This window comes from Pyrus communis, chromosome 14, assembly GCF_041283825.1.
Source record: "Pyrus communis isolate YQ-2024b chromosome 14, ASM4128382v1, whole genome shotgun sequence".
Classification (NCBI taxonomy): Eukaryota; Viridiplantae; Streptophyta; class Magnoliopsida; order Rosales; family Rosaceae; genus Pyrus; species Pyrus communis.
In genome coordinates, this window is record NC_142578.1 from 6211757 (window position 1) to 6281671 (window position 69915).

The window sequence follows — 69915 nt, forward strand, 5'->3', positions numbered from 1 at the left end:
AATTTAAACAAGTAAGAACCTATTAATTAAGCTCTATGGAAATTATTGGAAAATCACACAAACCCTAATTGCATGGTATCTACAAATAGGTGTTTATGGTATCATTTGCAAGAAGCTAAACCCAAGTTAAGTATGACATTTACTCTAACTTGCATCAAATCAACTTAATCTAAATCTAGATGGTGATCAAGCATCTAAATAAAAATCAAGCGCATTACGAATAGCAAAAGATACTCAACAAGGAAGAAAAACTTGATAATAACATTGCCAAAAGGCAATTAAGTATTCATGATTAACCTACATTGTAGCCCTAGCAAAGAAAAAACCCAAAGAAAGAACTCTTCCCTCTTCCCTTCTTTGCCGCAGCCACCCGCTCCCTCTTTAAAGTGTTATATATTTTGGTGGCTTTCTTTCGTGAATGAATGAATAAGGAGAATTAATCTCCACATTATAACTCACGGCAATGGGCAACAAGAAGGCTAATTAAAAACCTAGCCCTTATTGGACATTAAGTCCTAATTAAAGAAAAAGAAATTAAACGGAAATCATACAAACAATTATGTCTCTCTTAAAATTCACGGAATAGCATTCCCATGTCACTTTGATATCCAAAACCGTTGCAGTTTCATCTTCTAACTGTAATGCATGTCTTTGTGCAATTACTTAGTCCCTTGCTACATTGGATTACTCTAGACACCGGAAAAGTTCAATTTTCACTTTTTTTTTTCTTCATGTAACTCCGGTATTGAATGCCTATAAAATAAAACAATAGAATTTAGTGCATTTAACCCATTCATATACACAATACCCAAAGGAGATATATGATAAAATATATGAAAATTTGACCACATCAGTGGCTCAGCCGAAGTTCTCATCCTCTTAGTGTATAATATATCGTTGTATTGAAAAAATAATAAAAAGAATACCTATGTCAAAACTTTCCTAGTTTTTATTTTCATTTTTTATACCTAAAAACTTGTTCGATAAAAAGACAATGAATTCATAAAAGGTTGTCTAATAACACAACTGGATGAGAGAGTCATTGGGTTTTCCCAAACAAATTCTAATGGCGATCTGTCTTTATTCTTATCCTTCTGTTCTTTCAATTCTACACAAATGACAACGTGCATGGAGAGATTAAAACCAAAATAAAAGAGATGGAGAGATTTTTCAATGTAACCTGAACACATAGTGATAAACTACATGTCACTATACTAATGGTGGATTATGTGTGTTAAAAGTTGATAACTTAAAAAATTCAATTTTTCACTACTTATATAAAACATGTGGTATACCACCTGTGTTCCGATCACAATGAAATTTTTTTCAAAGAGATGCAGCAAAATTTTGGAGCAACTAAACAAATAATAACGTCACACAAGGAAATGTCTGTACACGTGTCCTAGTCTTGCCACGTGCCCTGTTGCTGCCATTGTGCCGCCACCTCCTCCTTCTTCGTCTCCTCCTAAGTCGTAACACTTCATATATTCATAAACCCCAAACCAAATTAATAGACAGCTTCTATCTTCAAGATTTCATCATCTCAGAAACATATTCCTGTGTTATCATCAGACAGGTAGCAAATTTAAGCAAAGCCATGTTGGGTCTTGTTCACACGTTCTTGAATCTTGTAGCTCCTCCTTTCACCTTCTTCTCCCTCTGCGTTTTCCTGCCACCCTTTTATCTCTTCAAGTCCTTCTCCTATGTCCTGAGCTCCATTTTCAGTGAAAATCTCAATGGAAAGGTCGTTGTCATCACCGGGGCCTCCTCTGGTATTGGAGAGGTAACCAATATCACTGACACTAAAGAAAATATGCACAAATAGCGCACACTACAAACTTTTAATCAAAATAGAACCGAATCATGGTAGATATGAACAACAATTTATTGTTTGCTTAAGTTTGAACCCCGTTCTATTTGTGCATGTCACATGACATATTATTTTTTAGTTAGTACACTTGTATTATTTGTGTTGTTTGATTTTGTAGCACTTGGCTTATGAGTATGCGAAGAGAGGGGCACGGTTAGCCCTTGTTGGGAGGAGGGAAAACGCTCTCAGAGAAGTTGTTGATCGAGCAAGTGACTTTGGCTCTCCAGATGTTCTCATGATACATGCAGATGTTTCCAAGGTTGAGGACTGCAAGAGAATAGTTGATGACACCATGAACCACTATGGAAGGCGTAAGTACAATTTATATGTGTACAATCAACTTTTATCATGTTTTTGGCACGGGGAAATATGAATTTAAATTAGCTACCGAATTACATTGGTACTCCAAAAAGAGACGTGATCTTGTACTATTTTGCTACTTTGTGATATGTACTCATCCCATAACAGACAATAATGAAGAAAGATAAAGCTATTTTTAGGGTGACAGTAACATGTAAATTCTTATTTAAAGGTATGATTGATTATTTGATGGGGTGTGTGATGTATGCAGTGGACCATCTGGTGAACAATGCTGGGATCACTTTACTTAGCATATTGGAAGACGCAACTGATATCACCAACTTCAGAACCATCATGGTAACTGCTCTGATTTCATTTATGTGGTTAATTGGTAAATACATGTCCAATTATCAAAACATCAATATATTTTGCCTGAATTTTGAAGTAAGCCAACCCAAGTAATGTCCCTATCTGTTCTATTTTTTTTCCAAATAGATGAGTGAAAGTTGACAACTTGTGATTGCAGGACACAAATTTCTGGGGCTCGGTTTATACCACTCATTTTGCACTTCCACACCTGAAAAGCAGCAAAGGTAAAATCGTGGTACTTTCGTCGTCTGCTTCATGGCTACCTATACCAAGACAAAGCATTTATAACGTAAGTGATCTTTATGAAGATTGTTTATATTAGAGATGTTATCTTCTTATACTTCATTACTTAATTGTTCACGTATATCTAATTAGGCAAGTAAAGCAGCTCTACTAAGCATGTACGAGACACTGAGGATTGAATTTGGGCCAGACATCCAAATTACAATCGTGACTCCTGGATTCATAGAGTCTGAGCTAACCCAAGGCAAGTTCTTAATGAGTGAAGGAAAAATGACAGTTGATCAAGATTTGAGAGATGTAAGTTTGTTAAATTCTTATATGCACTTAATTTATTAGTTAATCTAGTATGCATATTAGAAACATGTTATTTTGTTCAATATTGATCATCGCTTCATAATCACATTATATTGCTAAACTGTCTATATCTGTTTATGTTGTTAAGACTGTCAATACTGATCTTTGCTTCAGATTCACAGTATGTTGCTGGACTTTCAATATCCATTCACAGTTTGAATAGTGTATCATATTAACACGGCCCTCATATTGTTTTGTATGAGCGTAATTTTGTGCAGGCCCAAGTAAGTGCAACTCCAGTTGCTAAAGTGCAAGGATGTGCCAAATCAATCGTGAACAGCGCTTGTCGTGGGGATAGGTACTTGACGGAGCCGGCATGGTTCAGGGTGACATACTTATGGAAGGTGTTTTGCCCTGAGCTACTTGAGTGGGGTTACAGACTAGTTTATATGAATAGGGCGGGCTCATCTGCCAGAGATGCACCTAGCAAGAAGATCTTGGATTACACAGGAGCCAAGAATGTGCTTTACCCTGAGAGCCTCCATACTCCTGAAGTCAAGACAGACTGATCAAAACTAGTACTTGGGATTTAAGGATGTGAAATGGTTACCAAGTTATATACATATATATATATATACATATACATATATATATATACACACACACATACATATATATATATATGCGCGCGCGCGAAAGTTAGGAAGGTTTGTAATTTGGGTGGTGGTTAAAATCTGGGGGGGTTTTGAGTTGTCTACGTACGTAGATGTAAATAAGCAATAAAGGTGTGGTGCGGTGTGGTGTGTTGTAATGGATAAGTTAGTTATTAATGTATCTGGGTTTCCTCAAGCTCTCACGTGACCGCTGACCATCTCTGGAATTTTTTACCAAACTTTATGTGACTGCACGTGAGGACTGTACAGAAACCAAGCTGGTTCAGATACTAACTTTTGTCCAGGTGGATCTTTTGAGTTTTGAATTCTCCATGGTTCCTCTCTTCTTCAAGCCCTCAGGTTTATTGATCATATTGATATAATTAGGAATGAATGGGGGGAGAATTGCGAATCAAAATGAGAGAAATTTTATGTTATGAATACAAGTTGCATAAAGCGTTAATCTCTCCTTTGTAGAAAACTTCACTCTAAATTATGTTTTAAAAAACGCAAGAATTATAAGTAGACAAATAGCTTCACTTGAATGTGAAGCCATTAATCTCATAAGGAACGCTTGTAATTTTGAGTTGATTCTTTTTAGAATCACTATTGTAAATTTTCATTAACTGAACACATATTTATGTGGGGGCAAGTCACTACAGCTGCCTAAGATTATTGCATTTGAGGTAAAAGAAAAAGTTTATTGACTTTAATCTTTGAATAAGATTGAATTTAATTAAAATTAGTGTTAAATTACATATTAATTCTAGGCCCTTGACTAGATATCCACGAAAGCATAAATATGTAATTTCATTTTTGATAGAGTCGAAGGGACAAATTAATTTTTAATTTTGTATGATACATCTATTTATATTTCATCTTATGAGACTAAATTGTATTTAAAAAAAAATACATATATACACCTAGCAAGTGGGTTCAGATAACTTATAGAAAGATAATAGGGAGTTTTAACGAAAAGTCCACAGTACTGTTCACTTTAACGAAAAACCACATTTTTACACTAAAAAGTCTAACCTGGTACTATTCACTTTACCCTTTATTTTGTCTTTATCGTTAAAACTCAAAGTTTTCAAGCTTTTTTCATTAGTTTTCCTAAGATAATAATACATAAATCAAAATAGAATGTGAGTGTAAAGAATAAGTTGGGTATAAATTAGATATAAAACATGGGTACAAATAAATTTTCCAATCTAAAATAAAATAGGCACACTTGTCGAACCACAAATTTGTCCTTGTATATTTTACCTGGTTCACCCATTTAATTCACAAGAAGCAAAAAAAGTGACAACCCGTCCCTACTTTTATAATTTTATTAATTTTAAATGAGTGAATTGACAAAAATGCTCTAGAGGGGAAGGTATTGAGTTTCGTTGACTAACTTATAGTGAGACTTACAAAATGTTCTTTTAGCATATCCCTATAGTACTTGACAATACGAACGCATAAGGGCAAGCAGAATTGAAACCGAAGTTACGATAGGGGTTTTACAGAACTATAAATCCGAAAAGTACTTTTGTAAAGATTAATATTTATTATTTTATATATTTCTCATAATTATTATATTATTATTTTAAAGGATTAATCTCAGTTTACTTGTCACATCCCGGCCCGGGGCGGATCACTTCCCGGGCCCGCTCCACCACCGTAGCACGATATTATCCGCTTTGAGCTTACCATTCCCTCACGGTTTTGTTTTTGGGAACTCACGAGCAACTTCCCAGTGGGTCACCCATCATGGGATTGCTCTAGCCCCCTTCTCGCTTAACTTCGGAGTTCCTACGGAACCCAAAGCCAGTGAGCTCTCAAAAGACCTCGTGCTAGATAGGGATTGGTATATACATTTAAGGATCACTCCCCTGGGCGATGTGGGATGTCACATTACTACTCTGAAATTTCTTGGTTTTCAACATTTAATACATTTTTTCATCCCAAAGTGGTATATAAAATCATAATTTTGAGACATGTTCTTACATCCGTTAAGTTTTCTATTAAATTAGTCGTTAACTGGTGACATGGTGCTCACGTGGATAGTGACTAGCGCCACGTATCATAAGGCCCATATAAATATTAAAAGTTAAAAAATTCAAATTAAAAAAAAAAAAGTTTATGAGGAACCGCACGGCCAAAACCCATCATCCCTTCCCTCTTCTCCCGCTTCAACGCTTTCACCAAGCATTCCCTCCCTTCTCTTCTGCGCCCACCCAACCATCCCTTCTCTCCTCTGCGCCAACCCAACCTTCTTCGATCCCCCGCACATCCAACCTTCCCCCTCATTCTTTGACTCCACTATTCTCTCCCCTGATCCTTCCATACCTGACCCACATTTCCCTTACCACCATACCCCAACCCCATCCATTTGACTGCCAGTGGTGGTCAACAAAACCCAGATTTACGACTAAAGACTCACACCTACCAGATTTGACGGCGATGGAGAACAAAACCCAACGATCGGAAAAAACGGTGGTGGGGAGCACAAACCTAGCAGCCAAACCGATTTAATCTTTTCAAATTTTCTTTCAATTTTTACGTTGAATATAGACTCTGTTATGCAAGATTTGGTCAAATTTGAATTTTTTTTCTGCATTTGTGTGGATTCGGATCCCAAGTGCCAAATAAGGACAAATAAAGTGAAAAGGGTTGGGTGGATGTGAAAAGGGAGTATAGCGCTGCCCAGATGGTGAAAACAGAAAAAAGTGGAACAGAGAGAAAAAAAGAGAAAGGTGAAAGAGAGAGGAGAGGAAGAAGGAATGGAGAGGTGGGTTGGTAAGGGTGTAGTGGCCGAGATGGTGGACAATGGAAAGATTCTCCTCCTGATGGTGGAGATTAAAGGGGGAGAGGAATATTTCTTTTCTAATTTTTGTGTTTTTTAATTTTTTTAATTTTTTAAAATCCACGTGGCGCCCAGTCATTGTTCACGTGGGCGTCATGTCATCAGTTAACGGCTGACTTAACAGTAACCTTAACGGATGTATGAAACTGTCCCAAAATTTTGACTTCAGATACCACTCTAAGATGAAAATAACTTGATGTACTAAATGTTGAAAACCAAGAAATTTGAGGGTAGTAAACTGAGATTAACCCTATTTTAAAATTATTTTGTGAGAAATGAGGGAATGGAGAGTAATGGACGGAGGAAAGAAGGGAGAAATGAGAGTGGGCTGCTGCCCAATCAGAAAGAAGAGAAAGAGAGAGTGACCAACCAGAGAGGAGAGAAATGAGGGGAAAGGAGAGAGGTGCAAAGCACCCAAACGTGACCCGTGCACCCACACACCCAACTCGGTTTCGACTCGGAGGGTTTTCTGACGATTCTCATCCATTTTTTTCAGGCGATTTTCACCCATTCACCACACCAAACCTCATCACCACATCCCAACATCCATTTATGCTTAAAATCGACACGAATTGGTTGAGATTTCACGAAGAAATACCCTCATGTGTGGCGCGGAAACCCTTGCCCAAGATCCACCAATTATGAAATGTTTTCCTTCAATTGCCACCACCATTAGACTCCCCTTAAGGTCTAGAACAAAGCTCAAACAACTATAGGGGTGGTGGAGCACCATAGGTGATGGATAGAAGCCACCTATTTCTAGGGGTCTCGACGAGTTCGAGGGAAATTGGAGCTTTTTTCGGCCGAATTGGACTTCGACCTAGGTATGAAAGTTCTTCCTCTTATTGAGATCTTCATTCCTGTAAAATTTGGGAATTTTTGGAGTTGTTCGATTTTCCGGCAAGTCGAGACGGCCAACCACCGTGTGCGACGGCGCATGGTCAGTGGATTGGCGCTTCATTTTTAAGTTAAATTCGATGTTCTGATTCCAATTTGATAACCGTTTGTTATAATTCGATAGTTTAAACTAGTATGGAATATTACGCCACTTGATCATTTTATGATTTGATGATTTGACCGTTGGATCGTCACCAAACTTTATTACGTTATAGTACGTAATATTTGAAGACAACAGAAACTTACGGATCTGGAATCCGACATGCGGATCTTCCTGAATTGGATTTCTAAGTTTGTAAAATCAAATGTTGACTGCCACTTGATTTCATGATTGGCGGAAATCCGACCGTTGGATCTCGATGAAATTTTAGTATGTTATTCTAGAAGCATAGTATGGACTTTGAGAAGTTACGGATCGGAAATCTATGGGTGGATATTCCAGATTGACTTGTATAGGATTGTGGACCCTATTTAGAGTATTTCGACACCCTGATTCCAAATTCGCACTCAATTTTCTCAAATTTAATTGTTCTAGTGGAGTTTTACTAATGGTGTACAGAACTCATAATTCCATGTCTCAACTCTGAAGATTGCATAATCTTGTAGGACATATAATGTCATAGAATCTATGTTCTTTCTTTCTCCAAGTCGTGTGTGACATACGAATAAATTGTCTGAGAACTCTATTCCAACTCTATGTCTCTCACATGCAAGTCATATTAATGAAAGAGGAAACTTCTCATTATTTGTTGTGTATGTGATGATATGTTGTTTTAGCTTCGTCCGAAGTGGATGCCCAGTGAGTCCGCAGAAAAATGCACAAAGGCAATTTTGGACAGTGTTTGCCGTGGAGACATGCATCTGACAGAGCCATCGTGGGTCAGGTTCGGATTTTGGTTGAGGGTTTTGTATCCTGAGCTACTCGAGAAGCTTTTCCATCTAATAGTTGAAACCAAGAAGATGCCAGCCACTCCAAATAAGGATGATTAATTAGGATAAACGTTCATTTTAGTTTCGGATTCTGCAGTATACTATGTTTCATTAAATATTGGTTACATATTTTTATGTTTTTTTTTTTTTAATAGGTAAAATCCGACACGTATCGAATGTATGTACTGTAATATATCATTTTTAACAAAAAATAATGGACTATGAAATATTTATATTATGTCTGATTCTCTTAAACAAACGGTATGAAGACGGGGATGGAAACTGTTTTATACCCCAAATTGAGTTTGGGAATGAAGAACATGTTTCCAACAGAAATTTTCCCCGTACCAAGTCATATAAGGTTTGTTTTTAAAAGGGGTACTTAAGTTAATTGCAAACTCATAAAAAGCAATAGTTTACGAATTTTACACGGTACCTTTCGTACACTATATATATATATATATATATATATATATATAAAGTAGCCGCCCAACTGCATCGACTAGTTTCCAGTTGATCGATAAGAAAAAAGAAAAGAATATTGAGAGAATGGACGGACATGGATTCATCGTGGCCGGTGCCGGAGGGGGTTTTGGCCAACCGCCTCCCGACGACCTACTTGCGATACTTCTGAACGGGTCATCATCTGCCCAACCGCCCTTCTCATGATGCTCGACCACTTTAATAATATCGTTGAAATTATGCAATTTATAGTTGTTGGTTTTGTATGCATTCTGAACGCATGGAATTTCGTGATCGGTCTGTTGGAATGTAAATTGTTTTCCTGGTTGTTTTTCGAATTAAGTTAAAAAGACAAGTGTAAGGTTTGGATTCATTCCAACCATGAGCGACTCATACGTCCTAGATGTTAGACAAATGTCCTGTCCTTATAGATGACCTTAAGATGTAAGGCCTGGTTGTTTTAAAGGTCAGGTGTATATATATGGAATGTTAGCTGCTGTGCTCTGCAATGTTTAGTGCAGCAGCTTTCCTTGCACAGAAATACAAATATCACGTGCCTCATTCTTTGCATCTCCAACGAGGGCTTTATCCTCCACGAAGTTACTACATTTGAAGTCATAGTGACAAAATTTCATCCCCAATTGAGCCGGAAAAGAATTTTTAGCTATTTCATCGCCAAATGTTAATTGTTTGTTTTTGTTTCTCTATGCTTTATTTGGGAAAATTAGCAAAAACCCTTATAAGACTTCGACCTTTAGTTAAAAGAACTCCTTAGATGGAGGACTGATCGATAAATTATTGAGCGCTCGTTGCTAAAAGCCTTGACAAATAGAGTAAACAGAAGTTTGAAATCTGATACAAAACTTAAGTGTCTAAATTTTTCAGAGCCTTGAAGCTTTGAACTCGCGTGCGCGGTGGCTGTGGTGATGAATCTGATGAAAAGCGTGAAGGGTAAGGGGTTATTATCGATGCCTTCCACCTTATCAATCCACAAACTCTGATGATTGGCCAAGAACCAAGGCAAACCTTCAGGCCTTGATCCACAGGTTGAACAGACATCACTACTCCTTAGCTGTCAACTTCAGGATGAAATAACTGGAAGAGAAAATGCTGCTCAACCTTCGCAGGAAGAATTGGACTGCCGGGCTTAAACTCAGACCATTTGGTCATCGATCTGAAACAAATCTGTTCAGGTAATATGAGCGTTCACTGTGCATTTGTTTGGTGGTCAATTATGCCGAAATGAGATTCTTTTCACTTGGGTTTTGCAGGAAATGCTTAACATAGCTGCTGAATACAAGAAAGCCGTGGAGGAGAAAGATGAATTGCCACCTGTGAAGCTTGCGACTGCAAAGATGGGAAAGCAAGCCGCCAACAAGCACCTCGAACAGCTTGTCTCCAACTTTAAGTCGTTGGACATCGGCTGGACATTTGGAACATGCTAGATACCGTGAGTTTCGTCGATAATAGTACTTAACAAGACTAGTTCTAGCCATACTGGAAAATGTAATTGACCATAATCATTTACATATCTTGTCAATGAAACTTCGTCATTCAATTTACATACTATCAAACTAGATTTGCTAATCTGAAAAGGGCTTATCTTGCATCATTGTTCTTTAACATGAGGGTCTCGAACCATCTCTGGATACAGATGCTGCTTCAGGCCAGTTACGTACAGGAGCTTCTTACTCAGCGTATCCCTCTCGTCATTGCCCACTTTACTTATAAGAAGCGTACGGTTACACCACTCCAGCATCTCAGGGAAATACACCTTCCAGTAAAATGACTGCCAAACCCAAGCTGGTACTGTCAAACAATTTTCTCCTCGGCATGCGCTGTCCACGATTGATTTGGCGGCCTCCTTCACCGGCATGATCGGTGTTATGCTTACTTCAAGCTAAAACCAACGAAACCAGCAAAAGATGATACATGGTGGTCCAAATAAAAAGCATTATAAAACCTGAATTAATCACTAACAATAACCAAAAGTATATATATAACTAGGCAGGCTTACATCTCTCAATTCTAGATCTAATACCACTTGGCCTTCCTTGGATAAGAATTTTCCTTGCGAAATTTCCGATTCAATCATTCCCGGAGTCACGATTGTTATTCCAACTTCCCTACCAATTTCAACTTTCAACGTCCCGTAAAAGGCTATCGCTGCTGCTTTTGTAGCCTAATTAGCCAAAGTGAAATTCAATCACTGATGATTCACAGCTAAATACAGCAAAAATAAATACATTTCACTTGGGAATTAGCATGTTCATGAGGTCAATTGTTCACTTTACTTACACCATACATGCTTAATCGTGGTGCACGCAACCATCCGGCAGAGGAAGTGATCGCTACGATCCTCCCTCCGCTCCTTTTAAGGTGTGGAATGGCAAAGTAGGTGCCATATACTGAGCCCCAGAAGTTTACGTCCTAGCAAATGAAAAATGGAATCACTAAATATAACAATAGTTAACCTAGCTAGGTATAGCAAGTAGCAATTGACGAAGGCTTTGTAAATTTTAATTACTTAATTACCATGGCTGGCGCTAAGTTAGTGACATCAGTGGTTTCTTCAAACAAGCAGACAGGAACAATCCCAGCATTGTTCACTAGGTGATCCACTGTAAGCATCATTATTTAGAGTTAATCCAATATAAACAGATCTATGAATTAATTTGATCATGAATTGAGGAAATTAATTACAATTACACAATTTATAATCACTTAATTAATCAAGTGCACTTACAACGTCCAAAATGATTCACTGTTACATCAACACAGTGCTTACAATCTTCAACCTTTGAAACATCTGCAGTGATTGCGAGAACATCTGGGGAGCCAAAGCAAACGGCTGTGTTGGCCACGTCACGTAGTCGGTTTTCTCTTCTGGCAACAAGAGCTAGACAACCTCCTCTTCTAGCATACTCATATGCCAGATGCTTCAAAATCCATCAAACACAACTCTATATCACTTAAAACAATCCTTTATTTGGCCACACGAACCAACACAGTTTCTAACGGACTTTATCATCCTACCATCGTATAGTAGGACTCACCTATATTAACAAGTGCGTCGTCTAGTGTTTCAGTTGCGTGTCTAAATAACACTATCAATAATAAAATACAGCATAACTCAAGCACTAATCAATAAGTTAGTAAGCTAATACAGTGCTAGATGACACTCTCGTTTGGCCTCGTTTCAAATTTAAACCCATGATTTGAACGGTTACTAGATGACACTCGTTTGGCCTAGTTCCAAATTTAAACCCATGATTTGAACGGTTAATATGAGACATGTATAGCAAGAGAATATAACTCAAATCAAATATGAAAATGTATACTTTCAATTTCTATGTACCTCTCCTATGCCGGAGGAAGCTCCGGTAATGAGTATGACTTTTCCGGCCACATCTTCACTAAAAACATGTTGTGCGGCGGAGAGGAGAAGCTTGAAGAAGTGATAGGGTGGCAGAACGAAGAGCAACAAGGCGAGGGACATGGGAGGAATTGTAACAGTGAGCACCTTGTTAATAATATCCATGATTATGGTTAAAGGCTGGCTAGCTCCTTGATTAATAATTTTACACAGTTGTGATTATCTACATATATATAACTGATATCAAGCAGTGTCGTAGTTGTGATTATCCACATATACTATATATAACCGAAATCAAGGGTCAGGACTTTGCAACGTAGCAAGGTTGCATGAAAAGAAAGCAACACGTAGTCTCGGTGAGTTATTGCCACCAGCTTATTGAACAACCAAATTTTTTTTTTTTTCGGTCAAGAGGAGATCTTAGGTACCGTTTGGTACGTGGGATGGGACGGAATAGAGTGGGACAAGGCGTTCCGTCTCACGTTTGGTGCGCCTTAAACGGGTGGAACGAGTTGTTCCACAGGACGAGATTTGGGTGAATTTTCGTTCCACCTCACCCCCTGAAACGACTCGTTCCACATTCGTGGAACACAAAATTATAACCTCTCCGTCTCCTTCTTCTTCCTCCTTGTTTCCATCCGAGGGCATCTTTGCTCCCGCTCCGCTCCGTTCCGTCCTGTCCCGTTCCGTCCTGTCCTGTCCCGTCCCGTCCCATTCCGTTCCGTCATGTCCCGTTCCGTTCCGTCCCGTCTGCATACCAAACGATACCTTATTACACAACAACCATAAAATACAAGCAAACAAGGCACAAGACACCCTATTAACAAACAAACAAAAAAAAACCAAAAAGAGGGCCCAAGACTAAGAAAAACAAACAGAGAAAAAGCCCATATAAACAGTAAAGCCCAAAGAACTGCACCACAACCGAGAAACCGAGAAGCTTCTACTGCCATTCCACCATCAGCATTACAGTCCATCCAAGCAAAACCAGTCCACCGCCGCCGAGTAATACCTCACTAGACGCCATCTCCGACCTCGAAAAGCTACCTGAGCACAACCATAAGCAGGGGATAGTCGGCAACAGAGTGAGAGAAGCCAACTACCCGAGTGAAGCTTGTGGAAACCCACAAGCGAACACTGCTGAAACTGGCAGATAACAAAGAGAAGGTGGTGGTGTTGAAAACACCCAAGCCAGAGTAAACCCCAAAACTCTACACACGATCTTAGTAGGAAACATGACTGAAGATTGGACCATGGGATAGTCGGGATGAGGAATACCTTTGGGGATAGAAGAATTGGACAAACTGGATTTAAGGAGAAACAATAGTAAAAGCAAAGAGAGAAGAAGGAAATGGGAAAGAAGAGGACATGACAATCGACCCCAGCCGAAGCTAGGGCCGGTGCCTCTGGAGAAACTTAGGTTTAAAAATCTCACACAAACAGTGAGAAGGACTCTCAGTGTGGAGAGAAAATCTCTCACCCTGGAGAGAAATTTTCCAAAGAGTCAGCCTTTAGTCGATGAATCCAATATTTCCTTTGACCAAAAACTTCTCACTGAAGAAAGACCTAATAAAGAAAAGAGGAATGAGGATCCTAGGAATCCTCAAATCGTGTCCGTTCATCTTATATCGTGCAGTCAGTTTTCGTTTTGTACCGTTCATGTTTAATTTTAAATAAAAAATATTTAAAATAATTTATGGCTGCATGATGTACGATGAACGGACACGATTTGAGGATCCTCAAGATCCTCACAAGGAGGATCTGGAGAGTAATGCTAGGAAGACTAAATTTGTAGATAAAAATTGTAAACTAAATGATGTGTCAGCAATAGAAAATAGCATGTTTAGCGACGCTTAAGTAATAAAACAATCATCAACTTATATGTCATTTAGTTTACAAAATTTGGTCTCCCTAACTTACCCTAAAGAAAAAGATAATTGAAAGTGAGTTTCTGTGCACGAGGAGAGCTTGACTCTGTAAGATTGTGAAGAGTTCCTCTTTAACAGATTTTGTGATTATTTCACAAAATATTCCATATATAATGAGAGCATTGTTCTAAAAATCCCCGCCTAGCACTGCCTAGGCCCCACCTAGGCACTAGGCGGCTGGCTACTGTCCCGATTAATGCCTAGGCGTTTGAAAATTGAAGAAGGGGCGCCTAAATATTGTTGAGGTGCCGGTCTAGACCGTCCAAGCACCCGCCTAGGTCGTGACTCACTTAGACAGTAAATAGATAACTTTTATTTTGCATTTTATTTTATTTTTTGCAATAAATTGTAAGAGACTTGTTACATACTTAAATGAACACACATTATATCCTTATTCCTCGTGTGCAAGGCTTGTAACTTGTGTTCCAGGTTATTTCATACATTTCAACATCTTACTCCTAATAAGTTGTCTTAGACAAAAATAATTCTAGGATTTCTCAAAAAATACAAAAAATGGTTGATTTGGTATATGAGGATCTGAGCATTTGGCATTCGGAAAAGAGGAACGGCTTGTTCGCTTGTATAAGTTTCGAAGTGAAGATAACTACAAAATATACTCATTGGGGATCCTCCAATACGTGGTTAAAGTTGATAGATATTCTTTATGTTGAAGTGTACAAAATAACTCTAAATACAAGTGATGTGAAGCATGTAACTTATTTTGGATCGAAAATTAACGGAGTTAAGATGAGATGACAAATTAATGATTTTAGAAGTTGATATGACAAATCGATTAAAATTTTAGTTCAAATGACTTGAAAAGGGTGTATAAGTTCATATGACATTTCAAAACTCTCATTATAATATGAAGAATTTTTATCACAAACATGAAATTTCATGAAAAATAATTTATGATATGAACAATTTCAATCATAAGCACGAAATTTTGTGAACTCGGTAACATGACATTTTGAGGAGGAATGCCTCATTCATTGAGGATCCAAGTTAATTCCTGTAGGCACATTGCTTATACAGTGAAGCAAACAGATGTCAATGGAAGTAGCCAAATTAGATTTTGAAAAGTTAGTTTTCTCGTATATTCATTTTTTCTTTATGCACACCTTTTTTCTATTTCTCTCTCTTATTTTCAGTGATTTATTAAGGAAAATGAAAATAAATTTGAAAACTCTGCATTCATTCGAGGTTTCAAATTCAATTATCCGCTAATCACTCGCTATTCCGTGTTTGAAAAAATGACATTGTCTGAGTTTAGTCAAGTTTTTGGAGCACAAGTGAGCTGTTAGGATGCTAATCCTATTCGAGTTTCCTTCTAGCTCACTCTAGGGTTCGAGAAAGAGGAGGGTAATTTGAGATCCACTGATCCAATGATGAAGATTACATCTTTGTTCTACTTTACAATCCCATCCCAAATATCACTTGCAATCTTCACTCACTCTCTCACAATCCGCCGCTGAAGCATCCGCTAGTTCTAACGTAGCAACTCAGTTTCATCTCTTTCGATCACCCTCATATTTCAGTAAGAGGAACTTCAACTGTAATGATTTGACTCCGCTATCGTTCATCAAGGCTTGTGTTCTTCAACTTGGAGATCTTTAAGACCATGAATCCGCCTTCGAACAATTCCTTCTCCCAACTTCTTTCTCTGGACGCCATAACCGCAATTCTTGCAAGCAAGAGCTTCATCGAACTAGGGAGTTTTTCCACGATGTAGCATTCCCATTGAGAACAAGGCCACATATAAACCATGAAATAGAGTAAATCCAGAACTAGGGGGATATCTCAATGGGGTACGACTGCGAGGAGAGATGTTGTGACGCCCGACCAGGCGGGGAAGCATGCCGTGATGTTGGAGCGGCAGCGGAGGCACGTTGTGATGTCCGAGCTGGAAAGGAGGCCTTTAGTCTCCTCAAAAGCAACCACGCATCAGATTCAGCACAACCCTGTGTCATCTCAAGGGCAATTGGAAGATCATGCAATCTCATCTCTATAAGCATTATGCCCTGAAGACATAGAAGTCCATGATGCTGAAGGGATTCAATAATAAAAACTAGCATACGGGCACACACAAACTGTGAGAAAATTTTTTATTTTTGTTTTTGAAATAGAAGGAGAGAGGAAGAGAGTGATATAGAATGTGGGAGTGAGAAGTTTTTTTTTTATTTTTTTTTATTTTTTATTTATCTATTTATTTTTTTATTATTTTTTAATTAGATATATGTTAGGATTACATGTAGGTGAGGTTTTGAAAAAAAACAGCAAAATGTGATTGTGTGAAATTACATTTCTACCCCATATTTCTTATTCATGTTCTGGTTTAATTAGAAGGTTAAACTGGTAATTTCATAGAATTTTGGTTTACAATAAGTATTTTATTAATTAGTAGAGATGACCTTTAAATGGTAAAAACTACAAATTGATTAGGTATTACCTCGAAATTCGTTAAGAATTTTTGAAACTGCCTCATTTTTGCCTTCATATTCCGAACTTCTGTATTGTCTGGAGAAGAAAGAGCAGCTCTGGCCTCCTCAGGAGAATGACCTATCGCATTCTGTACAACCTAAAGAGCATACAGCTAGTCAACATATCAAACTCCGACGAGTATGTTCATCATGGATAAAACCTCAGCTCAAACTTACATTGTGATCAATGAGAATTTCAGAAATGAGAGTCCCATCATCAACATACGCTCCAAGCTCGTACATGTCACCTGTGTATTGGAACTTATTCACACCAGTCAAAACACACTGCAAAATTTGTTCACATTTCAGTAATATGGTTATTATAAATCTATCATCTGATGGAAACAAATAACAGAAATGTGTGTTCACCTTAACCTTCCCCCGAATAGAACGAATGTTCATTGTAATCAACTTGGCTGACAAACTAGATAGGTAATCGAAAGGACGTTCACGGTCTCCGGATAGTATTTCTGGGCGGTCAAATTCATTAACAACATCGGTTTCCTCATCATTCAAAACAGCATCTGAGGATGCGTAAGCCCTATGAGTTTCATTCTCATCAATCATAGTGATATCCTCGTCATTCAAAATGGAATCTCTAGTATGATTTTCTCCCCCAAAATGAACAGCATCCATTTCAATATCTTCAACAGCATCCTCAAAGGATGGGTTAGGAATGGCATTTTCAGGTACTCGACTTTCCCTGCTATGACGAACACTAGACCGAACTGTATTTAAATGGAGATTCTCAACACCAAAATCATCAGATAATGGGTTAGGAATAGCATTTCTTCTGCTATAGGGAGTGGTATCCATAGGCATCTCGTCAACACCACGGCCACCAGTAGATGATGGGTTAACAACAGAATGTTGTCCACTGAGAGGAACAGTAAACTCTTCAGCAGTCACTGGGCTGCTATTTCTAGAAGATACAGAGCTGGTAGTTCTACTAGATACGGAGATGGTGTTTCTAGAAGATACGGAGCTGGTATTTCTAGCAGATACAGAGAAAATAGCACCTACATATCAAAAATGGATGCAACAAAACTTAGAATAGAATGGAAAGACGTAATATCATAAGCTATACTTGTCAACAACTTCACAAGTAATGACAGGAACTAACTGCCAAAGAGAGGGAGACAAGGAATTCAAAGAAACTAGACAAGAGTTGCTTATGCTCTACAAAGCCCCACAACCACACGCAAATGGAGTTGTTGATATACCTTGGTTGGGTGCTTGAACAGAGGTCGGGGCTTCCATTGTTGAATTATTGGTGTGTCCAGCAGCATTAACAGTATTGGGAGGCCATGCAGCAAGAGCTAACCTAGTCGATAGAGGAGGAACTACTCCATTCCTGGTCCTGCATAACAATAACACATATTATCAAGTTCATCAGTTAAGTTAGTTAGCTTGTATAAAGTGTGTAAACTGTAATACATGGTAATGTAATGACCTCCTGTAGTCCAGCATTCCCTTACTAAAAGAAATTAGGAACCCGAAGAAAATTGGAAAAAATAACAACCAAGATTGACCAGCATATTTCTGAGCTTAAAACCTTAAACTGCAAGAGGAATAAATTTTTGCACTCCAATTGACGATCAAACTAGTTTGATGTAAGTTAATCATCACCTAAGAAAAAAATCCATCTTGCACTCCACCAACCATGCAGTCTGTTATCAGTTATCCAATATCATCCACCAAGTTAACTTAAACCCTGTTTATCCAATACCACTATAAACTTATATTTTGCTAGAGCTTTTAAAGGCAGCAGTGTTTTTTATTTCTTTTTATTTCCATCTATAATAAGCTAAGGCAAAGTTAAATTCAAAGGCATATCTAGTCATGGAAAATTTTATAGCTTATACATCTGAAAATTAATGGTCCGACATGAAAATCAGTAAGTTGTAAATCTTCAGCACTGACTACTATATCATAGATACTTTATAGTTACCTGTTTCCTCTTGGGGGCTTATTTACTTCTTCAACAAGCCGTTGACGTGCAGCATCAAGTTCCTCAACTAATCCTCCTAGAACTTCAATACATTCGGGGACCAGCATAAGAAGCCCGTGGCGTATATGCACATTACATATAGCAATCTAGAGTTTAAGAGGATAATCTATGTTTGAGTCAGAAGAGCTAACTAAGCCTTACGGTGCAATGAAAAGGGTTGAACGACCCATCATTTTCCATTAAATAAGATAGCCAGAGAAAAACAAACCTTCAACCCAGCAGGAGCCAAAGCTTCTAGGGCCTGAATAGGCCTGTATTCCATAGCAACGACGCGTTGAACACCGTCTGTCAATGACAATTTGAGGCACCTCTTGAGCCCAACAGCAGTTTTCTGATACCTATTCTTCAGAGGATTGCTGATGTTAACAATCTCATCAACCTGCAAAAAGCTTCAAGCTTTATGCATAAGCATTACCAAATCAAATTCTATTCGAATGGTTATGTTTAATTTGTGAAAAGGTTCAATCTTTACCTGCAAAACATAGGGTCCAGGAAGATCAACGAGATGAAGAGAAGCTACATTTTCCGGAAGCACGCCGCCGCCGGTTCGATTCATATCCGAAACCAGAAACTGCTCGAAGCAGAGCTTCGCCTTCGTCTCCACATCGAAGTTTTGAAATCCCGGCACGGATTGCCGGAGTCCATGGACGCAAGCACCGAGCCACTCCCTCTTTAGCCTTAGCCCCAACCTCTGGAGATGTTCGCTTATTTGGCAGCCGTCGTACCTCTGTGGAGGTGGCCAATTTTGGGGTTCCGGTGCCTGAGCCATGGGAGGAGGATGTGGCCGGGTAACAGGCTCGGGTGCCGGAGCCAGCGGAGGAGAATATTGCCTAGTAACGGGCTCGGGTACCGGAGCCGGCGGAGGTGACGGCGACGAAAGATTGTCGGAGACATCGATGAATTCTTCTTCGGAGGAGGAGGTGACTGGGAGTGGATCGGAGGGGTAAGGGCATGGCGTGTCTAGGGTAACGGGCGGGTGAGTGACAGTATGCGATTGTGGCCCAGGTTCTTCACTTTGCTGTTGTTGTGATGGCGGCGGTGGCGGTTGTTCTTCTTCGTCGGAAGAGTAGCTGAGGCGGAGGCGTCGTCTGAGCGTACTCATTTGGTGGCAAAATGATTTGGGGATTTTGGTGGGGTTTTAGAGAAGACGGTTTATTTTTGCAGGAAAAGATGGTTCAAACTTTTCAGTTTTTTTGGGAAAACGACTGGGCCGAACTCACCGGCCCAGCCCATCAAAGGCCCAATCAGGACTAAATGTTCCTTTCTGTAGAACTTCCCTACATCTAGAATAGACGGTGACAGTATCGCAAACCAACCATACACTACGGTTTGAAAAAGGTAAAATGCATGACAGTATGTAATTAGCTTAAGATACTGTCACTGTTTAACCACTGGCCGGCACTAACGTTAACCCGAAAGCATAAACGGACTCGACAATCATTCTGGAAACACCACAGAAGAACCAAGATAAAGGATTTGCATTGAACCTTGGAACCTAAGCATGCGAAGAAATGATAAGATCCCAATTGTACAAAGTTGTTCTGTTCCTCAACCCTAATCTGCTAACCAGCCTAACCACATCAGCAAGAATTAGAAATCACGTAAAGATACAAAGGAAAAACATCCAGCTCTAGTCTACTCTACTCTACAATTAACAATACAACAAGCGTTTCAAGATTTCATAGCGGGATGACCCCTCCATCTAGGTACACTGGAGTCGAGTGTTCTTTGCAAGACATTAATCCGCTCTTGTACGAGAAACTCTTCTGTGTCTTCAATTTGAGCGTGTTCCTTCTTCATGATCTGCTCCAGATCTTTGACGTAATCCAGTTTGAAGTGCAGCTTTTTCATCTACGTAAACATTCATGACAAAACGGGAAAATGGATAGGTGTATACACAGTAAGAATTGCAGCAACTGGGAAGAATGAAAAAGGAAGGGAACCCAAAATAGAAGAAAACAAAACTACTATATACCTGCGTCCCAATTATGGTTGCCATGAGATATTCAATCTGTCTATCCTCCTGATCAGCCAATAATTTTGAGTGAGCGGCAGCTGCTCCAAGAGTTGTTCCAATGGCAGCTTTAATTTGCAAAGTTGGAGGTATGTCATCTTTTCTGAAGAGTGCATCCTGACGCTCTGAGAAATATATAAACGCAAATTCAAATAGAGATGGTTAGGACTAAAATCATGCAATAACTAATTAGCCAGCAAAATAATGATGCGACTAAGTGAATACGGAAAGCTGTAATAGAAACCAACCGCCAAAAAAGAGGAGTGAAACAACAATCACCAAATACTAACTTTAGTTATACAAACATCTCCATTATCATGTATTCCAAATTGATTGTAATAAACTGTAAAAATCGTGTCTTGTTTGGCTTTACTGCAAATACCTGATCCGGCTGGCTTTTCCCTCATTTCCGAATCCCTGTCTTGGACTCTAAAATTGATAACAAACAAGAAATTTCAGAACTTTAATACCAAACATAATATAACTACAAAAAGACCTATATCTGAAGCATCAGTTGGAAAAGCATATTCCAGTGGATAGATAACCTCTCTGTCTCACAGTTTTTAGCAGGAGACCACACACCATTAGTAAAAGAATCATCATCAGTATCAAATATCTCCCTTGAACATGAGGTTTCCTCACAAATCACATTAATGGCCGCATCAGCTGCGGCAGCTGTGATTTGTGGACCAACCATGGTTGATATGGCAGCTACCTAAAGATGAAACAACATTAATATTTTGTAACAGAATAAAAGGCCATAGTTAGCATATGATAGCATGAAAGAATAGTTATGAAAAAGTAAAAGAAGCAAAATAATGAAATCAATCTCCACAATTTTCCTTCCTCATTCATGTGTGCATGTATATATATGTTTCCAGCCAAGATTTGCCAAAGCATTAGCAACTTAACTGGAGCCCCCATAACCATTTTAGTCTAAACTTTATAGGGTTGGGAAGTTAGGTACCTGTTTAATCAGTGAAGTACTAGCATCCGAAAGAGAAGCAATGCGCTGTCTTTTCAAAGGTGAACCTTCACTCAAAGTGTCTCCGTTCTGCTTGCCATCATCTGTCTGCTCATGCAACTGACCCTTGGTTATGATAGTCTCTTGACACCCTGTTGAAGATAACTGAACTTGCTCCGTAGAGTCCAAATTAGCACTAAAGCCATTAGAATTGTCTTTTCTGTAAGCAGAACCCAATACAAGCTCCCCAAAAGGTAGATCAATGAGCTTAGCAATACAATCAAATTTGGTCTTTGTCTGAACATTTTGAGCAACAAGCTCCCAATCATCCCCATACTTGAAAACAGATTCTAAAAGTAATAGGGTTTCTGATTCAGTCCATTCAGCTCCATTAGTACTGCTCTTTTCAACTGCCTCTTTTAACTGGAAATCATCCCTCGGTTTGTTCTCCTTCTCCCCATAGTTTCCATTTTCAAAACACTTTACGCAAATCAGAAAATCACCCTGCCAATATAGTAATTCAAACAGATACAGAAGTCATTAAGTTTCAGTACAAAAAGCTAGCGATAAATTTTTTACAGATATATTGAACGAAAAATACCTTGCTATACTCATAGTGTCCAGAATCGCAATGTCCACCACAGTTTCCACAAACCAACCCCTCCTTCTTCAAATCACCAAAAACATTAGAGTATGATGCCAACGGAGGAAACCCAACCCTACTCACACCTCCACCACCCCCAACCTCCCCAACTTTAGGTTGACCCGAAACCTGCGAAATGGGTTTAATGGAATTCGGCATTGCAGCCACCCGGATCCCATTGGGAACTCCATCCTGAACCTTAACCTTACACCTCTCATCACCCCCAGCAACAAAACCCCCTCCACCACCTGAATTCGCACCGAAATTAATCAACCCCCACTTCTCCAAGAAATTAAACACCTTATGAAGCAAACTAACATCACCCACAAGCGACTTTCTAACCTCAGTGAATGTAAGCTTCCTAGAAGGATCTTCCCTGTACTTATTAATGATAAAATCCCTGTATTCCTTGTACGTTTTCGGAGTTCTCGAGATCGAGCTCCCATCAAAATACTCCTTCAACGCAATTCTCTCAGTTTCATGAATCTCATCCCACAGAAACCAGCCTGAGAACAAACAAAACCAAAAAGCTCATACCCTTTTCTCAATCACATACTTTAACCAACAATTCAATAAAAAATTAACGGACCCAGTTGACAATTTGGGATGATTGCTTCGTGGGGAGGAGCAATTAGGGTTTTGAATTGGGGATAACGTTAGGGTTTTTGAAAAGATGAAAAAAAAGAAAAAAGGGGGGTGGGGATGCGGAAACTTACCAGAGTGGCGTGGGATGGAGTAGAGTTCGAGCTCTGGTTCGTCGGGTCGGAGCGGATTAGAACCCGGGTCGTGTGGAGCGAGTTCCATAACTTCGGACCAGGTAATTGAGCCGAGTCGTGTCGTTGAGTTGGGTCCGAATGAATTCTCTCTCGCTCGCCCTCTAATCTCAATAGTTTGTGCTTCGATCAATGGCTTGATCAGCGATTCGAGGGTCACGGACCAATCGGATGTATATCCTGCGGCGGAGGTGTAGGTTATGTTGTGTAGGAATTATATGGGATCGGGCCTTTAGAGTCCACATGAGTTTCACGTGACAAGAAAGAAGATTAATACAACTTTAATTTATGATTATGCTAAATAAGAAAATTAATTTTTTTTTCCCTTCAATATTAAGGAAAACTAATGAAAATGATTTGAAAACTTTGAGTTTTAACGATAAGAACAAATTAAATGATAAAATGAAAAGTACTAGGATTGACCTTTTAGTGTAAAAATGTAGTTTTTCATTAAAGTGAATAGTACTTGAAGATTTTCGTTAAAGTTCCCTAAATATTATGCAAAACATCGTACTTTACAGTAGTAACAAAAAAATAAAAAAAGGTAAAAAAATTCCTAATGCACGTTGATCTCCACGGATTTTCCTTCCTCCTAACAACTAATTAATTAATCCACTAACAGTGTCGTTCTACACAAAAACAAGACACTGTGTTGTCTTGGTGGAATAACTTAATTTATTTTTCAGCCAATATTTCCTTGTTTTTGATCTATTCGAGAATTTCAACTCATGAGTTTCAAATGGAGAAGTGTACATTCATCGTCTCCTTCAAGTGAAAATCGAAAACAAAGTGCCTACTTTCTTTTAAGATAAGTACATGACCAATTGGTCAAAACACGGTCTAGTTTCCACTTGATTGAAAGCGTTTTAGGTGAATTCAATGTTATAGCACAATGTGGAGTGGAGGCTGATTAACGGGCGTCTTACTATCATTGTACTCTAAACTTTAAGATGGTTTGTTAAGATAGTTTGCTTAATTTACAAAGTTAAACCAGTGCAACCAAGTTAGAGCACGCACTTTGAGCTCGTTTGAAAAATGCTTTTAAACGACTTAAAACACTGCACTTCAAGTGCTTTTTGAATCCAAAATCATTTTATCTAAAAACGCTATCAACCTTTTTTTCTCCCCGGGTTCTTTCTCGCCCGTTACGAGAGAGTGATCCGGATGAGGATCTTCTCACACAGCACCAACTCTGGATGCTAAAGACTCAAAGCAGACAAACAATGTGGCAATGGATGGAGAACGTGAACTAGTTTGGATGAAAATAGATAAGAGAAATATAGATGCTACAAACGTTATAACAAAAAGCATATCAACACTCCAACAAGAGTGATATAAAGTTGAACTCGATTTATAAGTGATAACAGGGGGAACAGACTAGTAGTCTCGAAAGGAAAATACAGAAGCAAGTAAAGAGCACCCTCGATGGACGATACTCTTAATTCAACCTCTGTGCAGCTTCCTTGGCTAAGAGCTTCTCCTTCGCCTTGGTCTTGGCCTGTGATTTGGCACCCATGATACCGCCTCCCCACTTCTTTCTTAACTCTTCGTACTTATCATTGAAGTTGGCCTAAATCACATACAAGTAACGATAAGGAGCGGTAAATCAAGTGTTTACAATCTGAAGGGTAAAATTGTCAAGCAATCTGACGGGTAAAATTGTCAAGCAAAGTAAAAAAAAAATTCAATTCAACATACCTTGATAGCCTCCAGAATTTTGCTGAACTCAAGCTTATCCTCATTCTTAACAGTTGTCAAACAAAGTGCAGCAGCTGTTTTCTTGTGGAGAAGCTGTCAGTGAGGCAAAAGATACATTAATTCCTTCCAAAAGACGTAGAATCCATTGTTTGATTAAAAATAACAGACAAAATTACAGATCTATACCGCTCCAAGACGGGATTTCCCCTTCACAATGCAGTATGGGATCTCCATCTTCCTGCACAAGGCAGGAAGCCATACAACCAACTCGATAGGGTCCACATCATGAGCAATAACAACAAGCTGAGCCTTGTTCTGCGAGGAAGACAACATCTCACTAGTTAGCATAACTTACGACCATGTCAAGGTTCATTCATTGAAACCTAGAAGGAACAAATCGATATGATGTATTACCAACCTGCTCGATCAAGTAGGTGACATGGTTAAGTCCATATTTCAGAACAATAGGCTTCTTTGTCTCAACAGTTTTTCCTTCAGATTCCTCTTGAGCTCGTTTCAGGAGACGTTCCCTCTTTGCAGCTTTGTCTTCAGGTCTGTACTTCAGAAGCAACTTGAAGAGACTAGTTGCTGCAAGTAGTGTTTGAAATATTATAATTGTTTGTGGGAGTAAAAACAATTTTATACTTCAGACCTCCTCTACAACTCCACCTTCAATGTTTCATAAAACCAGACCATATAAGAACATGAATGGATTAGTCATTAACCGCTCAAATCAGTAATTTTAGAGCTACAGATCCTAGAATCAACTATCAATACCATTATGCGACTATCGCAATCAGATACAGGATGGGATGTTCATCAAAAAACACGAAAAAGGGGCATAGAAGTAGAAATCCACAAGTGTTGAAAAACTTTTCCTTTCCCAGATTAGTAATCAGTAGGAAGTGAACGTATGCTCATCTAACCAACAATAAATTTTGAGTGATGGTAAGAATTTTAGATACACTTTTTCAAACAATTAACTTCAAATGATCCTAAACAATCACATTACTCAAGCAGCAAGAAATCACAATGGTCGGTTTCATACCGAGGTTCTTGTCCAGAGTCTTGGTGAACTGGTTAAGTGCTGGTGGGACCTTCAAACGTTGCTTAAGGATCCTCTTTTTCCTCTGGATACGGACAACCTTGGGCCACTTCACAAACCGGTGCAGATCTCTCTTAGGAGGCAAAGCCCCACCAATACCAAACTGCTTGGTACGCTTCTCAAATAGTGGGTTCACAACCTTCTCCTGAAACATTAATTAAAGAAATATTCAATAATTGACGAGTTTCAAAAACATTTTAAGATAACAATCCATAAACAAATGCAATATAACATACAGTTTTCTTCTTAGCAGGTGCTGCCGGTTTCACACCTCTCTTGGGAGCCTGCAAGACAAAAGAATATGGGAGAATTAAAAACAATGAAACCAATCAAAAGGTAACCACGATTCCGATCATGTCCCAAAGTTAATTGGCGTTAAAACTCGATCACATTTAACAAATGATACAACACCAGCGCCATCCAAAACGTGCTTTTCACGCATGATTGAAGGCATTACATTCACTGAACAGGAACCTCCGTAAACATTCAAATTCTGCTTAATTGGATAAACAAATGAAATAAAATTCACAGTTCAAAAATCCCCGAAAACAGCGTGCACATAATGGCCTCCAAATCTATCCCATCTCCAGCTGACAATTCGAAGTCTTCCGCCCCTCGAAAAACAAATTCTCAAAGACTAATTCCAAACATAGCCTTAAAGATTTTTTATTTACATTATTATTACTCTTTTTTCACTGATATTTTTCACTAATCACACCATTACATATACATACATGCTTTCATCAAAACTCAAAAGTAAGATCAGAGGTGATTAAGCTTAATCAGCACCAATTAACACATACAAACACCGCGATTATACTAATTAATAAGATTTCAAGCCCACAGATTAACTGATAATCCACATTTCACACCAACGGATGAAAAAAATCAGAAAACACAGGCATGCACACATACAAGTGAAAATTATTCGAAGACAGCATAAGGTTCGAGCATATGCAAGAAGAAGGAGTTGAAACTAGGGTTTAGAGCATACCATTTCCGGGTGGCTGAGATCTTCAGTGACCTTCTGGGGTTTACGGCGAATGAAACCCTAAAGCTAAGCTGAAGCTCTCGAGCGGCGCTAAGTGTGAACTATATATAGGTGGCCCTATTGCGGAATTTGGGTTTTGATCCGATTCGTTGGTTCGGGTCGGATCTTCCTGCGACTGTTCGGCTTTAGTTTGTGTTGCTTTTAGGGCGGGCCGCAATCATGGGCCATATTTTTTTATTTTTGAGTTGGGCTTCAGTTTATGTTGATTCAATCTGCCCGGGAAAAGTATGAAAAATGAGGCTTGGACGGTACAATCTCTCTGTCACCACATAATGAAAGTACCGCTTTTATGGTTCTTGGTTTGGAAAGAGATGTTGTTAGGTGATTTGTTTTATTTTCTCATTGAATCTGAACCTAAACTTGTGCTCGAGAGATAGACGTTCAAATACTTATAAAAGGACGTATGGATTCAATTATTACCAAATCACTTGTTTTCTCTTTGGAAGATTCACTATGTACATCAAGAAATGGCTAAGCCATAGGAGGTTTCCTCAACCCAAATTACACCAAAAACCAAACAAAAAACTAATGCAAAATTACCTTAACCTCATCAATGTCGGGTTTCCTCCCGATCAGAGTGCTTAAAAAACATTTACTTATGCATTCGAGATCTGATCTTGTCTTTTAAGAAACACAAAATTTAAATCAAGATTAAAGAATGAGGAATTCCCGAGAGAGGATCCTTGCCGGATCCTCTTTGTAAGAATTCCTGGAAGAGTAATGTTATTTATATCATGTTTTTGTACCACATGTTCATACCACCTTAGGTGACATTTGACGTGGACATGCGTAGCAATTGAATTAATCAAAATTTTAAATTTAGTACATTATTTAATAAACTAATAATTAAGAAAAACTAGTTAATTAAAGGCCTAATCGGATAAATGGTCCTCGTGGTCATAAGGTATTCGGAAGATAGCCCCTATGGTAAAAAAATTCGGATTTAAACCCCTATGGTCTAAGTCTTTTAGGATTTATACCCAAAATTGAAACTTCTGTCATTCATCCGTTAGTAGCATGCACGTGAGTTTCACATATGAGGATAAGATGGTCATTTCATAGTTAGTAGCATGTCAATAGCTTAGCTAAAACCCTCATGACGTTCCCAATTCTAAAGCATGATCTTGGACCAATTCATGAGCATGGGTGGACATTTATATCGGATCAACAAAAGGTAAGCTCTATGTTTCCTTTAAGTTATGCAAATATAATGGCTTATTTAATTTGTATTGATGTTGTAGGGTTTGGATACCGCTTTTACTACGATTGTGCCAGAAGCTGACCACATATGGTGTGTGAGGCATTTGTATGGAAATTTTAAAGCCATTCATAAAGGTAAGACATTAAAAGATTTGTTATGAAGTGTTGTAATAGCCCCCAACCATGCTGACTTTGAAGCTGGAATGGAGAAGTTGAAGAGCATTGATGGTGAAGCCTATAATTGGTTGGTAAAAAGAGATCCAGATAGGTGGGCTAGGTCTAGATTTAGCACAAAGGTGAAGTGTGACATGCTTCTTAAGAACCTATGTGAAACTCTTAATAGTTGGATACTTGCTGCTAGGGATAAACCAATTATAACCATGTTGGAGATGATACGATGTAATTTAATGAAAATGTTATGTGCTAAGAGGACATAAATAAGTAAACTTCAGAGGAATGTATGTCCTAAGATTCAACACAAGTTAAACAGGGAGAAGTTTGCATCTAGGAATTATTTGGCAACCTATTCAGGAAATTATAAATTCCAAGTTGGGAGTGGTTTGTCCTATTTGTTTGTGGTTGATATTGCTAATAGGACATGTAGTTGTAAACGGTGGGAGTTGATCGAGATACCATGCTTGCATGGTTGTGCAGCAATTTGTCGCAATAGACAGGATCTAAGGGATTATGTGGATGAGGTGTACCACAAGGAAACCTATCTGAAAGCTTATGAGCCCATGATTCATCCGTTGAAAGGATGTAACATGTGGCCTAAGTGCAACATGGACCCCCTTCTACCCCCATTAGTGAAAAAGCAACTTGGTAGACCAAAAAAAGCAAGGAAAAAGGATCCTGAAATGGAGAAAAAGGTAAATGATAATAATAGTGATTGTAAGCAGGTTATGAGTAGGAAGGGAAAGACAATACAATGCCACAAGTGTTGGGGTTGGGGGCATAACCAAAAGTTTTGTAAAAATGAGCCTAGAGATGCCCCACAAGGTGTATATATTGACAAGAGATGGGCATAATCTAGACAAGAAACTGACAGCAAGAAAAAAAAACAAAGTAGTGGTTTATCTGCTCAAATGAGTGGTACAAGTACAACTGTTGGGAATGAAGACCAAGTAATGAATCAACATACAACTGTTGTTCAAGTTGATGTTGGAGATGTTGTTCGTTCAATCGATGGAGGTCCAGCACCTAAAAAGTCCAAACTCATAGCAAGATGAAACAACCCCAAGTAAGCCTTCTATTGTGATCCCCGTGAAGCTACAAAAGTGAGTTCTTATTTTATTCAATTGATTCACAATTGATAAGTGAATAATTTCATTTCATTATGTTACTATCACATGTTCAAGATAATAGTCAACCAACCATTACTAGAGGGGGAGGATGTTCCATATTTACCACAATTCCTAGAGTGGAGATGCCTCAAGGTATAGTTGGAAGTTCAAATCCTACAATTAGAGTATCTTCTCATCCTCCAACCATTATTGAAGGGACAAAGGGTGCCACATTTACCACAATTCCTAGAGTGGAGATGCCTCAAAGTAGATTTGGAAGCTCAAGTCCTACGACTGGATGGCCTCCTCATCCACCAACCACTTCTAAACAAACTGTTGCACCATGGAAACCTCCTGGCAAGAGCTTTGCACAATGTATCCACAAAAACCTGATAGTGCTCTTATTTTATTTTGGATACATTGTGTTTTGATGCTTTCATATGTGGGAGTCCACTGTTTTTTTTATTTTTTTGCTCTTTTGTAATCGGGTCAAGAAAGTTGAATTTCATAAACGATTGAATGTCTTTTGGTAGTTTGTTATGCTTATTGATTAGAACCATGTTTATCAATGGTGATTATAAATCTTTGAGAATGAATGGTCATTCATCCCTTCCGTTCAACGTTCATGAGGAGTGAAGAGCAAAACTAGGCGTTTCGGCTACTTAAAGTAATACTGCGATCAGTCCCCAACCATTGCACCAAACTGACACTGACCCTTTGATTCAAAGGTACAACATCGAAGACGCAATGAGACAAAGAAAATGATTTTCTTCGATCCAGAAACAACAAAACGACATTCAAATTGTTTTGCAGGATCGAAACGTCGGACGGGTGTGAGTCAATTGCAAACGTTTCAAGCTGCGATGTGATCTCTTGTCAAATGAGATGTGCGTTTTGGTATGGAAGATGAAACGCAAGAGAGAGGGGAAGGGGACGACTGGAGAGTGATTATGGAAGCCTCGGTACGAGGGAAGAAACGCAAGAGAGAGGGGAAGGGGACGACTGGAGAATGACTATGGAAGCTTGAAGGGATGAAACGGGGGATGAAATGACTATCTTATCCTCACATGTGACACTTACGTGCTTGATACTAACATAGGAATGACGGAAGTTTCAATTTTAGGTATAAATCCTAATAGACTTAGACCACAAGCGTTTAAATCCAAACTTTTTTACCACAGGGGCTACCTTCCGAATATCTTATGACCACGTGAACTATTTATCCGATTATGCCTTACTTAAATGATGATTGTGGTATATGAGAAGTTTTTCTTCTTCATTTCCTTGGGTTTTGCAAATCTTTTAAATAATGCGGCTGTCCACATCAGATGCCACCTAAGGTGGTATAGAAATGTGGTATAAAAACATAGTATAAATAATATTACTCTTCCTGGAATCCTCTAATCACATCCGTTCATCATACATTGTACAACCAGTTTTCATCAAGTATTGTTTATATTCAATTTTAAATAAAATAATTTAAAATAATTTATAACCACATAATGTACAATGAACGAATATGATTTGAGGATTTCCGGGACCCTCGCAAAGAGGGTCCTTGTTCGGAATTCCCAACCCACAATTTACCAAAACGACAACATCACAATGGACCCTCTGAAATTCTTTGGTGGGTAGTGAGGAGCTCACTAGTAGTAGTAAAAAGACAGAGAAGCCCGCTCTCTCAAAATTATGGCATGAAATTTTGAAACCCTCCCTCCCTTTACAATTCCACAGCCCGCCCAATCTCCCCAAAAATTCCGAAATTAAAACCCCAGAGATTTCAATTCCCCCCAAATTCCGAAATCCCCAATTTGCTAAATTCCACCTCCCGTCCCTCTCAGATTCAGATTCACGTACCCCTCGTAGCTCCCCCGTCAGCTCTGTGATTCCTAGGGTTTCCATTTCCCAAACCCACAAATCTAGGGTTTTAACAACTCTCCGTTGAATCCTCGATCCCCTGCTTTGCTACTCGGTTCCCATGGCATCCGAAGTCCTAGAGGAGAAGAAACCGGAGGACGAAGCTCCGGTGGAGGAGAAACCGGAGGCTGAGGCCAAGGAGGAGCCGAAAGAGAAGGCCAAGGAAGAAGAGCAAGAGAAAGAGGAAGAGAAGGAGAAGGAGAATGAGAAAGTTCCGGAGGCTTCCGAGAAGATGACTGAGAACGAGGAGGAGAAGGTTGTAGAAGAAGGCAAAGAGAAGAAGGAGAAAGAGAGTGAGGAAACTCTGAAGAAGGCTAAGAGAGGTCGGAGGTCTAGTTTGAAGAAGGAGGAGAACGACCAGACCGAGTCGAAAAAGAGGGGGCGAGACTCGGCTGCGAAGAAGAGTAAAGAACTTGAGGCGGAGAAGAAAGAGAAGGAGCCGGTGACGCCGGTGATTGAGAGGCCCACAAGGGAGAGGAAGCTAGTTGAGCGCTACTCAGCTCCGGATAGCGGCAGGTCTTCCGGGACTAAAGCCTTGAGCATTGAGAAGGTATGGTGATGGGAAAGGGTGCCTTATTTGTTGGCCTTTTGATGGTCTAATTTGAATTATGCTTGTTTTCTGTGATTTCAGGGCCGCGGTACAGAGCTTAAGAATATCCCAAATGGTATGTTTTCTTAATTTTTTGAAAGCTTTGATCTTGTTAAGTTGTTTGTTGGTATGGTATAATTGCTGAAATGCTCTGATAACCTTACATACCATGTTGATCTGCTGTTGCATTCAGTGATAGTGATACTGACTGTTGACCTGCTACTATTGGCTTAGATTTAGATTTTTGGCAGGAAATTTACATGCATATGTTATGTGGTGGCTGCTTTAAGTTCACTAGTTCAAGTTAGATCCTTCTCTCATTAACTAGCAAATCTAAAAAAGAGGTTGTAATTCCCTGTAGGCTAGTAGTTCATGTGTTATTTCACTTGGATTCATGTGTACATATGACAGTGGTTCTGTTTTAGCTTCAGTTTCACATTTGAATGAACTACCCTGTTCATTTAATACATGGGAAACGTAGAATTGACGTATATTACTCTTGATAGTCACTGGTATATACATTTTATCTTCCAGTTGTAAACCACATATAAGCTTTTCTTTTTGATGGTCAGTCCTTAACCGTTGTCCGTGTATTTTTCTATTCCACTGCATCATTATTGACAAGCTAAGCAGTGGTACAAAAATTTGTTTGATGATTTTAACTGATTTGGATCTATAAGGTGTAGTGGCTTTCTTTGAGTTGAACTTGTGTCGGATGTAACAATAAACATAAATAAGTGGAAACTAGAAACAAAATTGTTGTGATATGAATTTCATTGTGCTGTTCCTCTGGTTAGAGTTGTCATAAGCAATGCCTAATATCCTTGTTAAAACAAAGGACCTGGGCATATATTCAGAAATTAGATTACTAAATGATTCTAGTTCTAATTAGAGGTTGTGTACGCTGGAGGATTACATGCAAATTTGCCCAAATAATAGAGCACCCCTGGTGCATTTGATCTTATTTACATTGTCCTTTGAGTCAATAAAAGAAGAGCAATGTGAAGTTGGATTGATTTAATGGCAGTTATTGTGTCAATTAGTTGATTTTGACATAGTTCATCAGTAATTTTCTTTTATTTGATTTCTTATAAACTTTCGCATGTCCAAGGGTACCTGCATGTACTCTTAAATGAAAAGGATACCTGCATGTTGTGAGGTGGAATTTTCTCATGTTGTATGTGGGAAAATAATATAGTTTGCATTTAAATTGTTATTCACTTATCTTAAAATTTCTTGTTACCGCAGTCTGGCCTACTTTTGTCTGATATTTGAACTATTTCAGTGGCTTTCAAGATGTCAAAGAGAAAAGCAGATGACAACCTGCAATTACTTCACACAATTCTTTTTGGAAAAAAAGCTAAGGTGAACTTTTGTGTGTCTTTTTTATTTTATTTTTGGGCTTAGTGATTTTAGGTGCTTTGTCTTCATACTATATGTGGCAGTTTTTATTATCTTTTGATGTGTTTTATTTGTTGATGTTCTTGTACAGGCTCATAGTTTAAAGAAAAATATAAGTCAGTTTTCAGGTTATGTGTGGGTTGAGAATGAGGTATTTTTATGCTCACCTTGATCAATTTTGCAGAGTCTGCAGGGTCTTCTTGGATATTCATGCAGTGCAGCATTATTCTTAATGCTCACTCTATCATTCTTATTTTTCTGTTTGCAGCAGGAAAAACAGAGGGCAAGGGTAAAGGAAAAGATCGATAAGTGTGTTAAAGAAAAGCTGATGGATTTTTGTGACTTGCTTAATATTCCGGTTAAGGGCACTACAAAGAAGGTAAATATCGGAAGAAATGTATTTATATTGCTTGAAAAGCTTTTTATACTGCTTGAAAAGTTGATGGGTGATCCCTAATCTGACACGCTGTGCTTACAGGAAGATCTTTCTGTCAAGTTATTGGAGTTCTTGGAATCACCACATGCTACAACTGATGTTTTGCTTGCTGAAAAGGAACAGGTTCTGTTTTTTTCCCACTATTTTTTACTTGTTTTATGTGCAATTTCACATTGGTTGTTAAACCATGGTTCATCTCTGAGTTTCAGAAAGGGCAAAAGCGGAGAAGGAAGGCTACTCTGAGTAAGGCTGCAGGTTCTGGAGAAGCATCACCAGAACCATCAGCCAAGGTGTGCATTCATTACTCTATTAAATTATGAATTTCTCACCAACGCCATGGATGTAGAAGGAATTTTGTTTCCTGATGCATTAGTTACTTGATCCATTTTTCTCTTATTTTCATTGATCCCTGTGTTATGTGCATAGTTGTCATCCGTGTTGTTATATGGGTTTACACCTAAGTATTCTCCCCAGAAGTCAAATTGTTCACTTCTGGTTTGACTTTAGTGTGCTGATTAGATTGATTTACTTCTTGAACCTTTTATTCTCATTGATAATTTTTTTAACTCTGATTAAGATACTTTGGCAATGCACTTTGCATTTGATGATATTTTGCAATGCGCATGTCTTTGCCACTTGGTCATGCATTTTCTTCTCGTGTCAGTACTTTGTAGTCTAACTTTGTGCCGTCTTTCTTGATAGAAACGAAAAGAAACACCCAATTCTGACAAAAAGCAGGAGTCATCCAAAGCTGATGAAGAGGAGGATGATGACAAAGTTGAAACTTCAGATGTGAAGGATGATTCTGGTGAAGATGATGATCACAATATGGTTAATGAAGAAAGTGACCATGAAGAAAAATCCGATGAAGAGCAAAAAGAACCAAAGGACCAGGTTTCGAGTCCAAAAAGTTCATCCAAAAAGACTGTAAAAGAGGGCTCAAAGGCTAAAGCTGGTAGCAAAACAACACCTTCTAAGAAGAAAACCCCAGCAAAATCTGCCAAAAGTCCTACAGAATCTGCAAAGAAATCTAGTTCTACTTCGAAAAGAGGTTCAACTGATGCTGAAGGAACTTCTGGCTCAACAACTAAAGCAAAGAGATCAGCAAAAAAACAGAAGACTGAGAAGGAAAACCCAAAGGATACCAAGGAAAAAGCCACTGGCAAGAAACAGTCGAGCAAGTCCCCAGCCAAGGATCAAGGTGATTTTCTTTGTGTTTATTTTCTGTGGGTACTTCAATATTAGCTAGGGTATCGTTCCATGAAGTGCTTATGTCTTCAGAATTTTTGGAGTTTCTCTTTTGATTGTATCAAATTCGTGCATGAACTAGGAAAAGGAAAAGCTAGCAAGAAACCGAAGCCAGAGCCCACTAGAGATGATATGCATGCCGTAATTGTTGATATTCTGAAGGAAGTGGACTTCAATACTGTAAGTTTCATCATTGCAACTTGACATCGAGTGGATGGTTGAAGTTGTGTTAGTTCTATTATTAAACCTTCTGCATTTACGTTGTGCAGGCAACTTTATCAGACATTCTCAGGCAACTTGGTAGGGTTCCTTTCTGTGTGCTTCAGTTTTTTTTTCTTTTTCCTTAACCTACTCTTTTATTTTAGCTAAATGTAAAACTGCGATTTACTCCTCAGGTATCCACTTCAGTGTTGATTTGATGCATAGAAAAGCAGAGGTGAAGGCAATAATTACAGATGTAATTAACAACATGACTGACGAGGAAGATGAAGGGGATGAAGAAGCAGAGGAGAATGCCGAAGCTGGTGATGCCTCAGACAAGGATGAAGAAAAGGATGGTGATGACAAGGATGACGATGATGCTTAAATCATAGTTGGCCAGAGCGTATGCATGACCGTTGCAGGTTGTGCATTAACCAAGTAATTCATACTTTCTTCAGAGGTGTGTGCCATCAGCAGTTTTTAAGAATCGATACCTTTGGATGTCCGGGGTCCTGTACCATATTATTTAACTTCTTTGTAGTGTTGAGCTGACCTCAGATTCATATGTTAGGTTGGTTTGTTTTCTTTTCTAAGTTAAAACCCCTTCCTATAAGAGTTGTTTAGCTGTAGCCGTGACTTAATTTTCATTATAATAGGGGTAGTAAGTGGGTTTTTTTTTTTTTTTTAATCTTAATCTCTTTTTTTCCTCTTTTTGTCTCTTAACTTCAATATTTGAGATGATATCGGCGTTTCGAGTCTTCAGTGATTTCGTATTGGATCCAGAATTCGTCATCACACCGTATATCGTAAACTCTGCTCTACGAAGAACTGCTATACGACTCCTTACATTTTGACCCCGAGAAGCTTGAAAATCTCAACAACAGAAAAATGGCCATGAAAGATGGGGTTCTTGAGAACTGCATTACATGTAAAGCACTTTCCATTGTGTGGAGAGCCTGAACTGAGGCCTTGAGAATGAAACCAGTTCAGAAAACGAAGCTTCTTTTAGCTGTCGACGGGCGCTCAGAACTTAAGCCGCCGATACCAGAAGGGTTACACTTTTGACTACAACTTGGTCTGTGCTAAGTTTCCACACAACTGACTTCGGCTGGGGAGAGCCTGTGTTTTCAGGGCCCGTGGATTTGCCTGAGAAAGAAGTATGTTTGTACCTTTCTCATGGGGAAGATAGGAAAGTCATGTGTGTGCTCTTGAGTTTGCCAGCTTCTGCTATGAAGATCTTTGAAGATTTGTAGAGGCACATCTAAAGGGGAAGAACTTGCATACGCCTGGCGACCAATAATACAATGTCATATGTTTCGACTATTTGTTGTTATGTTATATTATTTGCCTGGCACACCATAGCGGCATTTCGGGGTGCATATGTAAGAGTCTCTTTAAATATTAGGAGGTGGAGAACCAATAGTATTCAAGACCCTAATTTAATTCAATATGTGACAAAAGAAATCTTGGGAATAAAAAGGTTGTAGTAGGCCACTTGGTACTACGGTCTGATGGTATTCCTTTTTATTTGGACGTGAGAGGTCTTAGGTTTGAATCTCGTGGATGGCGAATTCGATACCAAATTAGGTTGCCTATTGTGTGGCTTCGCCGAACTCTCCCTTCCTATAGTGTAAAATATCAATGTACTTAAAAAAATAAATTGTAGTAGAAAAAAAAAAAAAAACAAGAACAAAGCCTTATTCTAATAAGTGGGCTTGACTGTATGAATCCTAAAATGTTAAGGTTCTTGCTTTTGCACCAAACCTTTCGTTAGCTCCAACTTCTAAGTGCTTCATGTCTTTTCTTAAATCTCTTTCAAAGTGTTCCTAGCTCTTTCTCTACCATTTTTGCTCTAAGCCTTTGTCTCATAATTGTATTCTAACTGGAAGATCTATAAGTCTTCGGTTCACATGTCAAAACCATATTAACTAATTTTCTGTCATCTTATCTTCAATTGCGGCTACTCTTACTTTACCTCTGATATTCTTGTTCTTAGTCTTGTCATTTATCATGTGCCCACACATCTAACGAAGCATTCTCATCTCCGCTACACTCATTTTTTCATGTGTTAGTGCTTGACCACCCAACAATATGTGTCACAAAGCATTGATGGCATTATCGCCGTTATTATTATGCATTTATAACGATCATATCTTTTGTTTTATATTTCATTTTATTGTTTACGGTTTTGTATGGGGAGGGTTACATAATGTTCAACAATGTCGGAGCATAGGTCTACAAATTTTTTGTTCAATATTAAGGCTCTACAATTTCTTTGAGTAATGTGTTTTAGACACACAAAATTGACTATATGATGTATCGTTACTCCCTAACCAAAACCTAATTCCATCGACCATTTGCATTATTTCCAGCTCGAAACATAATTAGATTGATTGTTTTTTCTAAGAATTGGCTTTATTTTCAACTAAAGTTTGATTGTAACTATCTTTGTTTTGTGATTAAAAAGAAGAGAATTCAAACTGGGGACCTCTCCAAATATGGTTAAAATGACAAACCGTTACACTAAGAACTATTTGGTCTTAATGTTTTTTCGGTTATCAGTTTTATTTTTTGTTTTAAATAAAAATAAAAATTGTGATAGGCTTGAGTTAGAATCATTATTTTTGAAGAGATAAATGAAGAATATATGAATTGGGGGTTTTTTTTTTCCTTTTCCCCAATGATTTAATTTTGTCAAATATATATTTCTTTTATCTCAGTAGTCACGTGCGTCTCGTTTTCTCTTTCTTTATCTCATTTTCTTTTCCACTTTTCTATTTTACCAAAAAAAAGAACGAAAATTCTGGTCAACATTATCCTTTTTTGAGCTAAAAAACATGACCTGACTACTTTTATCTGATTGCTGGGACAAAGAAACTAAGCTCCTCTGAGCCTCTGATAAATACATATCCCTTAAACTAAGGTGGAGTTTATAGCTGAGCCAAGGACTATTATCCACATTGTTAATTAACTTGGTGTGTTTTTGTATTTAATGTAATTCCTTTTTCCATACAATAATCCTAAACCTGGAAGGGTTAGAGGGTTTATCCTTTTCATAAGACTTAATAATCCAATGCAATTTTCTTGCTGAATAAACAATGAAGGCTTTCTTAAATTTGATGCAAAATTTAGAGGCGGATGAATACGATTCATAAGAATAAAAAGGACAACCCAAGCCAACAAAGCTTCATCATAAAATCAATTGGCAGTAGCTCGACTCCTAATTATAAACACATGTAAAGTCCTGCTAGATTCCCACTCTCAACAGTAATTCTGTTATCAGAAGATCCCAACCCAAATCTAATTGAAACTTCAAGTTTCTAACTGAGTGATTGGTTGAAACTTGTTAGCAAGCCATTCTCTGTTCAAATTCCAATCAAGAAGGTTCATAATTAATCACAGATTACGGCAAATGAGTAATATAATTTGACTCTAATCATGCTCTAGGAGAGATCTTGGGCTTTACTGTTAAGAGCAAGTGTACCAAGCAACCTAATGCAACTTCTAGATGCCCACCACACCAACCCTAACCCCTTGAACTCCATTGCCGGTATGCTTTCCGGTCACTGTACATTTGCACTGCCTAACACCGCACAATCTGCAGAGAAAGATCACACCGCTGTCCAAAATACTTAGATAGACTTCAAACTTTATGAGTTAGCAATAAACAAAGAAAATGGTTTCTTGAATTCTTTCTTCTTCCCAAGAGAGGGGCTATTCCACTAAAAGTGTTTTGCGTATGAGCCCCCACCAATTCCTTTTCGTGCTGCAGAACTTTGGTCAACCAAAACAGTCAATGGCGTGGTAGCAAGCAGCAAACTCATAAACTAGTGAATTGAAAATACAGAAGATATATGACCACAGAGCTGCAGCCTGCAGGAGCATTTAGTTTGTATCCCCATTTGCTCCCTATATAATTAAACTACAACCCCATCTGAGAAGGGACTGCAAAATCTCAGTTTTCATCATAACCATTCATCTCCCCTTGATATCTTACATCCAAGCATTGCAGGTACATTTCAATTTGTAGTTCTTATTTCCCTTTTGGGTTTTTTTTTTTTCCTTTTAAATCTAAGTTCTTGGTTACATATACATATTAATAGTTAGGAGTGTGATATCCACACACCTTATTTTACATTTCACATCCTTTTAATTTGCGGCCGGATCGGATGAATTGAAGAAGATCAAGGGACATAAATTATCAAAGGGTATGTGAGAAGTAAAATAGGATGTGTGGATAACACACTCCTACAGTTATTCTCCGGACAGGACGTCGTCTGTTTTTCTTAATGAGTGAACACATTTTTCTTACTTTTCTAGATTGTACAAGGGTTTTTTGAGTGATTGGGGATATCAGTGACAAAGCCTTTGAGCTTATTGTAAAGAAAGAAGAACCAACTTTGGTGCCTCCCGAATCCGAAACGGAGAAGGGTCTGTACTACCTCTCGAACCTGGACCAGAATATTGCGGTCATAGTCCGAACCATGTACTGCTTCAAATCGGATTCAAAAGGGAACGAAGAAGCCGCTAAAGTCATAAAGAGTGCATTGTCAAAAATTCTTGTTCACTACTACCCTTTTGCAGGAAAGTTAACCATCAGCACAGAAGGGAAGCTGATTGTGGATTGCACAGGAGATGGGGCTGTGTTTGTGGAAGCTGAAGCCAACTGTGAAATGGAAAAGATAGGTGACACAACAAAGCCTGATCCTAAAACTCTTGGAAATCTGGTTCATGATTTCCTGGCGCCAAGAACAGACTTGAGATTCCTCTCTTGACGGTACAGGTTTGAGTTTCCAAACTATTTTTTCCCTTTGAGAGAGCAATTTTGCTCACCCCCCATTGATGTAACATCAGCGTCTCGTTCAACATAGTCACACTTTACCTAGGATGAGTATTAAGTAGGGCTAATGCTACGTCACGGTCATACTCTCTTCAATTTTCTAGAAATATATCCGCTCCTAAAAGGATGTCCAGTGCTTCAAAATATATCACAGAGTTTAGACTCAAAGTTTATGCATAATACTATTAAGCCTTTTCGGATTGAATGTTTCGTAATTTTTGTTCAGATTGAATGTTTTGTGTTTTTCAATTGTTAAAATCTAGCATAAATAATTTTACTAGTAGGTAGAGTACTTATTTCAACTGTTAAGGTGATTGTTTAATTAATTTCAGGTGACTAAGTTCACATGCGGAGGGTTTGCTCTGGGGCTATGCATCAAGCATTGTACGTCGGATGGGATTGCTGTAATGGAATTTATCAACTCGTGGAGTGATACGGCAAGAGGCTTGCCGCTCAAGGTTCTGCCATTTCTCGACAGAAACATACTCAAACCCAGTAACCCAACGAAGATAGAGTTTCCTCACGACGAATTCATTCAGATCGAAGACATATCCGAAAACTCCAAGCTCTATGAAGAAGAAAAACTGCTATACAGCGCCTTCTGCTTCGACCCCGAGAAGCTCGAAAAGCTCAAGAAAATGGCCGTGGAAGATGGGGTTCTTGAGAAGTGCACAACATTTAAAGCACTCTCTGCCTTTGTGTGGAGAGCTAGAACTGAGGCCTTGAGAATGAGGCCGGATCAAAAAACGAAGCTCCTTTTCGCCGTTGATGGGCGCTCAAAACTTGAGCCGCCGGTACCAGAAGGGTTCTTCGGGAATGCAATTTTGTTGACACATGCACTGTGCAGTGCTGGGGAGCTACTGGAGAATCCGTTCTCGTTCGCGGTTGGATTAGTTGATAAGGCGGTTAAAATGGTGACGGACAGTTATATGAGGTTGGTGGTCGACTACTTTGAAGTGACAAGAGCTAGGCCTTCTTTGGCAGCAACCCTTTTGATAACAACTTGGTCCAAGCTAAGTTTCCACACAACTGACTTCGGCTGGGGAGAGCCTGTGTTTTCAGGGCCAGTGAGTTTGCCTGGGAAGGAAGTTTGTTTGTTTCTATCTCATGGGGAAGATCGGAAAAGCATAAATGTGCTTTTGGGTTTGCCAGCTTCTGCTATGAAGATATTTGAAGATTTGATGAGGCAGATTTAAGGGGAAGAACTTTTAATAACTACGCACATCCTAGATGTGACATTCCAAACTAATAATACAATGTCATATATGTTTCAATTATATTCCACGTGAAATTGTATTATTAGTCTAGAATGCCACATGGCACTCCCGAGTATAAGTCTATCTCAATTTCAGGAGAAGGAAGTGAAGAAAGAAATCTTGGGAATAAAGGGGTGGTAGTAGAAAGAAATTGCAGGTTTATTATGCATATTTGTAACTTCATCTGTATTTTCTGTATCTCATGTTATTGCGTATGGTTTTTAATGGGGAGTTTTATATTATGTTCAGCAACTCATGAACATGATCAAGTCAACATCTGAATTAATCAGGTTTTGTTGTGTTTTGTATGCTTATTACAACTTGTGCACTTTCTTATCAATAATAACTACCAATTGCTTGTACTCATCACATCCCTACCACAAATAACTAAGAAAGCTTTCATTGTCAGCACCTTCATGTAAACAAGTGGGAGTTGTGTGTAGGGTATCATCATAATACCAAGAGAAAATAATCCCGGATTTTGCTACGATCACTCGACTACATGCATTCATATGATCAAGGTTCTAAAAAATGTTAGGCGCTAGTCGGGCGGCGGGCTAGCGTCTAGCACCTAGGTGCCTAGGCGGGGTCTAGGCGGGCACCTAGACGGGGTCTACGCGGGCGTCTAGGCGGCCTAGACAGATTTAAGTAAATTTTTTGTATATTTTGTGAATAAGTGCATATGGACACTTACAAAAAATTATACTTGTACTAAATACATCGATAGGATAATAAAAAAAAATGATAAAATGCAAAAAGAATATCTAACAAGTCCCAAATTTAAAAACACATTAAACATATATACCATATAACTTAACATTTTGAATGACTATATCTAACTTTTAAAAATTAAAAGTAAAAATTCCATGGGTTGGGTGGTTCATAATAAAGAGAATTCTGAAAAGGTGCACATGCATCCTTCCCCATTTCATAAAACACCGCATGAGTGGTGTGACCCCTTCCCTCCAACCCTAGTCCCCATGCCTCACATCAGCCAAGACATTCAGAGACTCCCAAACCAAGAAGTCCATATCGACGCCTTGAAAACCGGAAACTTCTATTCTTTTTTATTCTTTCCTTTTCCTCATCCTCTTCGTCTTCTTTCCGTTTCCTCTTCTTCTTCTCTCTCTTTTTTTTTTTTTTTTTTTTTTTTCGTTTTCGCTTTGTAAATCTAAATTCTCTCTTTATTTTTTGTTTCCTCTTCTTCGGTGTAAGTTCCTCTTCTTCGATGGATTTCCAAATTCATAGAGAGGGAGTCGCGATAGCTACCAAAGTCGTGGTGCACAGAGAGAGGGAGTCGAAGCGGCGAATTTCTTCCCAGCATACTATTTCACTCCGCCTAGATCGCCGCCTACACAGTTGCCTGGACCGCCTAGGCCGCCTAAGAGCACCTAGGCGGGTGCCTAACAGCTCCCTAATTTTTCTGAACGATTCGGACCTAATTGCATCGGCACAACCCCGCCTAGCGCCTAGGCCGATTTTTAGAACACTGCATACGATTTATGACAATTGATCGCATGTAATTTATCGTTCACTTTACCATGACAATGACTTGACTTGAGTAACATCACAATTCGTGTAAAAGCAAAATAGACTCACAAAAATCGTGGACATAATGTTGAAACCCCAAAGACGGGTCCTACTCATACCATATATATCTATATGACCTAACCAAATAAAGGGTGGTAGAGAGACTGGAGACCCTTTTCCAGGTCATCTGCAACTTGTAGATGGTCACCACCCATCGCCAATAAGTTATGTATACCTTTCTTTCTATATTTGTATAATTATAAATATGAAGGGAGAGGTAGTTGTGATAGAACTCAGAAGCCCTCTAGCAAACATGTTCATTTTGTTATTTTTGGTGTGAGATTAGACGATCAAAACACATTAGACATTTTGAATTTGGAATGTGCAATAGAGGTGTAAACGTGAAACTCCGAAATCTATGTGTCTACAAGAGGGTTAGCTAGGTTTCATGGCTAGTCCTTTACTGCAACTGGTTGGCCCCAGGACCTATTTTTTGCAGCTACTATAACATCATTCTTTCAGAATCCAGCATAGCAAAAAAAATTCTAGAGTACACTAATGTACGACTTACTTTGTTGAATTTAACGGGTAAATGTGATCCACTGCAAAGACAATGTATTGCATAGACTGAGGAGAAAACAACCATGGCAGCTTGATCACGAAATTTATCTGCTCACTTTGTGTCGTTAAAGATTGGACATGAGTATTTTATGAAATACACTCTACCTAAACAAAACAATCACATTTATTGTACCACACAGGAAATGAATATTAGATGTTACTTCAACTTGTTTTTTTCTCTCTCTCGTAAAATGTTTATAAAGGGTGATGGAAAATTGCAGCTTGACTAGTTGTATATTCATCAAATTATTGAAAGGCTTTAAACAATAGATAATTAGATTTTTGATTTGGATGATGTAATGTTTTTTCGTCCTACTTGCTATTTATTCATTAGTAAATTAAGTTATTGGAGGAAACTAACAAACTTGAAACCACAAACCATTTCAGGTAACCATTAAAAAAAAAAAAAAAAAAAAAAAAAAAAAAAAAAAAAAACCTTCTTGGAATCTCACCATATAAAACTAAAGGTTTGAAAGTGTTATGCTCGTAAATTTGCTATTATATATATAATAATTCTATTTGTTTACACCTTTATTTTACTCTTCTATATAGGTTTTACATTATATTTGTGGTTTGTAGGTTGTAACAAGCAAAGAGTGCAAAGGGAGCTAAAAAAGGCTCTTACAATCCTATGTCATCAGCACAGCCTCTGCAAATCAGTCGAGTTCGTGGATTAAACTGTATTGACTCGGGAAGAACCAGGAGATGTGCCATATATGCTTGGAAAGCTACGGATGTCTATTTTCTGTAGAATTTTACCGTTCTTGAATATTTTTTTTCTTGAGAGAGTTATGGAAGTTTTAGTACATGAATGTCAGGCTACATGCGAATACAAAATTTTCTACAATTGTTATCAACCTGGCAGGTTAAGGGAGGGTTAAAATTCCTATTTATTAGGAGTTATAACCAGTTGGAAGAAGCCAAAAAGTCTGGAAGCAAATGAATAAAACGAGTAATATGATGGGACTTTAAAACCCATTGAATTAGAATGAAAAAAAAAAGGTTAATTGCCTTGTCGGTTACGGGGAATGAAGGAGGATCCCTAATCAGACCAGCAGGGGGGCGTGAGATCTAAAAAACAGAGAAAGGACAACCCACGGGAGAAGGGAGAAAAAGGAAGGACCAAAAGCACTGTTCTGCAATTCGTCATCGAAGAGTTTCTTCTTCTGCTTTTACTTTCTGTTTTGTTTGTCTTTACTGCCCATTTACATTATGAGTAACTAAATTTCATAGTTGAGACTTGGTTGAAGTCCTAATCATGTTTCCTTGAGTATTTTCGATACACTTTTGTTACAAGACAATTTGTTGATGCTTTAGTGATTAATTCCAGTTTTAATTCCAATCTTATTAAGTTATTTTATGATTGATCACCATCAAGTCTTGTACCTATGCCAATTAACAAGAGAACTAGTTACGGTTCTTAGAATTAATTATCATGAATAACCGGAATAGATATCATGTTCTAGGACTTGTGTGTTTGTCGATTTCCATTGTATTATGCTTTCTCGGAGTGCAACTTAGTAGATACCATGCTAAATACTTCGAGAATGAAAAGAGTTAGTGTAGACACCCATGCCTAATTCGTTGTTTAGGGAAATCAATAGCTTAAAGAGTAGATACCATGCCTTTAGGTTGAAAAAGTAAAGCATAAAAAATCTGTTTTGTATCATAGTATGTATCGGTTGCTTAGGCCAAAAAGGTTAGAGATGGAAGTCAAAGTCCCAACCGTTCAAACATCATTTTCAAAACCCTTATTGCCAATTACTTTTATTTGCCTACATTATTTATATTGTGCTTTTATACCAAGACATCTCAAACTATTTTGTGAAACCTTTACTTGCATAGTTGCTAGTTTTGAGAATTAATTAATTTAAATTGTTAAGAATCATACTCTAGATACATATTAGTGCAATCCTAGTGGGAATGATCTCATACTTGTTTTCTATACTATGTGTTTGACCTTGTGCACTTACGAGTTTAAAACGTGCAATTAGTAGCTTAATAATTAGATTGCTAAATGCATAACATAAAGCTATTGAAAATCAAGTGAAAAGACTAAAATCATGTTAGATTGTAGATCGTATTCATCATATTATACGAGATGCGAGAATTTGTATTCATGGTTGAGCATTAAATAACGTAAACGTAAATAAGTTGCATGTTAGTCCATCCAAATCTATGCATATGTTTTTTTTATGTTTATAACAAATCGTTTTTTAAATTTAAATTTAAATTTTTTTAAAATGATAACTAGAGCATTATTGTTATTTCCAATAAGAGTGAGGGACTTCAAGATTTAGAGTTTAAAATTAATCGTGAATGAAAACGAATGGCAGATAGATATTGGTTTTTGAATCACCTAAAGTTTTATCTCAACTTTTTATTACAATTAAGAGTATTGTTGTACTTTGAATCCAAGATTCTTATTTTGTTTTGGGCCTCCATAATCAAATACGAAATCTAATAAAAGATGGAGTTTTATATTGCCTAAAGGCCCAATCTTATTAAACTCTACACCGAAATGCCGAATTAATTTAAGTATTAGTTATCGGTAGATAAGTAATTTATTTTATTTAATAAATAAATTCCAAAATTTAAACTGATTTAACAATAATAATTAATGGGTGCCGATACTTATTGTCAATTTGTGGTGATGATTCTACAGTTTGGTTTAAAAAACTCCCCATGATACAAGGAATGCGTTTTACTAAAATTTGTGTTCTGGTTAAATTTTCTTTATAAATAAAGCTATCGTTTTTCTTTAAAAAAACTTAGGGTTTAATTGATCTAGTAATTGAGATTTCGACAAGTCGAAGAAACAAGTTGTAACTAATGACATATGATGTAAGATAAAAAAATACACTAAAGGCAAGATTGAATATAAACCGTTTGATCGATCGAAAGGCTAATAGAGAGCCCCGCAACTAACTCCCGCCTTATAAACCCCGTCATTATATTAGCCGCGGCGTCGATAAAAGTTGATGGGGGTGAAGAGGAGCTCCATAGTTCTTCTTTCTGGGTCGAGATTCATGGCCCCAAGTGCAAATTTTCACCTCAAAGTCCGACCCATGGTCTAATATCCGATAAATTTCGTACCCACAAACTCCACCTGTGTTTCCAACCAAATGATTTATCAAACCGCTTCACTGTGGCATTTCAACAAACAACATATGTGCGTGTAGCTACATTGCTTCCCTTTGTTAAAACAATATGTTTGTGAGACGATACTGGTCCGGTGAGTGGTGGTCAATGAACCAGAAGCGGTTCATGACCACCAGCAAGAGGGTGCAAGACAGAAGCAAATTGAAGAGGGTTCATGATCTCGAGATTGTGACTGAGAAATGGAAGATAACATCCAAAGTGTTGTTCTTGATGGAAATTCTGAAAAAAGAGCCCGAAATGATCATTCCCGTCAGGCAATTGGATCAGTACCGCAGCCAGATTAGTCTCCCAAAGCCCCACAGGGTGTCTGATTTTATTCGAAAATCACCGAAACTGTTTGAATTGTACAAGGATCACAGAGGGATCTTATGGTGTGGGATGACCAAGCAAGGTGAGGAATTGGTACAAGAGGAGGACAGAATACTTGAGGAGCATCAAGATATGGCGGCCGAATTCGTGACACGCTTTCTTATGATGTCTGTAGATAAAAGGCTGGCATTGGACAAGATTGTCCATTTCAGGAGGGATTTTGCTCTGCCAGTTGATTTCAGGACTAATTGGGTGCACAAATACCCCCAACATTTCAAGGTGGTTAAAGATAATGAGGAAGTTGAGCATTTGGAACTTGTTAATTGGAATCCTGCGTGGGCTATAACCGAGTTGGAGAAGAAGACAATGGGGATCACTGAGGCCAGTGATGATCATGTCCCGGGCTTGCTTTTGCTCTCTTTTCCGTTGAAGTTCCCCCCGAATTACAAAAAGGCGTACAAGTACAAAGGAGCCATTGATCATTTTCAGAAAAGGTCTTATTTATCTCCATATGCAGATGCCACGGGACTCAAAGCCGGCTCGAAAGAATTTGACAAGAGGGCAGTTGCTATTATGCATGAGTTGCTTAGCTTTACTGTGGAGAAGAGATTGGTTACTGATCACCTCACTCATTTTCGACGCGAACTTGTGATGCCCCAGAAGCTTATGAGGCTTCTACTGAAGCATTTTGGCATCTTCTATGTTTCAGAGAGGGGTAAGAGGTTTAGCGTGTTCTTGAAAGAAGCTTACAAGGGTTCGGACCTGATTGAGAAATGCCCTTTGGTGGTTTGGAAGGAAAAAGTCCAGAGCCTTATCGGTTATAGGGGAAAGAAGAAGATTGAAGCTTTTAGTGACATGGAAGACATGGAAGAGAATGGTTTCCATGAGAGCAATTCAGAAAGTGAGGACACCATTGACTTGCAGCTTGAGCAAGAGGAGAAAGTAGGTGACTTGGAGGATGATTCACTTGCAGGTTATTCTGAAATGGAGATTGAAGAGATTTGCAGTGCATATGAGGATACTAAAAGATGTTAATGCCTACAGGGGGCATATGCCTCGACTCATATTTGTGAGATGGTATTTATTATTGCATAGAGTAGGCCTTTGAGAAGGGATTTCTTTTTATTTTTTTATATAAAATTGGGAATTAATTGTGGAACCCACACCACATCGAACTTTAACGATCCAAACCGTTTATTTTTCAAGTTGTACCTCATAGACCATCTTTGCAAAATATTAGCCAAATTAGAAATATCTGAGGCGTCTAATTGAGTTGAAAGAAATTGATGAATATTTTGTTTTAAGAAAACATTAAAATTTCATCGTGATAATTAAATAGTCAAATGATTTCAGATAGCATTGAATTTTTGTAAAGATGATCTATAAATTGAGATTGACAAAATAGACGGTTCGGATCGTTGAAGTTTGATGTAAAATGGATCCCACAACTAATCTCCATTAAAAAAAAAAAAAAAAAAAAATTTGGGATCACTCTCCTTAAAAAGACTGATTGCATATAGATACAGTCATATAACATCCAACATTTCTTTCACTTTGAACCCTTCTTTGGCTGTTCTATACAGATTTAATTTGCTATACAACAATAAATAGTTAACCTGTAAATGATGTGATAATTTCACATTTTTGGTTAGAACTTAAAACATTTTTTATTTATTACTCTCTTATAAATTAATTAATGTTATAGGCATAATTTACTGAACAATTATGAAGACCAGAGAGAGAATGTGCGGCATAGAGAGAGAAGAGAGAGATGTGTAATTGTGAGGTGTGTTTTATTCCACCCCATTGTGCCTTTATTTATAGTAGTAGGGAATGTTAATTCCTTACCCTTTTAGGATTACAACTCTTAATAGGCAATCAACTCCTAATAAGAATATAAGAGTTATTCCTAGATACACTAGGATTTACACAATCATATTCCTAATCTAATAGGACTGTAATACTCCCCCTTGAGTGTGTAAATACTTAATGGCGCATTAGGTTTTCAGCAATGAAGTAATTATAGTTGATGAAGTCGTCGGCACAATGAGCGAATGCGAGTCTCAGATCAACGGAATAATGCATAAAAAGGTAAAACTCACAAAACTTCGCTATGGTAAAACCTAAAGTCCGAGAAAAACCTATAGATTAAGGAGAAAAGTGAGAAATTGCATTAAGTCAAAACTATACGTCTTCTGGACGCAAGTAGAAGAGTTCACAAATGTATGATCAACCCAGGATAGGTGCCTTGTTAAAACCTAGTTAGGTAGCAAAAACCCAGTGGGAAAAATGCTCCTAATTGTAGGGAAAAGAAATACATTAAGATCAAGTGAGTATATTTCTGGATATTCCTCCTGAGTTTGACATAACTTTCAAATGAGAACTACAAGCATTGCATATATGATAGTTAGGCATACCAATTCCTCGGACAAGCTTTTGAAAGGTTGACTTCAGTAGTGACGTCGTGTAGAGGTCGACAAGGTTGTTTGGGATCGGCTTGCATGACTTCAATCTCCTGATGCTTTGCTAATGTAGATGTAGATGCAATATGTCTTGACGTTGACTTCGTTCATGTCTTGGTCGGGTGGATACATGTGGCATAGTCTTCATGGATCGTTGTTGGGACTCAACGATGGATGAAAACAGTAAGTACTTCGAATATACTCAACAAGAACTCCTAACCATGTCTCATATCGTAGACATCCAAGATATTGCAGTATCCCTAACTGTAAAGACATAACCATTTGGGGATTTTGCCTTGTGCGGGTTTGATAAGTAACCTGTGTCAGCATAAGAAATAAGGCAAGCATCATTCCGAGGATCAGGGGGGTTGGATCCACTCGAGATGAGTTGGGATTTGCCCTCGTAGTACCTTTAGGGTACATCTTTAATACCAATTCAGTGGTTACGTGTAGGCGCGGTGCTGTATCTTTACCAAGATCAACAGCGAATGAGATGTCCTGTCTAATACAATGAGCTAAGTACAACGAAGCGCAAAGTTGAACTTATATATGGAATTTTGGATTCCATAACCTATACACGGGTCTCATTTGCATATAACGTATGGACAATCAAAGGTATACTCAAAGGTGACACCTTCAGGGTGTAGTTCGACTGGTAGACCACAATACCGTCAGACCAATGCTTCAACTTCAAGTTAAGGCATAAACGAGTTTTCCCAAGATCATTTATTTCAAATTCCATCTTTAGGTGCGAGGCAGTTTTTTCAAGCTCTTCCGGAGTCTTAGTGAGATTCGTGTCAACGACATAAACTGTAACTCTAGCAATTCAGAATAAAACTTAATAGTTTAACACTCAAGGGCATAATTCATCCCTGATTGATCAAATAATCACTTAGACATGTATACCACATTCGTCGGATTGTAACTGAACGCCTTAAACAAGTTAATAGGGTGTTCTGTGGTTTAGAACTATTTGAACCAGTTCATGTAATTCTTCAGGAACTTACATGTAACTCTCTGTACCTATATCTCTATGGAGAAACACTAACCATATTTCATAATGCTGCTATCAATCACATGAGATTTAAGAGAAACCTTGCGTCGTAAGGCATGCATCATATCGCACTATTTCATTCATCTCATAACGCTTCATTTCCCACTTGTAACACAATAGGGTTACCTTGGGCAGTGTAGAAACGACAGGTCCAAAACACACTTTGGTAAGGAATTTGACCTGGATTGTAATTTCGGTTGTCTAATCAGTTCTACGTTGTCACTTAATCAATGGAACACGGTTCAATATTGTCACTTTTCATTTATGTCGGTAGTTACCATATAAGTGAAAACATCATCGATGGTAATCTCATTTCAATTCCATTTAGCTTATCCAAAGTAGTATATTGGACCAAGAACTTCAAGTCTCGAGAGTAATTCAGATTAATCTCATGAGATGGAAATGATTTGAGACAACGATCAAGTATAGATTCATTGTTGTGCCGTGTCTTCCTCTTCTAGGGAAGTGAATCCTATAAATCGAGTGATCTGTTGTGTTCCCGGCCAAGATAGATTGATTAGCTATCAGCCAGTGTACCAGACCATCCAACAAGGGCGGCACACCCTCCAGGGATGTTGACTCGACATCCGTTAAGTATGTTTATCCTTGCATGCATGTTTGTAGCTGGTATATGATCTCATTACTTTAGCTAGATAAGAGAAATGCGTCTGGAGCAACATTATGAAAGCTATAATTTATCGCACTTACTAATCACACTTGTGCAGTATGGGAATCGAGATGAGCATAGTGGGCAACGTCCATGCAAATTCGCGTCGTTCTCCAAAAACGTTGATGTTCTTATCTCCCCTAACAGCAGGAAGACTGTTTCATTAAAGTGACAACCTGCAAATGAGCAGGAAAAAGATCACGTGCAAGAGCTTTAAGAAAGCTAGTGTGAAAGAAAATCATAATCGACAAAGATTCACATCCTTCTTTGAGCACCCCTATTGGTACGTTGTGACGGCGCAATTTGGCACATGAAATGCATACCCAAATGTGTAAATACGAAAATTGTCAAGTTCGTACCCACTAACCAATTGTAACGTCAAATAGATTGGGTAGCAATGAGCCTTAAAATGGACCAACATAACTGCGTACAAAATTGTATAGCCCTAAGCAGAAACCGAAAACTTGATACGTTCACCAAAATCCGGGCAACCATTTAAATTACGCTTTATGATCACTAGGCGAGGCTATTTGGGGTGAACATAGGAATTCGATGTTCAATTATAAACCCAAAAGACATGCAATACTTTATAGAAAATCGTCAATATAAACTCTCCGGCATTATCCAGTCTCCCGGACCTTAAGGGATAAGTAGGGTGGTGAATCCTTAATCGACCAGGAGGTTTAGCAGCAATGTGTGTGGACAAACATGTGACCAGTTTGTCAATTCATCAACCAAAATCATAAGTATTTATATGGTTCGCATTTTGGTTGGATTAGTCCACATATATTTCCTTGTTCTTGTTGAAACTATGTTAAATACCAAAGTTGTTACTTTGAGGTCTGATTCTGGAGGTGAATAATTTAGCCTTGTGTTCACTCAATATCTCAAAGATAATGGCATACATCATCAATTATCTTGTCCTCACACCAAAACAAAATGGTTGTGTAGAGCGTAAACATAGGCATTTAGTGGAAATTGCTCGAACACTTCTAGCTGCCTTTAATGTTCCTCATATTTACTGGGTTGAGGCATTTTCCACATCTATTTATCTCATTAACAGATTGCCTACTATGGCTAGATCTTGTCATTAGGAAAATCTTTTCAGCAAGTCTCCAGATTATATAACACTGAAAGTGTTCGGGTATGCAGGTGTTTTCCCTGGTTAAAACCATATACAGATTCCAAATTAAAGCCTAAAAGTAAACCTTGTGTCTCCCTAGGCTATAGTCTAAATCACAAGGGTTACAGGTGCCTTGACATTCAATAAAAAAGGGTTTACATTTCTGGACATTTCATATTTAATGAACTGACATTCCCATTTCATCAAGTTTCTCAAGTTCAACCTTCTATCTCTTCAGCTTCTAACCATTCTCCTCAAATACCTTCAACCATAACCTTTACTAAGATCACTGATACAGCAACCTACCTTTCAATACTTATCAATCAAGTTGCACCCTTACTTAACCCTATCCCTTCATCACCTCAAAACACCACCTCTATCCCTAACCATTCATCACCTCTACTAACACCACCACCTCAAAACACTCACTCCATGCAAACAAGTTCCAAATCTGGGATTTTTAAACTTAAGACATACTCTACCACTAAACACCCTCTTCTTTCTCACATCTCTCAAGATTATGTACCTACCACTTATCTTCAAGCCTCAAAACACCCTCATTGGAGACAAGCAATGCATGAGGAGTTTAATGTATTGGTAAACATAGGCACTTGGTTTCTTGTTCATTCTCACATCTCTCAAGATTATCTATCTACCACTTATCTTCAAGCCTCAAAACATCCTCATTGGAGACAAGCAATGCAAGAGGAGTTTAATGCATTGGTAAACATAGGCACTTGGTCTCTTGTTCTTTCTCACCCATCTTAGAATCTTGTTGGGTGTAAATGGGTGTTCAGAATTAATAGGAAGGCAGATGGTATTATTGACATATATAAAGCTCGTTTAGTAGCTAAAGGTTGTCATCAACAGGAAGGCTTAGACTACACAGAAACTTTCAGTCTTGTGGCAAAGCCAGTGACCAATAGGCTCATTCTTACACTTGCATCTCAGTATGATTGATTTCTCAACCAATTGGATGTCAGCAATGCATTTTTGCATGAAACTCTATCTGAAAATGTGCTTATGTAGCAACCATCTGGTTTTCAAGATCCTACAAAGCCTAATCATGTCAGTAAATTACACAAGAGTCTTTATGGGCTCAAGTAAGCTCCTCGAACCTGGTATGATAAGCTTCATGGTGCACTTAAGTCTATGGGATTCAGTGGATTACATAATGATCACTCACTATTTGCCAAGAAGGATCATTCCCTGGTGTTTATTCTTGTATATGTTGATGACATCTTAGTCACATGTTATTCTTCATAGGCTTGCAAAGACATAATAACTCAACTTAGTGCTCTTTTCCCAATCAAGGATTTGGGTTCCCTTCATTTTTATCTTAGAATTGATGTTAAAAGGTTCTTCTAGTATCTTTATATCTCAGACCAAATATATTCTTGATCTGCTCAAAATGACAAACATGGCAGGTGCAAAACCATGTGCTACACCTCTTAGTATATCTAAATTGGATCATTCCTCCATTTTGCTTTCTAATCCAGAAGAGTACAGATCAAATGTAGGGGGCTTGCAATATCTTACTTTGTCTAGGCCAGATCTTTCCTTTGCAGTTAATGTATCAACCAAGATAGTCTTATTTTCAGGCAGTCAAAAGAATATTGTGGTATTTGAAAGGCTCACTTGACTTTGGTTTCCTAAGACTTCAAACCCTTTCATTATTAATGCTTTCTCAAATGCAAATTAGGCAGGGTGTGCTTTGGACAAAAGATCAACATGAGGTTTTTGCATTTTTTCTGGGAAAGTCACTCATTAGTTGGAGTGCTAAAAAGCAACCAACAGTTGCACATTCCCCCACTGAAGTAGAGTATCGATCTTTGACTAACACTATTGCTGAGATTACTTGGCTTTGCAAATTACTGGTTGATGTTGGTGTGAGTCCATCATATCCTCCTAAGTTGTGGTGTGACTATCTTTGCTATTTCTTTAGCCAAGAATTTATTGTTTCCTGCATGGACCATATATGTGGAGATAGACTACCACTATATCAGGGAAAGAGTACTTTCACAAGCTGTCACTGTTCATTTTGTGTGCTTATAGGATCAAATTGTAGATATCTGCACCAAATCACTATCCAAGCCAAGATTTTTGTTGCTCCGAGACAAACTTTCACTTCAGTTGCCCAAGCTCAGTTTGAGGGGGCATATTAAGGATAGTTTTGTAAAAGACAAAAGTTAACAGTGTCAATTTTGTAATTATCTTGATTTTTTGATATAGGTGGTTATAGGGTGGTTATATCTGTTATGGTGAGCTATCAAGTGAACCGCTATTGTATAAATACCAACCGAGGTAATCTTATCAATCATTCAATGGAATACATTTCCTAATACATAGCACTACAAAGGCAACGACATTAATAATTGTAGGTGTTGGAAAAATAGGGTCTAATTGCTATATTGAATCACATAGAAAATTAATAAATAATTCATGCATTATATATCAAAGTTAACGCATGCACATGAGTAATTAACCAATGTTAAATGAACATGACATAATGAATTAGAAAAACCTAGAAATATGGTCGAGGTAAGTATTGGACACTCAGTCCTTAATACAAGTTTACGTCTCATTCCCATTATGGTGCTCATGGTTGATCGGTGTTTGTTTCGCAAGATACAATGACCACGTCCTTGGAATACTAGCACTCCAAATCACAAGGCTCCATGAACCACAATTGTGTTGAAAACCCTCTCATATGGACTCAATGAGACTCTTCAATATTTTGTGCACTCTATGTATGATTATGTAAAACAATGAAAAGTGATTAAGTGATTATAAGGGGTTTTCCTATTTATAGAATGTGAGATACCTGTTTGGAAGCATGAGATTATTCATGAAGAGTCAAAAGTTGAAATTCTTCATTTGAACAAACAGATCTTTCTACCAAAAACCTCCATTTCTAATTTCCATTCAATTAATAAATGTAATATTATTATAATAATAATAATAATAATAATAATAATAAATTTTACAACAGTAGGTTCATTGGAGCTATCACAACGGTATGCAATTGGCTTCTGGATGGCTACAAGAAATAGAGTTTAGAGATGCATATCAGGCATTCATGCAATGGGATGCTGGATTCATGAGGAAAGTTTGTGGATGTAGTAAATCACTTTGAGGAAGAGACTTTTCTCGGGACTTCATATTGAATGTTGTAATTTTAATGCCACAGAGTAAAAATTAGTGTTAACTACGCGATTAAGAAGAAACATATTGTAACACATTGGATGAGGATTGCCTTAGATTCATCATCATAAATGAGATCATGATAAGATTAGCATGAAAATCAAGAAAATTCAACCCAGAGAACAACCCAGCTGGTTCCAACAATGCACTTATCGAGTGCTAGCTCATCAGAGTTTTTCACCTTTGATACCATGTAATTAATATAAAAGTTGTGCTTTGATTGATCAGTTTAAGTCCTTAGATATGAACCATTATATGTCTGAAGGCGTCATCGCCAGTAAAGTTTTTTTGAGCTTAGTTCCCGGACCGCATACAACGGACTTTCACAGTTGTGTTTATTGTCTAAAATTCCTTGGCCGCAATTTTCACATACCAATCACCATGTACGTTGTAGAGAGAGAGAGAGAGAGAGAGAGAGAGAGAGGCTCTTGAAAGAGGTATTTTTCTTTTAAGAAAAACTAATGAAAATGGTTTAAAAATTTTGAGTTTTAATAATAAGGACAAAATAAACGGTAAAGTGAATAGTACCAGAATTAACTTTTTAGTGTAAAAATATGATTTTTTTGTTAAAATGAATAGTACTGAAAGCTTTTTGTTAAAATTCTCTTTTTTTTAGTGTATTTTAAAATTCATTCTTGTTATGACTTAACAAAAATAAATAATATTATGCAACAAAGTCATACGCATTGAAAGAAAGAAAGAGAAAAACAAGCAGCTCTAGAATGAGACATTTTTTTAGTGTGTTTTAAAATTCATTCATGTATGACATGACAAAAGCAAATAACATTATGCATCAAAATCATACGTGTTGATTATATAATGTATTCATATTATAACACATTAACAAAATTAAATAAATACCATCGGACAAGTATAATTCATTCTTGTCAACGGGCAAGTTTGAATAATAATTGTGAAAGAAGTCACAACCCACTTGGTGTGTTCGTTATAAGTGAGGAAAATTAGAAGTAAAAATACTAAGAAGACTATATGAACACACGTTAAAATACAAAAAAGTAGATTAGCACCAAAATAAAATATACATTAATAAGAGAAGACAAGTGAAGGAAACATAGAGACTAGTGGTGGTAGGTAGCAGCTTTCTGAGAGAAAAAAAGGAGCTCCAATGTTATGACATGACAAAAACAAATAATATTATGCATCAATGTCATATGTGTTGATTATATGGTCTATTATAACACATTAACAAAGTTAAATAAATACCATCCGACAAAGTCAGAGTCATACCAGTATAATTCCTTCTCGTCAACGGGCAAGTTTGAATAATAATTCTGAAAGAAGTCACAACCCATATGAGCAAGGGAGGGCCCCTTGGTGCGTTCGTTATAAGTGAGCAAAATTAGAAGGGACGTCACCAAATACTTATATCTTTAACATACCTCACCCCACTTTAGGGATATGGGTAAAGCACAACTTGAGATCCAATTACGTAGTAATTTTTTGTATACTTTATTGCTATATCTAACATCCTCATTAGACTGCTTACGTACCTTAAACAGGAATTAAGCCATTTGTAGTTTGTCATACACTACACTCAAACAATCATCACATAATTCACTATATCTCCACACAATACCACAATTCATGGCATGCAGCATCTCACGGAACAGTTGACGAAGCGCAACATGAATCTCTAGCCATATTGGTCAACAAGTCTAATCATAATGACAACAATCACAACCAACATCATTCCATAATCACATCAATCAATAACACATACCATACACCGAAATGCAGGGCTAGAGCGACAAAGTTTGGTCGAAGCCTACATCTCTGAAGCTGAAATCAAATCCAATGAACCAATAAGTCAAATGATGTGATTTCAGACCACTCAACGAAATCCATCGACATCGGGTTTCAGACCACTCAACGAAACCAAGACACCAAAGGCTATTCCGGACCACTCAATGGAATTACGGAGTACAATGCATATCGAACCACTAAATGATATCCAAGCTGGATATGATTCCGGACCACTCAACGGAATTGCGGAGCACAAGGCATTTTGGACCTCTCAACGGAATCTAGATGGAGCAGGGAACTAGACCACTCAACGGAACCCCAGCGGAACCCAGTTCCGGATCACTCAATGGAACCAAGTGGAAGTCCAAGAAATATAACAACACTCGAAGAAACAATACATGAACCAAGTATTCAATTTAGAAGGGCTGAATGAATCAAGAAATGAACTAAGGAAGCAAGATATGAAACAAGTGTCAAAGCAACAAACCCCATGACAATGGGTTAACAGTCCACTACTAGCCCTCACATTTCATCACATCATACCAAACATAAAAATCAACCACACTCCACAACAAGTTCAATACATAAGTCAAATCACATAAAATAAACAAGCATAACACGATGTGATGCCATCGATATGTAAATTGAGGTGCACGTCAATCCAGGAAGACACGTCATCATGCTGAGCCTAATAAGCTCCATGGAATCTCAACAACACTTTAAGCTTAGCGACACGCTAGAAGAACTCGGGCTAGTTGACGAAAAAGTCAACCATCGATCAAGGTCGTGAGTGGGGTCCACAACCCTAGAAATCTAAACTGGAAGATCCGCCTATCAGATTTTTGATCCGTAACTTCCCAAAGTCAACATTATACTTCGAAAAGAACATACTAAAATTTCATTACGATCAACGGTTGGATCTCTGCCAATCACAAATTCAAGTGGCAGTCAACGTTTGATTATACAAACTTAGAAATCCAATTTGGGAAGATCCATATATCGGATTCCTGATCCATAAGTTTCTAATGTCCTCGTATCAAGGTTTAGTGATGATCCAATGGTCAAATCATCGATTGCTATAATCAAGTGACATCCAACTAGGCAGTCAATTACGAAACTATGTTAAAACATCATAATTTCACTAAACGGATGTCAAATATAGAATCGGGGCATCAAAATTAGCCTAGGATGGTCTGGTGGGTTCTCGACCTACGCGTCATCGCATGCGGCGATGGATCACCCTGATTTGCTAGAAAATTCAACTTTTTTTTCCAAAAATTACCAAATTTTATAGAAATGTAGAACAAGTCAAGGGAACCAATTTTCATATCCGGGTCGAAGTCCAATTCGGCCGGGATACACCTGAAATTGCCCACGAACCGCCGAAACCCTAGAATTGGGTGTGCTTCAATTCGACCTCCATACGTGCTTTGACGCCTCCACCACTGCTTGGGCTTTGTTTCTGAGCTTGTGGGGAGTAGATTGGTGGTGGTGGACAAATTTTTAGGTAGTGGATCAACGCAATTCACCAGAAATTGGCTGGAGAAAGGATTGAATTTGGCCTTGATACTCGGTTGGGTCACGCGGGTCAAGGGGACCCGGTTTTCCCCCTCATTTTCTCCTTCCCTCCTTTCCCTCCTTCTGATTGGTTCCCTTACTTCCCTCTCTCTTCCTCATTCCCCGCCATTTCCCCTCCTTTATCTCATTTCCCTTCTTCTGATTGGGCAGATTTTTTCCCCCTTTCCTAGTCACTGCCATCCACCTAGCTACAAAAATAACGGGAAGGCACCCAAATTTTCTGGAGCCTTCCAGCAAAACGAGACAATTTTACCATTTTGCCCCTAGCCTTTGCTCGTTTATATTTCATTCGTTATAGCTCCAAATCACATTCCATTTGCGCTCACGTGTTCATATCGACGAGTATTATCCAAATACACGAAGAAAAATGGGAAAAAAAAAATATATACACACCAAATATGTTCTCGAAAATTTCCGTTTAGTTCATTAAGGGTGTTTTTGTCCTTTTACTAAAAATTATGCATTGTAAATATAAACGCGTCGAAATTAATAATATAAAAATATGTAAATTTAAATGGTGAAATTCGGAGGCGGGATTTCACAGATCATGTAGTATCGATAGAGCATCTTGATTTGCCTAGCGCTAAGCCTAGTACTGCCGTGGTAGTCTCGATAAAGAAGTGATCTAGGTAGAGCATCATCGTCTACATGGCACTGCAAAGAAGTGGTCCATCATGTGCCAAAAAGGATCTCTTCCATCCAACAATGATCTAAGCCACGGTGGTCCACTTAAAGCACCATGATCATCTTGTGGTCTCCGTAGAGAAGTGATCTCGGTAGAGCATCCTAGTTGGCCTAACACTGCATGCCTAGCGCTAAGCCTAGTAATGCCCTGGTAGTCTCCGTAAAGAAGTGGTTTCGGTACAGCATCATGGTCTACCTAGCACTGCAAAGAAGTGGCCCATCATGTGCCAAAGAGTCTCTTCCATCCAATAGTAATCTAGTCTCCCGTCAAAGAGTCTTCTCTCATGATGATGACATGGTCAAAGTGTGATTGGATCATTCTGCAAAACCCGCATTAACAAAACTTTTCTTATGATTTATGGAATAAAATACAGTCTGCCTAATAATCACATATGCTGTACAATTTCAATAATGAATATTCTATATATGCCATTTCAAAATTGTTTTCATAAAATGCATATAAACATTAGCCGTGAGCATATGTTTAGTTTTGAACTAATTGTTTTTCGTCAAACAATGGACTATTAGCTTTGTCGGTGTATAGTCCGATCCATGAGTGTGTAAGATGTAAGTTAGGGGAAACTAATTATTTTTTCATGTTTAGTATCAAGCTTTACTTGGTATATGCAATATTGGAGGGAACTAAAAAAAAATTGTATTTATCACAAATGCTGCGATAATTGGAGGTTGTCAAAGTTCGATTGCTTGAACGTGTTTGCTCTTCGTAGTTTGAGTGGCTCGCAAGACGCTTCGCTTTGCTTCGGCGGAGTTTTCAGCGCCATAGGTCAAGCGGATTTACCGAATAATGGCGAGGTAAACCGGTTTTATATGTTGTTTTGGTTGATGGCTTTTTCAGTAGAAGATTATTGTAATCTATGAAACCAATTAGCTATCCCAGCATCTTTGAAGGGTTAACGCGAGACAAACCATATGACTTGGGCACGTTCTGATTTACCATTTGGTGTTAATCAAGCGTGCCAGTTTATGCACTTCTAAAGTTCTTTTTTGTGTGTCAATTTACGCGAGGTCAACTAGTAGTTATTGTGTCTTTTTTGGTGATAATCTTATTAGTTTGAGTGCTAAAAAGCAATCCACTATTATCAGATCATACACAGATGCTGAATATTGATTACTTACACAATTGATGAGATGGATTTGCAAAAATTTTAGGGACATTGGCTTTTCTTTATATAAAGTCCCTTCTTTGTGGTGCAGTAATATTTATGCAATCTTTTTTACTTCTAATCCTGTGTTTTATGCTCGAACAAAACATCTTGAGATTGATTATCATTACATTAGAAAATTGGTGTTGCCTTCTTCAAGTTAAATATATGTGCAGTCAAGATCAAGTCGCAGATTTCACACTAAATCTTTGTCCTAGTCCAGATTTCGATTTTTGCAATCCAAGCTTTCACTTGGTTGTCATACTTCACCTGCGTTTAGCTTAAGGGGTGTAAGACGAGAATATTACAAGTCCAGTCAGCAATGTAACAACCTTAGTCAATAGAGTTAATGTTGATAAGATTTAGTTTTTAGTAGTTATCCCAAATTGTAATTAGTCTTTCTTAATTGTCATTTGTGAAATGTATGTATGCAGACAGTCGTAATTATTTAATCATTGACAAATAGAAAGTTCATTTCCTTTCAAAAACTGTTTTATTTTCGGGCAAAAGAAAGAAAGTGTTTTTTATATTGACCAGTTTGTTACAAAATTAATTTCTTTATACACCTGGCGTGAATTGGATAATTAATCCAAACAAAACCAAATTTACATGTTAATTACAAAGAACTAGCATCCAAACTAAAATATTTCCTGTAAGTTAACCACCACTAAATATAAATCATATATTTCTTGCAAAATCGATGTGTTTAATTGTGACCGCAGCACACTTAGCTGTGGTTCTTTGAATATATTTTTTTTTGATCTACTTGTATTGCATTTCTTTGAAGCACTTGAATTACATATGTTTACGTAAAATTAACCACCACTAACTGTTAAGCTAGAGAGAGAAATGGGTTTCGTATATGAATAGAGAGAGAAAGAGGAAATTTACAGAGAACAGAAAGAGAGGCTGAATATTTCTTTGGTATATTATTTCATAGTCAATAAGACATCTTAATACAAGTATTTATAGACAACACAAGATTGCAACTAATCTAACTACCTAGCTAATCTTCTGCCAAGTGTCATAATCTCAGACACAAACATAATATCTCTATCATCCCCCTCAAACTCATGCTTGGATGATCCTAGCATGAGATTGCTACAATGTGTATGAAACAAAGGGGTACTTAATCCCTTAGTTAGAATATCTGCAAATTGTTCCTTGGAAGAGACAAACTGAACATGGAGTTAATTCTTGGCAACCCGTTCTCGAACAAAGTGAACATCAACTGCGATATGTTTTGTTCTTTGGTGTTGAACGGGATTGAAAGATAAGGCGATGGCCGACATGTTATCACAAAACAGAACTGGAACATAAGGGACTTTAATCTGCAGAAAGCTGAGAATTTGCTTAATCCAATCAAGTTCTGCAACTGTAGAAGATAAGGCCCTATACTCGGCCTCTGTGGAAGACTTAGAGACAGTTTGTTGCTTCTTTGAGGACCAACATATAGGATTACCAGCCAAGTAAACAACCAACCCAGTGGTGGATCTTCAAGCATTAGGATCGCCTGCCCAATCAGCATCACTGAATGCTTTAATGTCCAAATCTGAATTGGAATAAGTCAAGCCACATGCCATAGTACCCTTAAGATACCTAAGAATCCTCTTGACTACAGTGTAATGTGAGACCATATGACACTGCATAAACTGACAAACTTGGTGAATTGAGAAAGCAATATCAAGCCGGGTAAAAGTTAAATATTGTAGAGCACCGACAACACTCCTATAAAGGGTAGGATTGTTGTATGGTTCACCATCATCCTTAAGGAACCTATTATAAGGTAAGGAATGTGCATCACAAGGTTTAGAGTCAACCATTTATGTTTTAACCAACAGATCAAGAACATACTTTTGCTGTGAAAGAGACAAACCAATTGTAGTTTGAGATATTTGAATACCCAAAAAATAATGCAGAGAACCTAGGTCTTTGATATCAATCAGAGGTCAAGGACTGAATAACCTGTTGAATAGCCATAGAATCATTGTCGGTGATAATGACATCATCCATGTAGAGTAACAAAATAACCAACGTGGAACCAACAGTCTGCACAAATAGTGATGAATCAGAATAAGTATTCTGGAACCCCAACATAGGAAGAAAAATAGTAAATCTCTCATTCTAGGCTCTGGGAGCCTGTTTCAAACCATAAAGAGATTTATGAAGTTTGTAGACCAAATTAGGATTCGTAGAATCCTCAAAACTAGGAGGTTACACCATATATACTTCATCTTGTAAAATGCCCTGTAAAAAAAATCATTTTTTACATCCAATTGCCTAAGAGACCAACTGAAATGAGCAGCTAAACCCAACATTATCCTCACTGTTGTAGGTTTAACAACAGGACTGAAAGTTTTAGTATAATCAATCACAAGTTCTTAACTAAACCCTTTTGCTACCAACCGAGCCTTATGTCTAGCTATAGTACCATCAACATGTTTCTTAAGCTTGAATACCCATTTACAACCTACCAAATTCTTGTTCTGAGGTAAAGGTACCAAACTCTAAGTTTTCTGAGTATGAAGTGCACCAATTTGTTCCTTCATAGCATCTAACCAAACTGGACACTTGAGAGCTGACTTATAAGAACCAGGTTAAACCAGAGAAAGATCACTTGCATTGGCTGACTGTAAAGCGGATACAAGTGCTTTCTTTTTTATTATCCCACTTTTACTTCTAATTTGCATAGGATGTAGATTCATAGGTGGAATTGATAATACCACTTGAAGAGTGCAGGACAATGGATAGGTGCCACATGGATCTCAAAGTGTTCAGTTTCTGCAGTAGTAATGGACTGAGATACATGAAATGGAGGTAGACTAATACTAGGTGAGAGTGATGGTGAAGATGGGATTGAAGATGACGCATGAGAGTTGGAAGGCATGGAAAAGGAAGTGAACTCTGTAATTGGTGCAGATATAAGTGAAACTACTAAGTTGTTTGATGTCACAACTGTTATTGGTAAAGACACAGATGATGTGGGCAAACACACAGATCATGTGGTATTGGTATTGATAGTGGATGTTGTCAATAAGTCTTTAAAAGGAAACTCTTGTTCACAGAAAAACACATGTCTTGATACATAAATTTTCTGTCTAGCAACCTCATAACCCAAAAACCCTTTGTATTTGGAAGCATACCCTAAAAAAATACACTTAGTTGTTTTGGGTTGTAACTTGGTGCTATTGTAAGGTTTAAGAAGTGGATAACAAGCACATCCAAAAAATTTCAAATGAGAGAGAACTGGAACATTCCCATATAGTAACTCAAACGGAGATTTGTGAGATAATAATGGAGTAGGCATTCTATTGATTAGGTAAGTGGTTGTTTGACAAGCAAAATTCCAAAAATGAGAAGGAATCTGAGCATTTTGAAGTAAAGTAATGGTGGTTTCAATAATATGTCTATGTTTTCTCTCAGACAACCCATTTTGTTCCGAGGTGTATGGGCATGATTTTTGATGGGAAATGCCTTTCTCAACTAGAAAAGACTAAAACTTAGTACTACAATACTCCCATCCCCCATCACTTTGTAAAGTCTTCATACTAGCAGAAGATTGACTCAACACATAGGCATAAAAAACAATAAAGGTAGTACAAAGATTAGATTTATTGATAAGTGGGAATATCCATGTGTATCTAGTACATTCATCAATAAAGGTAACGTAGTACCTATATCAATCGATTGATGTACAAGGTGTAGGACCCCAAAGGTTACTATGCACTACATCAAAGGGAATGATAGACTTATTGACAGCGGATTGAAATGGCAGCTTATAAAATTTTCCTTCTAAGCAACTTTGACACACAACAGGTACAAGATCTTTGGCACACGGAATTTTGGACTTATGCAACATCAAAGAAACAATGGAATTAGAGGGATGGCCTAACCTACTATGCCATATATTAGAATTGACAAGTTGTCCAAGAAAAGCTTTAGCTTGTAGCTTTGACTTAGGTACACCAAGAGTAGAAGTAGCTAAGGAATGAATGGGGTAAAGTCTATTACTGCATAGCCCTCGGAATGAGATCCTCCCTATGACTTTGTCCTGTATCCAGAAGCAAAAAACATCGAAAATAAGGTAGTAATTATTGTCCAGATACAACTTGTGAACTGAAAGCAGATTCTGTGACAATTTGGGAACATATGACACAAAATTTAACTTTGCACAGAAGTATTAAACATAGTACTACCAATATGAGACACTTTTAAACCTTCACCGTTAGCTGTTTGAATGGTTTCATTGAATGGATAGGGGGAAGCCAATGACAAGTTGCTCAAATCTGTTGTCATGTGATTGGTCGCATCGGAATCAGTAAGCCAAGCCTGAGAGATAGTATGTGATGTAAAGGGTTGTGATGGTTGAGCAACCACAGTGTGCATAACTTGCATTGATGGTTGTGAGTGATATTGCTACCCATTATAAGCAGGAACGGAACTTTAAGGAAAATTGCCATATTACGGTCCAGCATAAAAGCCATATTATTGTCCATACATGGGAGAATAGTGAGAACTAGAGCCAATATCGTTCGGTCCTTTCTTGTTGTAAAAATAAAACCATGTGGCATGATTGGTTTTTCCATAGATGTCACATTGAGGTCTGGTATGGGGCGTTGAACCACAAAATGGTGCTGTGTGACCCTCACTGTTACACAATTAGCATGTAACAAATGATGGAGCATAAGGTTCATAAGTGGAATGTGGCGCTTGTCCAAGTACTCCTGGAGTGGGAGTAGGAAACACATGAGTCTGAGGTTGATAAAATGGTTTGGAATGAAAGTTTCTGGAACCTTAAGTAAACTTTCCCTTGCCCTTGTTTTTATATTGATTGAATTGCTTGAAACCCCTTTGAACACAATTAGACTGTCCAGAACCAACAGAAAAAGACTGAGATTGACCTTTAGGTGCCTGTGATGAATTGTTAGCAACCATTACAGCTAAAAATGGTGCATTTGTGCTAGAATCAACGATGAACTCTTCTGCAAGTAACTGAGATCTGAATTCTTTGAGAGAAATGACTTGTTCTCTTCGTCGAATAACAATTCGAAAAGTATTATACTCAACAGGCAACCCATTTAAAGCCAAAATCACTATATCTTCATCAGCAAAGGAAACACCCACAACAGTAAGATAATCCCTAACAACTTTTATCCTTTGCAGATACCAAGCCACAATATTAGTACCTTTCTTAATGTTCTGTAAATTCGACTTCATTTGAAAATACTAGTTCGAGAAACCGTAGAAAATTGCTCCCTTAATTGAGTCCAAAGATCTCGAGAACCAGTACTCCCTATAGCACAAGACATGGCTACCGGAGATAAAGTTGCAGTAATTAACTGCATAATCACCATAAGTAGATGAATTTGACACATCCACACCAGAATTAACATATTAAGATGCACAACGAGCAGGACAAGGGATAGAGCCATCAACAAATCCCATGATACCATTACTCGCAAGTAATAATTTCATTTGAAAATGCCAATTAAGATAATTGGAGTCATCAAGCTTAACATTCACTGAAGTAGGAAGCGATGAAATAAGTGCAGTAATTGGAGATTGGAGCAATTGCAATTAACTAGCAGTAACCATGATTCAAGAAATCAAGTCACAAAATCTTGGATACAGAAAGATACCTCTCAACGGTGAATTCACAAACACTTGGAGTGCAAGAACACAGAAGAGAACAGAATGAGGATTTCGATCAGAAATTGCAGAACATCAAAACCCTAGAAACTTGTAGAAGAAGAAATCGAAGAGACAAAGCACAATTCAGCAATTGCACTTAAAGCTTTGCAGTAATTTGAGAGAAGAGCGGAAGCTTGTGAAGGATCAACAGCGATTGATACCATGTTAAGCTAGAGGGAGAAACAAGTTTCGTATATGAATAGAGAGAGAGAAAGAGGAGATTCATAGAGAAGAGAAAGAGAGGCTGAATATTTATTTGGTATATTATTTCTTAGTCAATAAGACATCTCAATACAAGTATTTATAGAGAGCACAAGATTGCAACTAATCTAACTACCTAGCTAATCTTCTGTCAAGTATCATAATCTCAGACACAAACATAATATCTCTATCACTAATGATGATATATACATGACTAAAATTGGTTTATCTTAAGCATTCTCGACGGACTAAGCAGCCTATAGGCACCGCCAAGCGTCATGGATGCACGAATTTAGACGACGTGCCGGGCTGCAAAGCATCAACGAACCATAACCCTTAACAAACCCACAGTTAGGAGTACTAACTTCCTCACTGCTCTCCATCTCAGCCAACACTTTATAAAACAAATCCACATCACAAGGAAGCAAAATCGGACCTTCGCAATTGTAACCGTATTCCATTTCGGCATCATCCAGCAGCATCTTAAACAAGGAATGATTCGCAAACTCCGTCTTCACTGCAAATCGTTGTCTTTGCGGTCCAACGTAGACCGAAAAACACCCGTCCGGAGCTACCAGGCCTTTGATCTTCCTAGTACTGGAACTGCAGTGCCATGACTTGCTCTTTGTCAACGAGTTGTGTACTTTGCTGCTGCTCTTTCTTTGTAAACTCCATCGCTTCCACGCGTTGGCGATCAGATTCTTCTTCCACTTTCGCTTTATGATATCCATCTATATGAAGTTTTACAAGAAAATATAAATATGTGGATTTAGAATCTGAGTACCTCTGAGGACCAAACACAAGAGATTTATATATGAATGTGTGTGTATATATATGTATGTGTGTATCTATATATTTGTGTATGTATATGCTTGAGAAGTTGAGGGAGGTGTTCACAAAGCCCCATCCCCAGGTAAACACTCCTAATGATATGGGAGATCGTCAACTCTTATAGGCTCATAGATTTTGAAAAAATATATGAATTGTTTAAGGAAATAATGTGGAGAAAATAGAAAGGGCCACTTCCTTTTGTCTTTCAACGGCAACGTATGCTAGCTAGGGTTAATGGAGAACAAGATAATGAAAGGAAAATAAATATAAAATATAAAATAAATAACAACATTAACACTTTTTTTTTGGGGGAAAATCTCGACGGTGTTAGGAAAATTTTATTGATAACGAAAAAAGAAGTTACACCTAATCAATGAGACATAAATCTTACCCTTCGTAAAACAGAGATACTAAAAAAGATTACACAAAAAAAAAAAAAAAAAAGACATAAAGCTTACCTTCCTAGAAACATAACAATATCAACATATGTTTGATTGCAAAATAAGTAAATAAGACAACTACATATATATATTTGGATTTAGTTTAAGGTAAGAGACCTAGAAGAATATTAACATGAGATAATCAAAGCTTTTGTGAACTTAGTAATATTTGGAGGCCAAAAATGCCACGTAGTGAGTGGTGGTAGGTTAAGTGAGCTTCTTGGAAGTCTTGGTGTTCAATTCTACTCCAACACCTAGCTAGGCGGAATCCCCAGAAATGATTTTATCCTTAACACATGGTTTTTGTCTGCACCAAGATATATTTTTAGTCTTTGCATAAAGTTCTAGGGCTGTATTATTTTTAACTAAGAGCATCCGACACGTATTATCTAGGATCGATGAAAGATCAACTTATGGGTGGCTGCCATCATGACATTGAATGGGTCATCATACCCTCGTTGGGGAGTAGATGAGTTCATGTTTCATTTGGTTTCCCATTTATAAATCAATAAAAAAAAAAATTGTTATTGGCATTCCAAATTTTTCATTCTACACTCCAAACTTTCTATATTTAGAAAGAAAAATACAGTTGTGAGGAGTGTAGAATGAGATTTTTAAAGTGCCAATAACACTTCCCTAAAAAAATTTCATCCATTTTAGAAATGTGCGGAATATTGAAATGAATAAGTTTATGTATGAGTAATCCACTTTATATCTCTAATTGGACAAAAATTAAATTTCATTTCTACAACTAACGGACCTTGAAAGTAGTGATTATCCATCGTAATCAATAATCTATAAAGAGTCTCCATTAAATTGTTTTTAGGTTGGACCAGTTCTAATGACGTGTTTAATTATTTTAGAGGGAGCCCAAATCATCATGAATTGATAACATCTAATCAATTCTAATTTGTGATTTCACATGTACTAAATTTTGTATTATTTGTAATTTGAGATTCATGCATTTTGATTTCTCATGTGATATCAAACATAAGGAAGTCAAAAATTGAAATAATCACACATTTTAATATTTATGTTCCTTTAACTAAGTATAATTTCTCTTTTGTTATATTAATAAAATTATCTCGTATCGTAAAAGTAATCCAAAAATAAAAAGTAAATGTATCATAACATGATATTATAGTATTTATTTGACATGGTAATAGAATGTACCATCAGGTGTCATGACTCTCATGTGCTTCATTTGATCTAAGAAAAGTTGTCCAAATATATATTTTTTCAAATGAATCACATGCGAAGTGTTACAAATCATGATCATGATGTGGATTAGTGACGATTAGCAATTTAGAATTATGTGATCATTGTATACGTATATACATCCCCCCTTTATGCCAATTTGAAAGACCTTGGAAAAAATGATGACCGGGTGAAAGTAACCCAATCAAATTGTCACCAATAACTTAAATTAGCCGTCACCACTCACCAATGCTTGGATGAAACATTCTTCAAATCATATGCGATTGTCTCTTACTCCAGCAGCAACTTGTCTGTATTATAAAGATTTACCTCCTTCATACGAAGCTCCTTTTGTCTTTTGGTCTACCTTCCATTCTTTTATTAATTTTACTACTCCTTCATGCATGCAATCATTGATTTATTGGGGCTAATCTGAATTTGTTAATTTATATACCTTCTTGAAAGTGACTTTATCTGATTACTATCAATGTATACATGTGGTTAATATATTGTACGAAATAGTTCGGCCTAGATGGGTATATGCCCCTGAATAGTAAGCAAAATAAAAAATTATAAGTTTTTACATGTAGCTCAAGTAGTGAAGGAGTATGAATCAATAAATTGGAACCATTCGAACATCATAGCGGAGGAGTATCAATCAATAAATTATGGATAATGCTTGGGTGCTTCATTGGGAGACTTACTTGTCCTCTTACTTAAATTAATGAATCTTTATCGTCCGAACAATATAATCGATATCGTTCATTCTCATTATCATCATCTTAAAATCATATTTGCAAAAAATTATTCAATTTGGAGGATGCTACTTGTTATAAAAAAAAACGTTGATTGATTTAACACGTATGGATGACAAAACAATTTCTGAATTGAATGATCATTTGTAAATATGACCTTTAGATGATGGTAAAAGAGAACGAATAGTTTCAATTA

General features: G+C 37.8%; 8 protein-coding genes and 3 pseudogenes across 9 annotated transcripts; 6 read left to right on the forward strand and 5 right to left on the reverse strand.

The window, feature by feature from the left end:
- The first annotated feature begins 1515 nt into the window (after positions 1-1515).
- Positions 1516-3925, forward strand: LOC137713883 (11-beta-hydroxysteroid dehydrogenase A-like). The gene is made up of 6 exons (XM_068453235.2): positions 1516-1783; positions 1989-2181; positions 2442-2527; positions 2697-2828; positions 2915-3079; positions 3355-3925. Exons 1-6 carry the CDS (start codon positions 1598-1600, stop codon positions 3643-3645), a joined length of 1053 nt encoding a protein of 350 aa, XP_068309336.2. The 5' UTR covers positions 1516-1597; the 3' UTR covers positions 3646-3925.
- Positions 3926-8292: 4367 nt separating this feature from the next.
- On the forward strand, positions 8293-10346 carry LOC148691140 (26S proteasome non-ATPase regulatory subunit 14 homolog pseudogene; annotated as a pseudogene).
- LOC137712317 (11-beta-hydroxysteroid dehydrogenase A) lies at positions 10337-12391 on the reverse strand. The gene is made up of 6 exons (XM_068451417.2): positions 12228-12391; positions 11616-11808; positions 11405-11490; positions 11168-11299; positions 10887-11051; positions 10337-10769 (listed from the first exon to the last, which is right to left on the reverse strand). Exons 1-6 carry the CDS (start codon positions 12366-12368, stop codon positions 10479-10481), a joined length of 1008 nt encoding a protein of 335 aa, XP_068307518.2. The 5' UTR covers positions 12369-12391; the 3' UTR covers positions 10337-10478.
- A 2979-nt stretch (positions 12392-15370) lies between these two features.
- On the reverse strand, positions 15371-19834 carry RMI1 (recQ-mediated instability protein (DUF1767)). Its single transcript, XM_068452754.2, has 8 exons — positions 19137-19834; positions 18873-19043; positions 18605-18750; positions 17877-18013; positions 17023-17672; positions 16831-16938; positions 16623-16751; positions 15371-16194 (listed from the first exon to the last, which is right to left on the reverse strand). The coding sequence occupies exons 1-8, from the start codon at positions 19764-19766 to the stop codon at positions 15961-15963; spliced, it is 2205 nt and encodes a 734-aa protein (XP_068308855.2). The 5' UTR covers positions 19767-19834; the 3' UTR covers positions 15371-15960.
- Positions 19835-20123: 289 nt separating this feature from the next.
- Positions 20124-23199, reverse strand: LOC137713503 (SWI/SNF complex subunit SWI3A). Its single transcript, XM_068452805.2, has 7 exons — positions 23002-23199; positions 22244-22791; positions 21646-22146; positions 21224-21393; positions 21061-21107; positions 20640-20803; positions 20124-20515 (listed from the first exon to the last, which is right to left on the reverse strand). Exons 1-7 carry the CDS (start codon positions 23087-23089, stop codon positions 20336-20338), a joined length of 1698 nt encoding a protein of 565 aa, XP_068308906.2. The 5' UTR covers positions 23090-23199; the 3' UTR covers positions 20124-20335.
- A 1099-nt stretch (positions 23200-24298) lies between these two features.
- On the reverse strand, positions 24299-26991 carry LOC137712616 (large ribosomal subunit protein eL8y). The gene is made up of 7 exons (XM_068451722.2): positions 26856-26991; positions 26098-26145; positions 25805-26006; positions 25175-25344; positions 24943-25071; positions 24757-24849; positions 24299-24628 (listed from the first exon to the last, which is right to left on the reverse strand). Exons 1-7 carry the CDS (start codon positions 26856-26858, stop codon positions 24497-24499), a joined length of 777 nt encoding a protein of 258 aa, XP_068307823.1. The 5' UTR covers positions 26859-26991; the 3' UTR covers positions 24299-24496.
- Positions 26992-28315: 1324 nt separating this feature from the next.
- Positions 28316-29341, forward strand: LOC148691141 (uncharacterized; annotated as a pseudogene).
- A 1682-nt stretch (positions 29342-31023) lies between these two features.
- LOC137712758 (DEK domain-containing chromatin associated protein) lies at positions 31024-35949 on the forward strand. Of its 2 annotated transcripts, none has more exons than XM_068451910.2 (11): positions 31024-31862; positions 31944-31977; positions 33187-33266; positions 33394-33453; positions 33571-33681; positions 33781-33861; positions 33948-34028; positions 34441-34939; positions 35069-35166; positions 35256-35286; positions 35382-35949. In XM_068451910.2, exons 1-11 carry the CDS (start codon positions 31374-31376, stop codon positions 35570-35572), a joined length of 1755 nt encoding a protein of 584 aa, XP_068308011.2. In that variant the 5' UTR covers positions 31024-31373; the 3' UTR covers positions 35573-35949. The 2 variants fall into 2 exon arrangements, with proteins under 2 accessions (XP_068308011.2, XP_068308012.2); XM_068451911.2 differs by having other exon boundaries at positions 31071-31862; positions 33574-33681.
- Positions 35950-36075: 126 nt separating this feature from the next.
- LOC137712017 (omega-hydroxypalmitate O-feruloyl transferase pseudogene) lies at positions 36076-41304 on the forward strand (annotated as a pseudogene).
- Positions 41305-46396: 5092 nt separating this feature from the next.
- LOC137713911 (protein WHAT'S THIS FACTOR 1 homolog, chloroplastic-like) lies at positions 46397-48080 on the forward strand. Its single transcript, XM_068453266.2, has one exon. It carries the CDS (start codon positions 46645-46647, stop codon positions 47938-47940), a length of 1296 nt encoding a protein of 431 aa, XP_068309367.2. The 5' UTR covers positions 46397-46644; the 3' UTR covers positions 47941-48080.
- Positions 48081-66527: 18447 nt separating this feature from the next.
- Positions 66528-67375, reverse strand: LOC137712316 (auxin-responsive protein SAUR50). Its single transcript, XM_068451416.2, is given in 2 exon segments — positions 66528-66786; positions 66788-67375. Coding segments are annotated over 2 exon segments (516 nt in total). The 5' UTR covers positions 67228-67375; the 3' UTR covers positions 66528-66710.
- Between the last annotated feature and the right edge of the window lie 2540 nt (positions 67376-69915).

What these genes read in the sequence shown, in the direction of transcription:
- LOC137712317 (XM_068451417.2), bottom strand. Translation starts at nt 12,368, where the DNA reads ATGTCCCTCGCCTTGTTGCTCTTCGTTCTGCCACCCTATCACTTCTTC. An exon ending in CTTCCTCCGGCATAGGAGAG is followed by an intron (nt 11,809 to 12,227) that starts GTACATAGAAAT and finishes TGGATTTTGAAG; the next exon opens with CATCTGGCATATGAGTATGC. An exon ending in CTAACTTAGCGCCAGCCATG is followed by an intron (nt 11,300 to 11,404) that starts GTAATTAAGTAA and finishes TTCATTTGCTAG; the next exon opens with GACGTAAACTTCTGGGGCTC.
- LOC137712616 (XM_068451722.2), bottom strand. An exon ending in CACCTGCTAAGAAGAAAACT is followed by an intron (nt 26,007 to 26,097) that starts GTATGTTATATT and finishes TTAATGTTTCAG; the next exon opens with GAGAAGGTTGTGAACCCACT. An exon ending in AAATTCTGGAGGCTATCAAG is followed by an intron (nt 24,629 to 24,756) that starts GTATGTTGAATT and finishes TATGTGATTTAG; the next exon opens with GCCAACTTCAATGATAAGTA.
- LOC137713503 (XM_068452805.2), bottom strand. Translation starts at nt 23,089, where the DNA reads ATGGAACTCGCTCCACACGACCCGGGTTCTAATCCGCTCCGACCCGAC. An exon ending in GACACTATGAGTATAGCAAG is followed by an intron (nt 22,147 to 22,243) that starts GTATTTTTCGTT and finishes CTATATTGGCAG; the next exon opens with GGTGATTTTCTGATTTGCGT. An exon ending in GGAAAAGCCAGCCGGATCAG is followed by an intron (nt 20,804 to 21,060) that starts GTATTTGCAGTA and finishes TATATTTCTCAG; the next exon opens with AGCGTCAGGATGCACTCTTC.
- LOC137712758 (XM_068451910.2), top strand. Translation starts at nt 31,374, where the DNA reads ATGGCATCCGAAGTCCTAGAGGAGAAGAAACCGGAGGACGAAGCTCCG. An exon ending in GCTTAAGAATATCCCAAATG is followed by an intron (nt 31,978 to 33,186) that starts GTATGTTTTCTT and finishes GAACTATTTCAG; the next exon opens with TGGCTTTCAAGATGTCAAAG. An exon ending in TTTTTGGAAAAAAAGCTAAG is followed by an intron (nt 33,267 to 33,393) that starts GTGAACTTTTGT and finishes GTTCTTGTACAG; the next exon opens with GCTCATAGTTTAAAGAAAAA.
- LOC137713883 (XM_068453235.2), top strand. Translation starts at nt 1,598, where the DNA reads ATGTTGGGTCTTGTTCACACGTTCTTGAATCTTGTAGCTCCTCCTTTC. An exon ending in CCTCCTCTGGTATTGGAGAG is followed by an intron (nt 1,784 to 1,988) that starts GTAACCAATATC and finishes TTGATTTTGTAG; the next exon opens with CACTTGGCTTATGAGTATGC. An exon ending in CCAACTTCAGAACCATCATG is followed by an intron (nt 2,528 to 2,696) that starts GTAACTGCTCTG and finishes TTGTGATTGCAG; the next exon opens with GACACAAATTTCTGGGGCTC.
- RMI1 (XM_068452754.2), bottom strand. Translation starts at nt 19,766, where the DNA reads ATGAGTACGCTCAGACGACGCCTCCGCCTCAGCTACTCTTCCGACGAA. An exon ending in TGTTCAAGCACCCAACCAAG is followed by an intron (nt 17,673 to 17,876) that starts GTATATCAACAA and finishes TTTGATATGTAG; the next exon opens with GTGCTATTTTCTCTGTATCT. An exon ending in AAATTCTCATTGATCACAAT is followed by an intron (nt 16,752 to 16,830) that starts GTAAGTTTGAGC and finishes TATGCTCTTTAG; the next exon opens with GTTGTACAGAATGCGATAGG.
- LOC137713911 (XM_068453266.2), top strand. Translation starts at nt 46,645, where the DNA reads ATGTTTGTGAGACGATACTGGTCCGGTGAGTGGTGGTCAATGAACCAG.